Raw genomic sequence first — 72,089 nt, forward strand, 5'->3', positions numbered from 1 at the left:
GTCCGTCAGCATCTTCCTAGTTTTACTCCTAATAAAGTGTGAAATATTAAGCCGAAGAGTTGTTCAATTCCAGAATAATTATCAGCAGGTTATCAGTAGGTAAGTAACATTCAATTTGTGTATTATAGCATTCTCTACGAAAATCAAGGTATATAAATAACGATACTGACGTTTATACTGACAAGAAGTGTGTATGTACCCCACCCCCTGCTGTTTACCTTGAAGTCTTATCTTTCGAGCGCAATGCTCGCTGCTTCTGGAAAGGAAAAATCTGTAAAACAATAAATTTCGTTCACATTGGAGTTGCTCTTTTATTTTAAGTGTAAAAATAGAGAAGCGAATTCTTTTGAAACTCCAAGTGAATTTATTGAAAGATATTTATCGCAACCTTATTATGAATGCTATTATAAGTTTTCGCTGAACTCGGTGACGATTAAGGAAAACTGGCCCGAATTATGGCAGGCCAAGTCATGTTTTCTTCACTAAGGTAAAATGCCGTCATAGTCGGAATTGTCTGTTGCGGTTTTTAGATAATTATAGTATCCCAGTTTCATGCCGTCTGTCTTACCTATTCAGCAGATTTTGGTCCATTCCACAAGAGAGGGAGGGGCGAGCCATTATCGAACCATTAAAATAACGGTAATAGAAAATTTCTTCTATAAGTGCATACCGGAGCAATTGAGAAAGTGACGCGACTCAAGACGTCTTCCTAATAATATACATTTTAATTAGCACTAAACGGGATTTCAATAAAAAATTGTATATACAGATATACAGATTTATATTCATTTCACCAGTTTCGAGAACTTTTTGCTTGTTTCTTCAATGCTCATTATTTTTTTATAAAAATGTTGCTCATTATCTACTGAAAGTTATATACCTTAAATTCAAGTTTCAAGCCTCAAACAACTTTGCTGTTGTCTTAAAATAAAAAATTATCCCGACATTTTTGGTGTCTAAGAGTTTCCTTTCAAAAGCAAAGGCGCTCATATTTGCGCTTTATTTCTATTTCAAAAAGTTTATCAAAACTATATATGCCTATTTTTATTTCTAATTATTGGGACAGGGAATAAGTTCATGGCGTTTTTATATTTTCTTTTCTTTTACAACGATTTGTTTGCTGTTTGGCAAAGGGTATGTATTCATTCGATAGAACTCTTTTTGCTCTACAAAACTATGTTAATTGTATTTTTAAGTTATTAAATTTTTATTAGTTTTGAGGTTTAGAAATGGAATACCCAGGACGCAAAAATCAACATTTTCGACACCTGCTCTTCTTTGCTTCTCATCGATGCAAAAAAGCTGCCGAAGCAGCCAGGTACATTTGCGATTGAGTCTACAGCACGGAAATGGTTTGCCAAGTTCAAAAATGGCGACTTTGACGCAACCCCCGCAGCGGAAAGCCTTCTGAATTCGATGAAGAACGTTTCTAATCACTTTTGAAGGAGAACGCCCGCCAAGCCAGTCGTGAATTGACGATAAAAATGACCTTAAATTATAAAACGATTCTCAATCACCTGAATGAAATGAGCTGAATGAAAAAAACAAAGAAAGTCGCCTTCAAATTGCTTCTCTGCAACTCGCCCGCCATCGATCAACATGCGGTCATAAACAGCGCTTTTTGTACCGAAGCGTCACGAAAGATCAGAAATGGTGTCTATACATCAATACGAAGCAAAAAAAGGAGTGTGCCAAAGCCGAGAGTGAAGATTTTTATACAAAGAAGACGATTTTTGGCGGACCGGCAACAACAAATTGGCCGAGGGGTGAGAAGAGGTTGTAAACAACAACGTCTAATATAATTGATTAACTTATTGATATAATTGTTGTTTTTTGTTTAAATAAACGTCTTCGGGAAAAACGGTACGAACTCATTCCCCAACCTAATACTTTTACTACAGCCTTCAAATTTGCCTTGCGAATAGCAATACACGCAAACGTAAATACATCCATGCATACACACACAGGTATATGTATACGGATCCCCATGATTTCACAAGATTATTTCAAATCGTCAAAATTATCATTTTCCCGCCAAAAAATGTAAACAGTCCCAGTTGTTTTAACACCACCAAAAAGAAGTAGCAACCCCAAAGGAATAATAAGAAGTCGAAGAAGATCAAAATAAAGTAGTGGCGAAACCAACAATCGTCGTGCGCTTGGGTTGATTGGCCGCGCCGTTCAATGAACTTAAGGCGGTGAGTATGGTGATACCGCAATATTAATGTATTTTGCTTGCAAGAGATTCTAACAGCGAAGCGAAGCAATTCATTGGCTAAATGTTCTAATGGTCGGACGAAATGGAGCGGTCGACGATCTGTATCGATGTATCTCGAAGTCTCGAATCATTGAGAAACGAAAGAAAACAACACATACACAAAAACTAACAACAAAGCATATGAAAATAAGTGAGTGAAGGAAAGGTCAGTGAACAAACCTTAACAACAAGCATACACACATACATAGACACACCCGCACATACATCGAGAGAAGCATACAGCATGCGCTGTTGTAGGCAGGCAATCAGTCAGTCAGTCCGTCAGTTAGCCAGCCAGATACATACCAAAGGACCTGCCAGCCAGACGCTGCACAAACGATCAAAACACCGCCGCCGGCGGCATCTTAGCAATCAACCGTTGGCTCAGCAGGACAGTTGCAGCGCTCAGACTTGCAACAAATGTTGAAGAAAAAATTCTTTCGAACAGAATAAATAAAGTAGTAAACAGGAAATGCGATGGCGACCTTTTCACAAATCATTTTCTTTTTTTTGTTTGTTTTGAATTTTGCGGCAATCGTCTGTGCTGGAGTTACCTCTGCTGCGCTGCTTATATCCTTGGAATAGGTCGTTGTCCTTCTCATTGATGCATTGACCGATCGCAGCCGCAACATGTGTGTGGCTGGCACAGTTCAAGGAACAAAGGACACATTGTTTAAATGATTTGTGCTTCGTTGGTATTTGTGGTGCCGATAGCAAGTATCAATGCTGTTTATTACTGATAGTTGAGATGGCTAAGTACTTCCCGGAATTGCTTGCAGCTTTTTAAACATCCATTCCAAAATGAACTGTATACATAATCAGAACCTTTTTCAAGTAATTTGAGATTAGAAAAAAAGTGTAAGATCATTGTACCTTCATTGAGAGGCTAATGACATTTTCCAATTATCATCTGCCAAATTTAGGCTGCTGTACTTAATTGTGTTTTTAAGTAAGTGTTTAGAAAATCTTCTAGAGATTATATCTCAGATAAACAATATTGACTTAACAGCAACAAGAGCACAAACAACTCGATGGCTTGTGGTAGGTACAGCATTGACACAAAGCGTGAACCCAATGATACAGTCAGTGTAATAGAAGCGTGACCGGCAAAATTAAAACTTAGAGTTCCGTTACAAAAAAATGTCAATGCTGCTAAATAGGCGTATCTTTTTCGCAATACCCATCGTGTGATTTGTTAGTTTTGTGAGAAATTTAGAAATTACGATTCCTTGCATTTACAAAATGAGTTGCGTTTATGAGAAACGAAGTGAGGCAGTGTTTCTATGTAAATCAGTAATGGTCTAAAAATGGCATGTGCATCTGTAGCAAAATATTTGAAGATATATATAACTGGCGCTTACACCTTTATTGGGTGGCCGAGCCCTTCCTCCAATTAATGTTGTTCCACAAATGGGGGCACCTACAGTTTTAAGCCGATTCCAAACAGCCAATGGTTTTTATGAAGAGCTGTTTCATTTCAGAAATACACTTGCTTGGGGCTTGCCATTGCCTGCTGAGGGGCGACCGCTATTAGAAAAATCTTTCTATTATTCGATGTTCATGCACGGAAATTCGAAACTGTGCATTACCAAATGATAGTCACACACCATAGGTGGGCACTTTGCAGTAACAGTAAAAATGCAGTAAATATAATATTTTATTGATATTGCAATTTAATTTTCATTACCAGTAAACTTTTACTGATTACTGAAAAAAATTTGCAGTAAAAATATTTTTTTACTGATTACTGAAAAAATTTACAGTAAAAATATTGTTTTACTGATTACTGAAAAAAATTGCAGTAAAAATATTTTTTTACTGATTACTGAAAAAAATTTTCAGTAAAAACATTTTTTTACTGATTACTGAAAAAAATTGCAGTAAAAATAGTTTTTTACCGATTACTGAAAAAAATTGCAGTAAAAATATTTTTTTACTGATTACTGAAAAAAATTGCAGTAAAAATATTTGTTTACTGATTACTGAAAAAAATTGTAGTAAAAATACTGTTAATATAATTTGATTTGCTATTAGCCAAAGTTGTGTGCATCTGTGCAGTAAGAAAATATGTAAATATAAAAAATTTCAATTAAATTGAAGGATTTTTTACCTTTGGAAAGAAAGAAAATAAGAGAAACCAAAAAAAAGAAAGAATTATTGAGTACATATATTAAATGATTGAATTTCGTGATGAGAGTGTATTACATTTTTACTTCCCATAAACAGTAAATATTATACTGATAATGCAAATCAAATTATATTATCAGTAATTTTACTGCAATTTTTTTTCAGTAATCAGTAAAAAAATATTTTTACTGCTTTTTTTCAGTAATCAGTAAAAAAATATTTTTACTGCAAATTTTTTTCATTAATCAGTAAAAAAATATTTTTACTGCAATTTTTTTCAGTAATCGGTAAAAAACTATTTTTACTGCAATTTTTTTCAGTAATCAGTAAAAAAATGTTTTTACTGAAATTTTTTTCAGTAATCAGTAAAAAAATATTTTTACTGCAAATTTTTTTCAGTAATCAGTAAAAAAATATTTTTACTGCTTTTTTTCAGTAATCAGTAAAAGTTTACTGGTAATGCAAATTAAACTTCATTATCAGTAAAATTTTACTGATTACCGCTATTTGTAATGCAGTAAGTTTATAATGCAGTGTGCCCCCAGCTATGTCACACACCAACGCATTCGGCTATGGCGGCCGCAGCGGTGTAATGGTATACCGAAGTTAAAAACGTTGACGACATTCCCGATCAGGGCCTCTTTCAAGCAAGATCAGAAGATCATTATTTTTTTTTTTTTGTGACAAAGTCGAACTTTTCGTTGCGCGAAGCTGAAGCAGTTTTAAGGAAAAATCGCGATAATGTATGTATAATGTACGATTCGAGGACCTTTACGTGCAGAAGCCTACAAATTACGGAGCTCAATGAAAACACCGATGCTCTCCTTATCCCACATTGAGAAAAGACATGCATGGGCTCAGGCAAATTCAGAACCGAATTGGGCAAACGTAAAACTCACGAATCAATCTTTTATTGGACGAATAGTTGTATACGTCGATACTGGGCTACCGCTGATAATCGACAGCTTTACTGAACTGTTAAGTATCCAGTTATGGTTATACCTGAGGCTGCTTTCGCGAAAAAGGATTTGACCGTTATTTGTGTTTACCGTAAATTTGAATGCAGTTTTGATGTATAAAAGTTACCAAAAAGCATTATTACCTCGAACTAACCAACCTTGGACGAACTAGCCAACCTTGGATTCTATAGAATAAAAATACAATAATTATCGATCCCAAGGGATTGAAATGACAGCCACCTGCGGTCAACTCTATTTTTTGTTTGGACAATAGTTAAGCAAAAAATGAAAAACGTTCTATTGAATATATTCGGTATAATAAATGCAGTTTGTTAAAATCGAATTGGGCAAATATCAATATCAACTTACGGCGGTCGCGCTTTCATTACACAGACTGTATTTCACGTGACTCGTGGATGCTCTTGCACATTACATGTGTAAGTACATACATACATTCCTATATAGGTCATTTTCTAGAAAATTTTAAACGAAAAATGCGATAAATTCATTCTACTACAGTTGATTCATTTGCTACGGACTCATATTTAAAAGCATCGGGAACGACAATTGTCACAATACAGTTTTAACTCAACAAGAGGACGCATCAAGAGTACCACAGCATTTGCTTTTAGCATTTTTATCTGTTATGCATTTGGCTTCATTCGCCATCAGGTTCGCAAACATTCTCAGCCACCTACACATTTGAGTATTTTTTGCTTATGTGCCTTTTGTTTTTCTCATTCATTTTTCAGTCCATTTAGTAACGCTTCACTTTCGTTTTCGTGCTTCAGATCTGAGTCATTCACGAGAATAGCAACTATGCAATGCCTTAACGTTCACCTGTACTTACATACATACAAATGTAGGTATGTAGTTCTTTGTAGCAAGAATTCGAGCTTTCGTTAACCGAATTTATTATGGAGTCGTCATCTGCTGAAGATGCTCCAAGTTTCATCTCATTATAAAGGGTGTTTTTTTTAGAGGTTAGGTTTTCAAGATGAAATAAAACGTATATAATTTAATATTATGGCCAAGAATTTAGCTTTATTATAAAGATAAGGGTTTGCCATTATGTTTTAAAAATGATTTCGGGCAAGTGGCCGCCGCGGCTGGCTCGAATAAATTCCAGCCGAGAGGCCCAATTTTCGACCACTTTTTGCAGCAATTGGGGCCGTATGTCAGCAATAACGCGCCGAATATTCTCTTCCAAGACGTCAATCGTCTCGGGCTTATCTGCGTAGACAAGCGACTTCACATAGCACCACAAGAAATAGTCCAGCGGTGTTATATCGCACGATCTTGGTGGCCACGCCACAGGTCCACGGCGCGCGATAATGCGTTCACCAAAAGTTTCCTTCAATAAATCGATTGTTGCGTTGGCTGTATGGCATGTAGCGCCGTCTTGTTGGAACCAAAGGTCGTCCACATCAACATCGTCCAATTCAGGCACGAAAAAGTCATTATTCATGGCTCTACAGCGCTCTCCATTGACTGTAACATTATGGCCGGCTTCATTTTTAAAGAAATATGGACCAATGATTCCCTCTGCCCATAGAGCACACCAAACAGTGACTTTTTGAGGATGTAACGGCGTCTCAGCAATGGCTTGTGGATTATGTTCACTCCAAATGCGACAATTTTGCTTATTGACATACCCATTCAACCAAAAGTGAGATTCATCGCTGAACAAAATTTTCTTCGATGCGTCGCGCGAACCGAACCATTATTTTCGTAATAAATTTGCACGATTTGCAAACGTTGTTCAGGTGTAAGTCTATTCATTATGAAATGGCAAACCAAACTGAGCATAAATCCAGTGACAGCTGTCAAAAAGACCATCTACGAAAAAGGTAGTGCCAACTTGAAAACCTAACCTCTAAAAAAAACACCCTTTATATTATGAGCACCTACGCTTCTACGTTTGTGTTTGTAGAGATCGGACTTTACTGGTAATTTGCTTACACAGCCGAAAGTAGAACTTTTTTGAATAAGGATGGTAAAAATTATTCCAGCTAAATAATATAATTTGCCTCTACATCAGTTTGACCGGGTCATTATAAAGCGTTTAGAGTTTTATCTTTGCCTTATTCCATCTACTTCGATGTCATGGCGTGCATTTAGAGGGCGTAGAGAAATTACTTCTAATACGCCTAGTTGCTTCTCATCTTTATTCGGTATCGCCCAAGTTGAGGAAAGGCCCATAATCGATCCTGATAATGAGGTAAACATATCACTATCGTCTGCATTCAGATCTCTTTGAACCCGTGCTATGAGTGATAGTTTCCAAAATGGGAAAACCTCAGCAGATTTAAATCCATGATCTGTCAACTAACTTGCCAAATCAAGTTTTCAGAGTAACAGGTAAAACTATTCGTAACACAAATGTATACCGGCATATATAATTGGCGCGCACATTCCTTCTTCAGTGTTTGGCCGAGCTCTTTTAACAATTTTCGCACTATTTGATATTTTACCATAAATGGAGGCACCTACAGTTTTATGCCGTCTCCGAACCATAGATGTTTTTTTTATTATGCGATTTTTCATGACAGAAATATACTCAAGAGGTTTTGCTATTGACTAATGTACGTTGGTCGCTGTCAGGAAAAACTTTTTCTATCAAAACTGTTTATTATATTTTACTTTATTATAAAACTGAAATACAACTTGATCAAAACTATAATAGTTATATTAGCGAATTAAATGAAGTTTTCAAAAAAGAATGGCATTTTTTTTCTTTTTTTTACATAGTCAGGAGGTGTAAATGGGGCATGCTCCCACTAACACTATAACATTCCTCCTCCTCGGTTGATTTCCACCCTGAAACCGCGTTAGCATTTCTACAAGGTGGCGCCGCGTTTATGTCTATTGACACAACAGACTCCTACGTCCAGGTTCCGCTCCTGTGGGCGTATGAACACTTTACTCCATCTATAGTATTCACTCCTCCTACTGCCTTCGAAAGCGGTTGTGGGGGGAATGAAACATCATAGAATGTACTATAATCCGACTATTGTCTTGACTACAGTTTGGCATTGTTGTGAGTGTTCGACTAAAGCGTCTGTATTTGTCGTCGGTTTGTCTAAAACAAACACCACTGCCTAGCAGCTAGGCTTCTTACAAAAACCTATTAATAAACGAAATATAATATAGTTTATAAGGTTTTGTTTCTCTCTTTTTTCTTCTTCCATTTTTTCTCGAATTATGACTTAGCTGCTGCTGTTTCTGGGATTTACTCTCCCAGTCGATGCGGTTTAGCCTCATCACGACTGTAGCCGCGAACGTTTTTTTTTTTTGTACGGCGTTCCATTTAGTGATGTTCGAGCACATATCCTGGACAAATCTTTTGTGGGATGGCGGGTGTTCGAATGCCTTATCCAACACTGCTCGTTCTTCACTGAAACGTTTGCAGTACAAGGTCACATGTGCTACGCTCTCGACTGTATTCGAACAACTCAGGCAAAAAGAGCTGTCAGCCAACTGGAAACGGTTTAGGTGTTTCAGGAAGCAGCCGTGTCCGGTGAGTATCTGAGATAGGTAGTAGTCGATATCGCCATGGCAAAGAATGGCATGGAAAGCAGTATGTAATAGATACATTATGTTGGTGTGGCGCAAAAACGTGCTCAGAAACTATGACTAGAGAAGAAGGACTAATAATATATAGTATCTCACCGAGAGCTCAAAAATGGGAGATGAACCGAAGTAGGTCATAAATTGAGAAAACCTAAGATCTGTTAGGCATAGAGTTTATAAAAGCCTACAGTGTCTTCCGAGCGAAGATTTTTTCTAGAGAAGGCAAAAAAGTAGTAGTAGTAGTTTTTGCGATAGGATTCAAAGTAATCAAATAATAATCGCAAAGAAATGAGTTTTGTTATGTATATGTGACAATATTAAAGGAAATGGAATAGCTCATGACATACTTAACTAAACATGACTCGACGGCGTAAATCAACCAGACAATCACACTTTTTTTTGTCTAACGCGAAAAATGTATAAATATGATGTACGTGTACAAAAGCCCTAAGAAATAATGATGAATAAGACGAATGCACTTTTAAAGCTGAATAATGCTTTATATAATAGATATTCGTATTAAAGTCATCCCTGGGCACTGTACTATTTGGCTTGAACAGCGACCTATACTAACTTATTTGTACATCGACTTCATTTAATCATCCATTTTCATTTGTGATTAGCTTTTTACTAAATAAAAAAAATATTTTGAGTAATGGAAACCTTTATTTTGACCACTTCCCACTCCATTGCTTGTCTGCTTGTATACTGCAGCAGTCTAGTTCACAAGTGTCAAATGCAATTGGCATACGATGCCATTTTCTAAAAATATGAAATCTTCCGATGGAGTGATTAACTTTGAGCCACCAAAGTATGTCAATATGTAGGATTGCGATCAAAGGAACTGAAATGTATAAGATCAGGCCTTTTCTCCAGCTTAATAGAAGAAACAAAAGCAAAAACAGCAGACCTACTCAAATTGAGCTGGTATTAAAAGCTTTTTTTTCAAGGCAGCGCATTGACTGATTTAAAAAAATGCGATTAGATGGATGAGTCTTCTGCTGACAGTCATTTAGCGCATTCACAATATGCTCTCACAGCCCAACCTAGCCCACGTATGCTAATACTCGAGCTATTTGTACATAAATAAGATTATGAAAATTTGTTACAAAGTCGCTCTGCTCATCTGAGGTTATCGTACTAGCTAATTTATTCTAATATTTACTATATTTTGTTACATAGCTCTGCATTACATAGGCATGCTTAACAGGTTTACTGTTAGTGCGAAGGTCCGGAGTTCGTAACGTAGTGTATTTTTAATTATCCTTTAGGCTGTACAACAACGCATTGCTTAACATATACTTTGATCTATATATTCCTTAAGAAACACTATTATGTTTACGCTGACTTATTTTTTATCTATGATGCAAAACGTAACGAACTCTTAACTACCCACTTACCCACCCACAAATTCTTTAACGCATCTAAAGTACATTCGATCAGTCCAATTTTTGACTACTTTTTCTAATAAATCTGGCCGTATGACGTCAATGGTAGCTTGAATATTGTAATAAATCGATTGTTTGGCGCGCTGAATGGCAAGTTCCGCCGTCTTATTCGAACAAAATGTCATCGTTGTTTCGGTGGTTTAAGTGGTGATTCGTCCACAATCCAACTAGCGCTTTCGCATTTTTGTTGCCACATCCTCGTTATCAGCTTATTTAAAGGTTTTTCACGGCATGACTATATTCGGTCTGTGCGGTTCAGAAACCTTATAAGGTTGTTGACACCTAAGCCAGGCGGATGTTAGAGACTATCAAACAGTGGTTTGCTCACGCTTCACCTTCTTTTCTTCCATAAGGCAGGGCATTCACAGAGGAAATGGAAAATCGATTCCTTTTTCTCAGATTATTTACAACTGTGGCAATATGTGCTGTGAAGGAGACCCATTTTGGATGATTGTTCGCCGGCAGACCAAAAGCTCGTTATGACTGCCGTTGTTTCATGTTTATCAATGTTGACCATTGCTTAAAATTGTAGGTGGGTCTTTACGTTCTGCTACAATCCGCGATTCGGAGGTATTTTAGGGAAATTGTATTCTTAACTACACCTAATGGTGTGAATACCGATTCTGCCAGATCTTTATTCATGGCAGATTCCCCTTTTGCCAGTTCATCTGCTTTTGACGTGATAACGTCTTATAATTCGATTTAACAGGCTGCACGCACGAAAAAATGTGTCGTTACCTTGCTCATTAGTGTTACCTTGCTCATTTGTCGTTACCTTGCTCATTGCCGTTACCTTGAATGAACTGCAAGCGAAAGCGCGGAACGAACGACAAAGCAAACAAAGCAAACGAAAGGCAACGTTCGACATCTTGCTCTCTCCTACTTAAGTGAGCGTATATATGTATGTATATGCGCATATGTACATATATAAATTCACGTATTTGTATTTGCATATGCCTTCTTATTGATTATTATTAATTTGATTTACTTGAAGATTTTAAAATAAAACCAAGTTTGTTAATAATACCTGTTGTTTTAATGTTATTATTATTTTATTATTAATTTTTTATTATATATGAAGGAAAAAATGTATGGTAATATTTACCATATACCTTATAAGATATGTTGTATACTAATATATGTATATAAACATGCATATACATATACAATTTCGCGCAATTTTCAAAAAGAACAAATCTATATGTAAAGATGCATACAAGTCATATGGACATATCAAATATACGAATCTATTCCGTACGCAAGCATATGCAAGCTAATGTGCTTGAACGAGAGCGCGGAACGAACGACAAAGAGCACAATCGGCCCCCGCGTTCGGCAACGTTCGACATCTGGCTCTGTCCTACTTGAGTGAGCATATATATGTATGTATATGTATGTATATGCGCATTTGTATATAAATTTACATACTTGTATTTGCATATGCCTTCTTCCTGTGTGCATGGTAATGAACCATTTTTCTGTTGAGAATAGGACGATGAGAGGAAAAGTAGGAAATGAAAGGGAGTGTTTCGAGTGTAAAGTGTCTTGAAAAAGGCAAATCGATGATGATGCCTCTTAGTGTTGTTGACTTATTAACGTCTGATGCACAATCGAAATTGAAGATATCTTTCATGAATTTGATAAATGTTTCGTCATTTTTCTCGTTTGTGTAAATGTAACTTGACCTATTCCATTGCAATTCCATTTACCTCCTCCTCTATATCCATACAAAATATCTATCAAACAAATAAAATTAAAATTTTGTTTTGAAAATTGCAACCCTTCCATCAATATTTTCTTATGACGTTGTCACGTTAAACTATCGTCAGTAAACCGACTTTACAGACAACCTCTTTTTTTCATTACCTTCAATGTTCCGATGTTCTGGGACCCAGATTAAGATAACTTAACGTTTTCACTCGAGGTGGTAGGGCTATTCCCACTTTGTTCTACCAATTTAGAGGTTATTGTATCTGAATTCAGTGTCCTCCCCCCGTCGATGTTTAGATGGTTAATTGGTTTAAACAAAAATTCAGTCCGCATAGCTCAATAGCCCTCGTCATTCGCTGTAACGATAGCTCCTTCCTGATTTCGACGAAAATAAGGTCCGATGATGCCGCCGCTGTTCTATGAACTTCGCAAACTATGCGAACTTCGCGATTCGCCAAACCTTACTGAACTGAAATGTCAACACAATTTGTCATTCTTACCGGTCAAGCAATAAGCTATCCATATCGATAGTTCTCATGCAGCTAAAAACACTCCTTATACAAGGCTTTACTTTAACGTATACGTTAATCTTAACATCGGCTAACATTCGAGAGCAAAACGGATTCTTACACTCGCTGCTGTTTTTCATTGATGGAAAAAAATAGAAATACAAAAAGCGGCTCGGCCTAAACCTGTAAAGTTTTCATGCACCACATTTTTATAATTATCCACGTAAATGTATATTTGTGTATTCACTAAAACAACGATTTTTATAAGTTATAAATAGAGCAGGCTTTGTGTTATCAAGCATTTTAATCCGAGTAATACTCGTATGTTTAGATTTGTATGTACGTCATACGGCTGAGATTCATTAAAAATCATGAAGAAGATCAGTTTTCTATTGTATATTTATTAATGAGAATTAAAATTGCCTATAAATGATATACGCATACAAACATATTTATTGATACGTGTATCAGCTCAATAACCAGATAGAAAAGCATTAAAAATTATTTATGAAATGACTGTAAATATACAAAAGTCACTCATAGACCCTTTTGAGCTTTTATACAAACTTTAGTTTTAACACAATTTCGCCAAATAAAGTGCATAGTTTGGAACAAAATTTGGAAGTCAATTGTTTTGTCGTAAAATATATACGGCGGCTGCAGTAGCCGAATGGCTTGGTGCGTGACTACCATTCGGAAAAACGGAGAACATAGGTTCGAATCTCAGAGAAATACCAAAATTAAGAAAAAGAAAGACATTTTTTTAATGGCAGTCGGCTCTCGCAGGCAATGGCAAACCTCTGCGTGTATTTCTGCCATGAAAAAGTTCCTTATAAAAAAATATCTGCAGTTCGGAGTCGACTTGAAACTGTAGGCCCCTCCATTTGTAAAACAACACCAAGACACACACCACAAATATGAGGAAGCGTCCGGTCAAACCCCAAAAACGGGTGTAAGCGCCTATATATTATATATATATACATATATACAATATATATGCATACAATGAATCGGCAACAGTCTGAGTGTGTTGGTTTAGAGACCGACTACCACTTCCATGTAGATAGTAAACATAATATAGCAATTACCTTAACGAATTTTTAAATGCTATATATATTTCTTTTAATTGCTAATAAAAAGTTAATAACAACAAATTTTTGAAATTTGATAACCGAGTGACACAGAAATTTTGGTCGGTCGGTACTTTTGTACTCCGCTTCTATAATCATATACATAAAAAAATTTATATATGTGTATAAGTAGATGTGTATGATTGTTTTGTCTATTTTTTTCTATTTTTGTCTATTTGCTATTTTTTTTCGTTTGATTAAAAAAACGAACGCATTAATCATTTCACGGACAATTTATAAAATTTTATAATCTGCTTTTATGAGCTGTTTCTTGGCATTTTTGTCAGCTTCTTGTTAATCGAACCCAAACAATAATTAGGTGGGTATATATGTACGTATAGCGTAGAAGCTTGGACGATGACAACATCCGATGAGACGTCCCTTGCAGTGTTCGAGAGGAACATTCTGCGGAAGATTTTTGGACCTTTGCACTTTGGCGACGGCGATTACCACAGGCAATGGAACGATGAGCTGTATGAGCTTTACGACGGCATAGACATAGCGCAGCGAATAAAGATCCAGCGGCTTCGTTGGCTGGGTCATGTCCTCCGAATGGATACAAACGCTCCGGCTTTGAAAGTATTCGATGCGGTACCAGCTGGTGGTAGCAGAGGAAGAGGACGCCTTCTGCGTTGTAAAGATCAGGAAGAGAACAACTTGGCTTCACTTAGTGTGTCCAACTAGCGTCGGTTAGCAGAAGAAAGAAATGATTGGGACGTGTTGTGTTTCTACAATGATGAATAGGGGGTCTAATGCGTCTGGGAGCGTGGTATGTAACATGACACCAATAGATTTGTTCATCAAAGGAGCTGAGCCTGAAGCCTGATACTAACCGGGTAACTCTAGCAACTGTATTTACAAGTCTTTTTGATGATAATTGCCCATTGTGGCAACTATCTTAAAAGCTTCACTAATGAAAGGTCATTCAAAAAAAATTTAATGATCGCTGCTTGGTGTTTATTATTTACGTACAAGTACAGGGTGCATATGGATATTTGATGCCGTTCATTTATTCATAAAGCATAAGCAGAATTTGCGTAATGCATCATCAAAACTGTCGTCGCAGCAATGGTATGTTACAGCAGTGGTACGTCGTCCACTCTGGAACTGTTTTCGTATTCCTTCAGAATGACGTTCCATCTTCTGCTATTATTTACTCCGAACGGCTGTAACGTCCGCCTTCTACTTATCAAATACTAAATAGCTATGAAATATTTTACGTAAAATGGTGCAAAGCAAATCAATAGTAGGCTTGCGTGATCAGTCTATGTACAACAGTAATGTTTTATAAATAAATAAAGCCCGCGATACAACACTTTACTCATATGTTGAAAGATTTTTTTTCTGACTTTTTGAGTGCACATCGAAAATCAAAATGAATCAGCCCAAGTAATATTAATTCCATTTTTCAGCTGACACAAAACTTTCAAGTAACTGCAAACAATTAGAATGAGCTCAAATCGCCAGGCATTCTGGACAGGGTTATAGTCCAATATTTAAAAGTTCCTTGCGGTAATGAAAGCAGCATTGCGCGATAATATCAAAGGGTATGTTTTTTTTTTTGCAAATCATATGTTTTTGATCATGGCAGTAACCTCGCGCACGCTTAGGAGTGGTGGACGTTCGGTATCATATATTGATAGGAGCATTTTATCGAAACTGTAAAACCTTAATTCGAAAATGCATGCTATATTGCCGAATGTGTATTAATATTAAAAAAAGAAACTTCGGTGCAAAGCTCGATAAATTGACATTCTAATAAAAGCTATTCCCGTGTTCGTCCATACGGTTCGCCAAACCAAGGATTAGAGCTGCTGTTGCACATGAGTACGAAACAGACGCATTAGTCGCACCAGTCACACAGATTTTCACTTCCATACCACTTCTCTCTGTGTGATTTAGAGTAGCAGGAAAGTTAGGCAATTTTGCTAAAAACAATGTTTTCTAATGGGGGGATTTGCATTTAGGTGGCTCCCATAAAAATGTCATAAAAAAGCCCATACATATCGAAAGTGTGATTCTTTGGAGGGGCACATTTTTCTACGAGAAGCAGGGCGCTGTAGAGACTTACTAACCAACTTTATTGCGGCAGCACTTTGAAGAATCGGATGTAGGTGCGCATTGTTTTCAGACAAATTATTTGCCCCAGAAGTCATGCAGTCGATCTTTTACACACCAACTTTAATTACCGTGTAATTAGCCCCTTTAGTGATGCTAGTCGGTATTCACGGAGTGTTGATTTGACATAGGAAAGCTTTATTACAACGGGTTTGTCCCCATATGAAAGAAAAACTTTGCAATTACTCGCCTACTTTGAAACCATACTTTGAGGGGGTGCTAGAGTCAGAAAAATTGTCGTCTTTGGCGAGTGCTAAAAACAGCCCAAAACGAGTTTTCTTCATTACTCTTTTATTTACAATTCGACTCCAAAATATGTTACATTGAAGGGATAATTGTAAGTACTATAATAGAGTTTTTGTCACAAAGAATTCATTTCTCACTAAAATTTTAATGTTTTTAGAAGTGAAAGTATTTGATGGGCTAGAAATGAGTACTTTGAAATTAGTAGGTAAACGTGGCATTCTAAAGTAAAAGGATGTGAGAAATATGTATGGTACTCAACGAAATATCATACTTTGGAATCGAGCAATAAGTAAAAAAGTTGTGGTAGTCTTTACGACACACCAATGACGAAATTGGTATGACCATAAACTTTGCTCCAGTTAAGCTTTCAAATTAGAGTGGGTAATTGGAAATTTCAAATTGCATTGCGACAACTTCAAATGCAGGATTTTGCATAGTGGCAATCTGTCCCACCAGTGCTGGCGTACGGCAAGGTTGTCATATTGTCTTGTTTGGTATTTTATTTGTTATTGACGACGTACTAAAAAGTGGCATTGAGGGGAAAAGTGAACATCTCGAAGTCCTTGCCTTCTCCCCGTCAAACAAAGCGACGTGTAGAACAAAATTGACGATGTATTCTCAACCTCATTGCATGCAGAACTAAAAATAAATCACGAGAAAACGAAAGCCATGCAAATTCGGTCCACGAACAGCCACCCGTTCCTTTTAAATGGTCATAAAATTGAGAACACTTTTACTTACTTGGGTAGTGTCATTGCCGCTTAAGATAGACCGAAACTATCGTCAGAATAAATAAAGTGCGCGTATGCACAGTAGACCGGAGTGAAATACGTAAATTTTTTCAAATCATATCGTAATAGCAGGGAAAAGTTGCTACATATCAATACAAATTCAGGAAAAAAAAGAAATTTCAAATCGGTTAATATCTTCCGTTCGCGCATTGCATTTAAAATTTACAAATTTTATAATAAATTGAACAAATATTCGAAAAATTGTAAGAGGTGGAAATGATGTTAGATAAAGTTCATTTTTTGTAGACTATTACAACATCAGGTATAGTTTGAAAAGAAAAACGTCTACCGCTCTATCAAAGCCCCTACAGCCCCTGAAAAGAAGTGGAAAATGTCATTTTTTGTATAAATTTACGTAATTGCGGGTGGTTAGTTTCTCTATTTTAATTTTTGTATAAGTCTTCTTGAGTATATAAGTAGAATAAATTATTCCCCTCTTAGCGCGCCCACTGACCACACTATCTTAAAGAAGTTTTGTACAGCTCTTGGCCCGCCCTTTTTGGACGACTCAGAACTCACCGCGTGAAGGTGACTGTACGACGAGTTCCACCCACTCCCTTCCCAACCAACCAACCAAAGATGAAAAACTATTTATTCGGGAGTGGCAAAGTCTGCTTTAGTGTCAAATTGAGGCATAACTGTACGAGAAGTGAGTGCTGCTCTTATAAACCCATCACGTCTCTCGTTCCCATACACTTTTGAGGACGCTTGAGTTACTAGTTTTACGCAACGCTCCACAGCTTGCGTATGGCATGGAATATTTGTTAAATCTATGGTTAATTTAGGTTTTTCTTTATCAGAAATTAATTGCAAGATATCTTCAGAAGAAAGGCTGTCTAAAATTAGAGGGCAGGTAAGTTTCATTTCAGACCAATTAATTAACTCAAAATATTCATTTGCTCCAAAGTTCAGTTTAGGAACCAAAAAGTTTCTAATATTTTTGTCTTTTGAAGGGATTTCTTTTATTTTCAGGACTCGCCTCAATCCAAGATCGCGGACATGCTCTCTGTCATCTACCACCATCGAGAGAAGAATGTTTTCTGGATGGGCAAAAAAGGAATTTGTTTGAATAACCTTATGAACTACTGCCTGGACTTCTGAAGATAAGATTCTACATTTTTTAATACATTCTAAAATATGTTTAGGTCCGTCAACTATTGACGAATTTGTTTTGATTTCGAACCATAGAGGTGCGTATACAGTCAAAATGTATTTTACAATTTGAATGAGATTTTTAGATGGCTCCTGCAAAGAAATGTATAATCGTAGGAACCTGCTTGCAATTGTCAACCACCGAGAGTGTGATATTGGTCCCGGATCTCGATTTGCTAGATCTGGGGAGCAAAAATAGCAATGGCAATGTCATGTAAGTATTTCTGATCTTTACTTAAGCTTATTGCGTCAAGCGTTCGTGGAAGAGAGCATTCGATCCTCTGAAAAGCAACGATGGACAAAGATTCACATTTAGCCAGCTGTTTGCCAAGAAGCCCACTGAAAGACTGAGGACCTGTTGTTTTACCATCAAGTATTTCAACTAGATGCCTCAGAGGTAATTCATTAAAATGGAGGAGACAGATAGCCCATTGTACTGGTCTTTTTAAACGCGTTTCAATGAATTTTATTGCACCATTCTTCCACCCAGTATTTGTTGACGTACCATCACATCCAATCACTACAACATTAGATTTATTTATACCATTTTCTTCAAAATAATTTACAATGCTGTATGCTGTGTCCTTTCCACTTTTTGAAGTAGGTACTAAATGACAAAGGTACTTTGAGCCTGGTTCTGCTATTACTGAAATGTGCTCTTCTTTTTTTATAGATTGATAACGTTTGTTTCCTTTTTCAACTAAAACTAAAGTGTCATCCATCCTGCCATCAAAATACACACACATCGGATCGTTTAATTGCTCTATTGCATTCCCCGATTCGATAAGTTTTAGTCTACATTTTTCTTTTTCTCTTCTCATTTTGCTTCGATCAACAACAAAAGAAGTATCTTTGTCCGTTATAAGACCAACGTCTTTAAATGCACTAGACACAATAGCTGCTGCTGCTCTATCAGATACTCCAAAATGATCACTTGTTAAGGCCGTTGCTGGAAGTGATAAGCGCATCTGTGCATTTTTTGAACTTGCTGACTGAGAGGAAATAGAGCGTGGGGTCTGAAAATCGGGATCATTCTTATCATTGTCAACTTCAGGAGTTATCTCTGTTTCAGAATCAATACTACTACAAGAAGGTCCAGGTAAGTTGGTCTGACTTAAGTGACGAGCTTTTCTCTGCAATTTTAATGTAAGCTTTTGAGTTTCTTTGGTATCTACTGTCCCAATCTTTCCTTGTCCGAGATATCTTTGAGCATATAGAAATTTGATTTCTAATGGCGGTATCTTTCTATCTTTAGGGCATGTGCAGTTGATAGTTACCGGCCTGGGACAAATACACTTGTCAAAGCTTCTTTGACAAAAGCAATTGAGTGTCATCTCGCACTTGCAGGACGAAATGTCAAATAATGTACTTGAAGATTGTTCAATAAAATCATTGTACTTCTTTTGTTTCTCAGGTGTGTCTTTGTCCCTTGAATAAGATTTACGAAGAGTGTAGTATCGATCATGTAGATGTTTAATCTTTTGTACAACTCTTGTGTGGGAAACTATTGGAATCGAAGCCTTGGAATAAAGGGACTCAGTCTGATGAGCTACAGTATCTGCTACAACTGTGAAGCTTAACTTCTGACCAGAACTGGCAGCAGAAGATTCTACTGACATTTTGTACCTCACTTCTTGCCAACATTGTATAATGTCGGTATTAGTGGGAAGGACCGATGACAGCAGTGGTTTAGGTGCACAAAAAAATGGGCAGTGTATGTCCTTACGAGTAAGAGACATGAATAAAATGTTTCAAGAGATTTAATGTTAAGTAATTGTGTAAACTATGTAATTCAAAAGAACATCGAATAGAATTTTTTTTGACCAAACAGCGCTGTTCGACAAGAGTGAAAGCAGAACTGGTAATGACCAGAGAGTACTAGCTCTTCCGTGCACTTCGTTTATCGGTATGCCAGAATCAAAAGCAAAATGAAAAGAAAGACGATGGAATAAAAGTAACCAAGTGGAAGACGATTTAAAGCACAGACGTGTTGTAGTAGCCGTAAGCCGCTTTCACGCAAGCCTCATTTGGCATAGGCTTCCTTAGTAGATTTGGTGTAAAATTGGTAAAAGTTAATCGCTCAGAACCACAGAAATGGATAGATTAGTAAATTAAAAATCTACTACTCAATGCTGAAAGTGCTATGTATAAAAAGGGAGCTCGATCTTTAATCATTTACCACTTCTACAAGTTTTCGTAAATCAGCTAGATTTGGGATAAAATTTGTAAATTTTAAATGCAATGCGCGAACGGAAGATATTAACCGATTTGAAATTTCTTTTTTTTCCTAAATTTGTATTGATATGTAGCAACTTTTCCCTGCTATTACGATATGATTTGAAAAAATTTACGTATTTCACTCCGGTCTAATGCACAGTTCCGATCCATTTAGTCGTCGAGCAACCTTAGCACAAAACTGCGGATTTTTAGGTCAAATGTACTCTTCTACTCTATCGGCACTCTTGTATAGATCGGAAATGTTACTCACAAACAACTGGATTGAAAACAAAATTTAAAGCTGTGTCAACAGATGTATTTGCAGGATATTGAAGATCTGGTGGCTCAACATTATAATTAGAGACTATCTATATGAGAGGTGTAAAATTCAGCCGGTAGCTAACATGGTAAAACTGTGAAAGTGGAGGTGAATTGGGCATACGCTTAGCAAAGACGCAAATGAAATCTGTCTTCAAGCACTGGATTGGAGTCCACAAGGTGTTCGCTAGGTTGGCCATCCAAAAATATCTTGGAAGAGAACGGTTCAGAAGGAAGTTGAAACGTAAGGAAGAATTTGGAACGAACTCAAGTTTCTTGCAAAAAACAGAACCAGATGGAGGTGTTTTACTGACGCCCTATGCTCCAGTGGGAGAAACAGGAACCGATGATGATGATGAATTGCAAATTTATTTTCACGGACTCAGCTTGAAATCTGTGTTGCGCCAACAAGTCAGGAACGATTGAAGTATTTAACATTAAAGTACTTCTCAAATTTGGCGCACTTTAGTTTTATGTTACTGTTCGTTGTTATCGATGACTGCAAATAAAGTTTTACAGGGAAGGATATTGCAGGAGGTAGCCAAATTTACAATTTTTGTCAATGGCATCGTACGTCAATCGTATTTGACAATTGTGAACAAAACAGCTGCAGTATACAAACATAACGCAATGGAGCGCTTAAAGCTCAAATCAAAGATTTTCATCACTAAAAATAATTTTTTTTGGTTAGTAAAAAAGTTATTCATAATCAAAGTTGTTGATTAACTTTTTTTAATTAATTATATATATAATTGGTGATGGTTTTTTTTTTATGAGGAATTTCTTCATGACAGAAATACCCCGTAGGTTGGAATTACCTGCCGAAGGGAAACTTCTATAATTTTGGTATACTTATAAAGCAAAATCATTGCAAAATACTGAACGTTATGTTTTCCAACATTTTCAATAAGAAATAAACCAATGGCGAACCCTCTAATATATAAATACAAAATAAAATCATCAAAAAATATTCACCGTAATTTTTTTTAATTAAAAAAAGATAATTTAAATACGAAACAAAATCGTCGAAAAATGTAAAAATAAAATACAATACAAAATAAAATCTTCGAATAATAATCAACGTTATTTTTTTTATTTTTTTAAAGAAATAAACCAATGGCTCACCTTTTACAGTGTAAATTCAAAATAAAATCATCGAAAAATGTAAAAATATAATATAAAACAAAATAAAATCATCGAATAATATTAATAAAATTATTTAAAAAAAATAAAGAAATAAACCAATGGCGCACTCTTTATAATGTACAATAAATACAAAATAAAATCATCGAAAAATATCCACGGTTATTTTTATAATTTTTTTGAAAAAGAAATAAACCAATGGCGCACCCTTTAATTCATATGTATATAAATGCAGTCTTCCACAAAACAAACTACGAAGTCCATTTCAAAAAATATCGCCTATCTTTGCTTTGTTAATAAATTTGTATCAGTCAGCAAGTATAAGCGCTTTTAAAGGCTTTAGTTATGTAACTTTGACAATAAGTATGGATGAGGCATCCGTATCTGCATGCATATGTACAAACGTGTGAGCGGCTTTGTTTATTTATTCATAAACAAGTTTTTCCTTTGATTTACATCACAGCTTTTGAGCTGCGTTCATAAAATTAATAAGAAGCTGGAAAAAGGGCAAATTTAGCTAAACAATCGAAAAAACGTGCATTTCCATATGTATGTTTGTATATGTATTTCGCTAAAGCGCCGAAAAATTTATTAAACCCACCGCTTTGCCTATGACAAGATTTTAGAGTCAACGATTTGTTATTATTTTAATTATACACTTCTTTTTTTGGAATTTTTATTTGCAAATGTTTCGCTGCTCTTTATTCGTTATATTTTTTAATGAAGGCTATGCCATTGACCTGAAATGCAAATTGTCGTCAATTTGTTTTAGCGCTTAGTCGACGCAGACTTTTTGATGAAACAGTTTTAATTTTGCCTTTGTGTTTTGCTGCAGCGCTAGGCGATAGGTAGATGCAGCTGTCTGAAATATCGCAAGTAAATACACAGATACATACATACACATATATATAGGTAAGTACCAGCAGCGTGGCACTTCCGCATAACTGCACCTCGTTTAGTATTTACTACAAAAATACTTATGATAAGAACTTTTATATATCGGAAGATTGCATTCCAAGAAGCCATGCATATATTTCCGCACGTCGAAAGGTCAACTTATACAAATTTGTTTCTTTTATGGACACTATTGATGCACTCTTTTTAAGCTCATAATGAACTTGTCATCAAACAATTCACAAACATGTTGCATCTGCACAAAGCGCTTGAAGCAAACATACCAACTCAATAACACCGTTACACCTGGCTAACTGATAACACCCACATGCGTTCAAACCATCAAACAAATTGATAATAGAGATAAGGAAGAGCGCAAGCATACAAGCTTTGCAAAATATAAACAGAGAGCCGCCAATGTGCTGAGAAACTGATCTTGAGTAATAGTTTGTTATAAAATAGCCAGAGAGTCATGCTATCTGTAGTGTGAGTGTGTGAAAGGTTTCACTCAATGAAAGGCAGTAAGTTCAAAATAACTCAACGCAAACACTCGAACGTGTTGTACCGAAGTATGAAGCGAACTCACTCAAATTCGATGAAAAAATTCTGAGCTAATAAAAAGCCGGCTTAAATCGCTACCTAACTTCCCACCAGCCAAAGCGTTTGCAACGAGAATAAAGTAAGCGCGCGCACGATGATCGCACCAACAGCCAAAGCTTTGATTGGCGCTCAAACCAACCAACTGAGTGAATACATATGTATGCACATATGTACAGCAGATAACGAGGGTCGAGGGCTTGTAGGTTTGCCGCTTAGTCAACATAAGCTCTTTTTATTTGTTTTTTTTTTGTAGTTTGAACTGGTTGTGATGTGAGCTTAGCTAATTGTGCGCTAGTGTTTGTTGCTCGATCTTTGCTCGCTGCACTCAGCCACTCAGTCACTGGAGTGAGCAGCAGCAGCAGCAGCTGCAGCAATAACAGCAGTGGTGGCGGGGGTGACAACACAACTGATGTTGTATTGCCTTCGGTTTTAGCTGTGCGTTCGTTTCGATTTGCGGCGTGGTGCGCTTTGCACCTTCGTTTCGCTTTGCTTTGCTTTAGTTTGGCTAGCGCTTCGGCAAGATTGATTTTGACTGGCTCAAACACTTAACACGATCGTAGAGCGTTCAACATCACATCGTTGATCGCTCGTTCGTTTGTTCGTGTGGTCGGCTGTGAGCTCTGACGGTTATAAAAGTAGCAAGGACATACGTATGGGCCATTAGTCGAAATCTATTAACGCACAACGCGAAGTCGTCTAAACTCGGCGTTGGTGAGAGTTCAAAAATTAATTGTTCAAATTAAAGAAAATAAAAATTATTTAAGCGCGCATCACTTTCAATATATTACAAATAAAGTGAATAAAAAATATGCATCAAATTATTAAATAAACCATACAAAAAAAATATGTTAAAAATTTAAATGTGCAAATAAAACAATTTTTCATAAAAATTTCAACTGTACAGTGTGTATAAATAACTGAAAAATAGACTGCAGGTTTTATACCAAATAACTCAAAAAAAAACTCATCCAAAAAATTCCAAATACTGCCAAAATGTTTGCAGGATCATATTTTATAAAATTGATAACGCGACAATGCACAAGCAATGATGTGCAGCATCTGATGTTCGTCTTTCTCGCGGTACTTGTGGTGATTTGCTTCCTGCAAAGGCTGCTAGATGCCTATTTTGAGCTACGCAAGTTACCGCCGGGTCCGTGGGGCTTCCCCGTTATTGGCTATCTCTTCTTCATGGGCAATGAGAAGCATACACGCTTCATGGAGTTGGCCAAGCAATATGGTTCGCTGTTCTCAACGCGACTGGGCAATCAATTAACCGTAGTGATGAGTGATTATAAAATGATACGTGAATGTTTTAGGCGTGAGGAGTTCACCGGCAGACCGGATACGCCGTTCATGCAAACACTTAACGGATTTGGTGAGTAACTACTAATTATGCACAAAGCTTTCTCGAAGGCGCTGTAAATAGTTGAAAAGTAATTTTAAAGAAAAACTTTAATATGTGAAGTAGAGATTAGAATTTTGTTTAGGCTTATTTATAATAAGAATTTTATTCAAGCTTTGCAAGAATTCAAATCGGAATGTGACGAAAAGTTAAAAAAAAACATAGGAGCAAAGCTGCAGAGGCAATATAAAATATTAGAAAAAATAAACCGCATATAGAAATTAATTAAAAACTATGAAACATTCTAGATATTCAAAAATTCTAATAATATTGTAGTTCGAAGAATTAACGGAAATTTACAAAATGCAATAATAGGTACATATTAGCTTATAGATTTTCAATTCGAAAGAAAAAAAATTGTAAAAAGATTTGTAAAAAAAATTGTGAAAAGTTAAAAAACAAAATTAATTAAATTCAGTTTAATGAATATAAATAAAATTCAATTCATCTAAACAAACTCAATAATTCAATTCTAAACTTTTATTATGCATCCATTTATTACTACAACATTTTTTAAGTTCCAATTTCAAAAGTTTTCAATGTTATTTAAGTGAAAGTCGAGGAAAAATTTTATCGAAGCCTGTTTTTGCGTGTTATTAGCATTCTAAGTTGGTTAGTTCTAATATTGTTTATAAAGAATTTTTATTTAATTTATAATTTTTTTTTTAACAAAGCTCATATATTCAATAATTTGTAACTTTGGCGAAGAGAGGACGGAACAGAATAAGTTTGCCCTACCCAATAGTAAAAACCGCGGTAATTACATAGGCTTTCGGCTGAAGTAAAAAAAAATTTTTTTTTTTTTCAGTTAAAAAAAAATCAAATTTTAATAACTTGAAACGAGAGACTTATAAATTAGACAAATAAATTTGCATCCTTCAAGCGTAACCACAAAAAAAAATTAGTTACTGCAATACATTTTAACATTATAATTTTTTTCAAAACATATCTAATATAGCAATTTTTTTCTGTTTCTATCATTTGAGTTAAGTATTTAAATGTATTTTCGCGCTTATTTGCATGTTAAAATTTTTAGTGCATACACTTCTCTATTCCGCATAAGTCACTTAGCATATTCTTCAACACTTTTTCAATTATTTTGAAGCGCAATTAATTTCCAAAAACGTTTTTACGTAATTCGATCCAACGACAATCAAAATACGTTTTTTTCTATCATACCAAAAAAAAACTTATTTTTTTCACTAAATCTATATCAATCAATGGTAAAATTCACTTATTAGTAAATTTTTTTTCGTCATACAAAACCAAAACAACAAACATACAAAATTAGCAAAAAAAGTTCGATGCCTAAACGTGAATTGAAATTGAACGTATGAAATTACACAAAAAAAAAATAAAATAAAAGTAATGAAAAATGTAAACAAACTTTAGCAAAAAAGCGTTAACATTCTGTCGCAACTAATTAATCAAAAGAGCGCCGAAATTTATACCTATTGAAATATGAGCGAAAATTGTTTATGAAATCGAAAGTATGAACAATTTATAAACAACCAAGAACCAGGCAAACTGTGGGAGTCGAAAAATATATGCAAAACTAGCAAACAATAAACAATAAAAACAACTGCAAATAAAATAACGTAAATACATTTTTTTTAACTTTTTCGCGTTTTTTTACTCAAATTTTAATAAACACATTTTGCGCGCTTTGGAAAGCTTTGCAGTTTTGCGCACTTTTTGTAATTTAATATATTTTGTTGGGGGGATTTTTATTTATCAAATTTTATTTTGCAATTGCCACGATCACGTTTTCTTAACGCTTCGTTTTACGCGCAATTTATATTCATATATTTTCTTTTTTTTCGGCTGTTAAAATGATTTTACTTTTATATCCCTTTCTTCCGCTTTGTTTTGTTGCCTTAAGTGGGCATTGAAATGTTTTGATTTCAATACAAATTGCTTTTTTCACATTTTACGGCGCAGGTGCTCTTACTTCTTGACCAACCAAGTGCATTATTTATTGTCATTCCTCATTTCTCTTAAATATTTTTGCTTGTGCAATATTTGCAGATTTATTTATTTAGTTTTTTTTTTTTTGTAATTTCTTTTATTGGTTTTTTAACACTTTTATCCGATTCGCAAATCTGTCTTATCGCGTGCGCGAATGTGTAAATTTCCTTTCCTTTACTTTCAACTGTTTGCGTGCGCGCGTATGTGTGTTTCTGTAGCACTAAGTAGGCCAGCCAGCCAACAGCAGCCAGCGCCCTTACGCGTTACAACCGAGTCGATCATTTCAAGTTGTTGTGAATTTGTTGTGAAACGGTTCCGTTTCATCATTCCGCTGTCTTCGCGTGGTCATGCTATATTTTATCTACTTATTTATTTTTGTTATTTGGTTTTGCTTAAATTTAATCACTTCTCACTCGCCTTAAGACTACCTCAATTACTGCAGAGATGCGTAAAAATGTGCTGAGAGTTTGTAGTTGTTTGTTTTGTTCCAAGTCGTAAACACTTACAAGACATAATCCGTGCATTATTTTTGCCATAATGGTGGTGGAAAAAATTTTCAAAAATTAATTAGTTGCATATACACATACATACATATGTATATATGCATGCACATTTCTACATTTGTACTTTACAATTTTTAATATTTTCTCTTCTCCATTTTATTCGCATCCTTTGCGGCATTATTTTGCCGCAATTCGTTTGGCAACAAATTGTTATTGTTGTATAATGTAATTAAATTTAAAAAAATCCCGGGAGAAGCGTAAAAATTCCATTTTCTCTCCGATAAAGTTTTTGTTGGCATTTAATTGAAATTTCACCGCCACACAGGAAAATCGGTTGGTTTTGTGTAGCAAACGAGATTGGTTTTTTTCTTTTTAATAAGGTTGTTATTGTATAACGGCACAGATAATTGTTAATAAAACTACAAATGAAATAAGTGAAGAGAGATTTGAGTGACTAAGTAATAATTTTTATATTTGTTTTTATGAAAGTATTTTTATTTTTATATTCAGTTTAAAAAAGTTATAAACAAAACTTAGCCTTTTTTGAAACTTACCTATTTACCAATTTAATTTTTGCTTTTTCCTCATTTTAGGCATTATCAATAGTACTGGCAATTTATGGAAGGATCAGCGTCGTTTTTTGCATGAAAAACTTCGTCAATTCGGCATGACCTATATGGGCAATGGAAAACATGTAATGGAAAAGCGTATAATGGTAAGTGTGTAAAGCCTTATAAGCGATTATCTGCAAGCAGTACAATAAAAAATATTAGAAATCATTCCATATGTACACTACATACTATCTGTCAAAGCTCACAAGATCCACAAATTTCTGCCACTCCCAGGATACTTCTTAAATTCCTTAGACTTTCAATAAAATCCACAAAGAAGACGCATATATGTAAATAGTGTATTTTAATAATTTTTCTTCGATTAGAATACAATCAGACTCGTATCTATTTTTTGCAAAATTTAAAAAGCACGCTTTCCACACAGGTGCATATGCGTTCCACAAAGGCTCTTATGCCTTCCACATGCCAGTGTTAGTTTTGGAATCTAGTGTTAGACTGAAATATATTAGATATACGTGAAAATACGTTCTGCAAGCTATAACTTTCAAATACATTCCACATATTATCCACATATGTTCTAAATTTTTCATTTCGCTTTCAAACATTATACATTCTACATATCATCACTTACAAATACATTCCACACACAATCCACACATGCTCCACATTTTTCACTTCGCCTTTAAATAGATTCCGCCTACCTTCGCTTAAAAGAACACCATCTATTATACACATATTCACAATTTATTTCACTCCACAGATGTATGTACTTTCTATAATGGCTATCAAAAATTCGCTAATTTCTCTTTTTTCTTTGATTTGCATTCCTTTACAGAACGAAGTACACGAATACATTCACAATTTACGCGTATCTGAAGGTCAACCCATGGATATGGCGCCCGCTATTAGTGTAGCCGTTAGCAATGTCATCTGCAATATTATGATGTCCGTACGTTTCTCTATTGATGATCCCAAATTCCGTCGTTTCAATTTCCTCATCGAAGAGGGAATGCGTTTGTTTGGTGAAATACACACTGTCGACTATATACCCACCGTACAGTATTTCCCCTCGATTTTGACTGCCAAAACGAAAATCGCTAAGAATCGCGAGGAGATGCAACAATTCTATCGTGATGTTATCGATGAACACAAAAAGACTTACGATCCCGCGAATATACGCGATTTAGTTGATTTCTATTTGGCTGAAATCGAGAAGGCAAAGGACGAGGGTCGTGATGAGGAGCTTTTCGATGGCAAAGATCATGGTGAGTACCGTAGCTCGTGGCAGCTGCAAATTTATTAAAACTGATTTATATAAATTGAGTAGAGATGACAAAAGCAATTCATTGGCCTTTAGTAATTTGTTAGATCTCAACCTTTTTGATTTATTTTCCAATAATATCCATTCGTTTTGTTTTGTTTTTTCTACACCTACCATACACAGAGGAACAAATCGTACAAGTCATAATAGATCTCTTCTCCGCGGGCATGGAAACGATCAAAACCACTCTCCTCTGGATTAATGTATTCATGCTGCGCAATCCTGAAGCGATGAGACGCGTACAAGAGGAGCTCGATCAAGTTGTCGGTCGTCATCGTCTGCCGTCCATTGAGGATTTACAATTTTTACCAGTGACTGAATCGACAATTTTGGAATCGATGCGCCGGTCATCGATTGTACCACTCGCGACCACTCACTCGCCAACAAGGTAAGTTCGCCAACTATCCCCTTAAGTGACAAAACAAGTTGCTATAATGGCTACAAAAAAAAGAAAAAAAAAACTCGTACATATGTCAGAGATAAATGCGATCGATAGACAAGTTGTTGGCATTGTTGTTGTTTGACATTGCTGCCTAAACGGGTGCACATAACAAATATATTGGATACGAGCATTTATGCGGTTTAGTTAGAGTAGAGACATAAATATCCATACTTATATACATAGGTGCATATGTAGGTACATATGTGTGTATGGTTTTTAATAGAAGTGTGTAAAATTTGTAATTGTTAAGCGATTGAGTGACTATTGCAGTCTCGTTGTTGTTGTGTCATTTTATTTACGGTAATGACCGGTTGTGCTACGTACATACATGTTTTTTGTTGCTGTTGTTGTTATTATTATCGTGGCATGCTATGTTATTTGGCAGGCGGAAAATTGTGCGCTCTGACGCGTCCATTTTTCATTCATGCCAGTGCATTCATTCATAAAAACGGGAAACGGCAACAACAATACATACCAACAATTGCACAATGACATACAAACAGATGCGCACATACTCGCTCACTCGCATGTGTGTGTATGTATCTTTTCGTATATCCATGGAAAGTGGAGAAGGCGTAACAGAATACTATTTCATTCATATAGTTATCAGAAATATTTCAACTGCTTTGCTATATATGGGAATTTCTTAAAAATTTTCGGATTTTCATGTACGTCTAAGCCAGTACCCTGATTTTGTATGCAGCTTAGTTGAATGAGTTAGTTTGCCTATTAAAGATTTTTTTAAAATATTAAAAGTAATTCCATAATGCCTTGATTTGAAATATTTTTTAGAGGCCAATGGCCTCTGCTGTTTGCCTTGATTTTGTAATATGATTTTTTATAATTATATTTCAAGTAAAAAATTATTACTGCTTATACATAAAATTTTATTTTATATATACATATATTTTTTTTTGTTTTGTTTTACTTTTTAACTTCAAACTGATAATATTTTAAATAATTTTTAAATCGAAAAATAATTTAAAACAACTTTAATTAGTAAATCAATAGATACATGTAAAACCTTTTGAATGTTTATTGATGCGGGTGTTAAGTAATAATTAAAAATATAAATCGAAAATGGAAACAATGGCTTGACTAAATTATAGGCACACCTTAGCATCCTTTAGTTTTATTTTATATATTTATTTTTTATTTTGATTTTGCCCCGAACAAATCTGTAATGCCTCACCGCATTAACACATTAATACATGAGTTCAACGCTCTATGTAGCTATCTACGTATTTTTCATTGTTACACACACGGCAATCAACCGTCAAATTGATACGGTGCACATCAAAGTATTTGCGGGCAACGCGCGCACACACCCACACACCCATACTGCCATCGACGGGTGCATCCTTTCATACAAAGTGCTTGACACTTGCGTGCGTCAATATGTAATCTACGCCGCAATCTACGCGCCAAATGCAATGCAATCAGACACACACACGTGTGCACACATTTGGACATGCCTGCGAGCCATTCACTGCTGCGGGATGCGTAGTTTGGCCCAGTTTCGCACGGCGTATTGCTGATTAAAAACGAAACGCACTTGTAACGCGCGCCACGGCAACAGCAGCAGCGACCGCAGCGCAGCGAGGCGTCAGTGCAAACAGCGCGCGAACAAAAGCTGCAACTGCCATCCGACACGGGTTGCTCGCGCACTTGCCCGCGTTCACGGCTGACATCGGCGCAGTAGGCAAGCCAGCTGCTGGAAACGTGCCAGTTACTTGTTGCTACATATCAAAAACACCAAAAAAATACATATGTTTAGTAAAAAATTAATTTAAATGGGTATGGGTGTACGCGTCAGAGTTTGCCGTATAGCTGCTCGACAGCGCTGCCAATTCGAGAGGGGCACAACTCGCACCTGATAAGCGAATACCGAGTGTGTGGCAATCAAAAAATCAGCTATTGCGCAGCACATACACACACATACCAAACACGAGCTAGTGTGCGTTTATTTGTATGAGTTTTCTGATCTTCACTTGCTGTCACGGACGGGCATTTGTTGCAATTGAATTGCGCCTAAGAGTTCCATGAATCGCATTTTAATCATGCGACTATCGAGCTAAGTAAATGTTCTGAATTCTAGTAAAGCGCGCATAGAGATTATATGTATATGTGTGAATGGAAAATATGTTGATTGTGCTCAGCAAACAACTTTTTTTTTTAACTTATCAATAATGGTATCTCTCAATTAATTGGTTGTCTCTAAAAATAGTATTTACTCAAGTGATTCCTGGGAACATTCTATTTTAACAACAAAGACTGACGCTCATATCCTGTCTTGAGAAAATGTTCAAACTAAGTTTCTACACCAACTTCTACTGCAAATTAGTTTGAAGTAATAATGCCTGCGTAGGCTTACTTTTTTGTATGCCGAGTGCGGAACGCTATACAAAAAAACTTATTGAGAGGTGCGTATTGAACCCAGTACTTACTGCCGGTTTGTTACGCTCACGCACACTTGCCTGCGGCAACCGCTGAATTTTAGAAATGCTCTACTTTTGCAGCATCACAACTTGTCAACCGCATTTTTTTCTAACAACATCGCACCACGGCCAGCTAGATTTTAATAATTCCTCCAATTCCACACAAAAAATCTAAGCAAATTGCTGTTCCTTAACTAATCAAGAATTTTCCCCTTTTGCTTTCCTTTTGCAGAGATGTCGAAGTGAATGGTTACAAAATCCCCGCCGGCTCACATGTCATCCCACTTATCAACAGCGTGCATATGGATCCCAACCTCTGGGAGAAGCCTGAAGAATTCAATCCACGTCGCTTCCTCGACTCCGAAAGTAAAGTGCGCAAACCCGAATACTTCATACCCTTCGGTGTAGGTCGTCGCATGTGTCTTGGCGATGTGTTGGCGCGCATGGAGCTCTTCCTCTTCTTCTCCTCATTTATGCACTGTTTCCATATAACGCTACCCGAAGGTCAACCATTGCCCAGCTTGAAAGGTAATGTGGGTGCCACCATTACACCGGAGGCATTCAAGGTATGTCTGACGCCGCGACCACTTACCCTGAACACACACACTGTGGAGCCACATCACATGCGCAATGTAGGCTCAAATTAAGCAGCAATGGCAGAATGAATAGCGAATGAATGAAATAGCGCGCACGTGAGAGATAAACGGTGAAATATTGAGGTGCATGCGTTACAGTGGCAACGCGTAGCTGAGAGAAAGAGCTGAATAATGATGATATGATTCGCGAGTGTACGCGCGCTTACATTGAGATTCCAGGGCACGGTTTTGTTCCTAATTGACGATAGTCGATAAAACCAACAAACTTTTTTAATGACAACAACAAATAAGCTATACGATTTAAAGAATTATAGAATGAACTATAGTTGATAAATAATGCATGCAGATGGAGAGAGAGCAGAATTATGAAGAATGAAGTAAAGGTATTTTTCTAGCTTTTTAAGAGAGTATGAGGGCGGGACAAAGATATTGAAAGAGAAGAATTGCTTTCACAACAACAGTTACAATGTCTTGGCTGTTTAGTATTTTTGTACAAAAATTTCAAGATAATCAAGTAGCATTTGCCAATCGAAATAATTTTTATTACCACATAAAAACTACATAAGCAAGTAAACTTACAGAATTTGGCGTATATGCACAGGTACAGAATATATACGAGTATAAATAAAGCCACTTTGGCAACAGCTGAAGGGGCGATTAGTCTGGGCTTAACCGGCATAACTTAACGTAACTGAAATTAATTCAAAATTAGAGAAAATAACTTCTCAAAAGAATTTATTCGAAGCCAACAAAAAATGTTCAAAGCAGAACTTGTAAGAAAGAAAGAAATTGTCAAATGTCAACAGAAAGTTGACGTTATGAATAACCGCGAGTTAAGTTGTGTTACGCCATTTAAGTTTAGACTAATTGGACTTTGTCAAGTATTTGCTTAAGCTGTTTGTGAGCTGCCGCAAATGTGCGCATATGTACATATATGTCTATTTATGTAACCAAGACGCCAATCAAGAAATCAACCAATAAATATTTGTCAACAAGTTCTATTCTAGTACCCCCAAGAAGCTGTGTTCAATAAATTTATGCATTTATATTTTGTATAAATTATTCATTACCATATACCAAGCATACATTCATACATAAATACACACATACTTACATGTAATTATAAGTTAAAAAAAAGTAGTTATAATCGAAGCCAATTAATTTAAGACAACTGTGGTTTAGTTTTATACTCCATGCAATTATGTATGTATATGTAATAAAAAACAGAAATAGTTAAGAATTACAAACATAGGTTTGCATACGAAGTAAATGAGTGAAAAGCGTGAACAAAGATATTAAAAAGATACAGTGGACGCTTAGAATGCTTAAGCAGTTCGTTCTGAAGCTAATTAAGATTTCGGAGTGCGTTTCTGAAAGCTTTTCAAAAATAAATTTTTCTACTATTACATCGCTTTTGCATTTATTAATTGCACATCTTTTTTGTTTGTTTTGCTCATCATTTTATTCACATTTATTAGTTTTCTTGTAAATGCTCTGTGAAAATTGTTCATATAAGTGCGCAAAAGTTGTAACGATTCTTTTTTGTTTTTTTTGTAAAGATGCTTGTGAGTTTCATTTGTATTTGTGGTTTCAACACATGTCTATTTCTTCACAATATCTGATCGGAGGTGGAGAAGATTCGATAATTTAATAACTTTTTGGCCGTTAAATCCGCCACTGCTCACTCTACTCTACCAACAAATTAGGCTCATTGATTGCATCGGCATTACGAACAAGGACGAATTTTTCGATATTATCGGAAATAATATCAGTATTCAGAAAACTTAAGTTAAATCTTACGATTTTAGAAAGCTATGAGCATAAAAAAAATTGCTTCATTTCTCTGGACAACTAAGATTAAGAACGCTGATCGTCGGCTGTAAAAAGCAACTGCATTTAGTTTATTTTCACATAAATAATAAATTGAAAAAAAAAAAATTCAATTAAATTGAAAGCCACAAACCATTTATTAGAAATCCAAAATTGACTTCAAAAACCAGTCAGAAAAAAACTTTTCACCATGCCACAGCACTTTTTGTTTTTTAGGTTTTTGAAACCTATATTTAATTATCGATTCTATGTGCCAAATTGCATATTATTTTTATACAAATAATCACTCATTAACATCGATAAACCTAAGTACATATACAGCGAGAATTATTTAAATTTTAAATAAATTAGAATTCAAACGAGTAGCATAGCAATCTGCTCTACCTTACCACATACAACGAAATATACATGCAAACATATATTCATACATATTTCGTACTTTTAATATATTAATTTTATTTTTAATTATTATATCTTGTATGTATGTATACTTATTAAATATCTTGTTTTTGTTATACTTCTATTCACATTCAGACATATATAGTTATGTAAATATCATTTTACAAAATTAAACTCATTAGCGTGTTTTATAATGTTTTGTGCAGCAAGAATATCAAAGTTATATGTATGTATTTACATAATTTGTGAAAGAAAAAAATTAAGCAAGCAAAAAAAAAAAAGACAAACAAAAACAAAACATGCACATATAAACATTATGAAAGGTATTTGCATACAAAGTACATTAAAGAAAACAAGAAATTTTAGTAAATCCAATTTAAATTGTGTTTGATTTGATATCCGTTTTCACCGGCACATCTTTGTACATTCCCATGTCGTCACTAGCCAGTATATCCTTCATATTGCGCATAGGCTTTGCCGTGATCTCATAGTGCAATGGAGCTAATGTTATGCCACTTTCACCCCTCAAGCTCATACCTTCGTACTCCGGCGCCAGCTTGACGTGGAAGTTGCGTATTATATGGCCGGCAAATAGGTAAAGAATCATGCGTGCAAGTTCCTCGCCGGGGCACATGCGCTTTCCTGGTGGAGAGAAAACAAGTAATAAACAAAATAAATGAAATAAAATATATAAACTAATTGTATGCGATTTTAGTAAATTGGGTGATCATTAACGAAGCCGCTCAGGCATGGAATATGTTGGTATGAAAACATTGAATAACTTTGAAAAAAAAAAAACTGATTTGTATAAGTGAGGTATTTTTATTTGGTTGGGTTATTTACAATTTATTAAAACTATTTTTTGAATACAATATCAATCAATTGGCCACCTTTATTAGCAATCACAAACTGCGATCTTTTCGTCGCATTTCGCGTTGTTTCGGTGTAAAGCGATCCATGGTTGAAATTGTACTGAATTGACGTATCGACAGCATGTATGTTGAAGTCGATCGGTTGGTAAATGACAAAGTTATTCAGCGTTTACATACCGGCATAAAAGATGGCGCACCCTGTATAGCACAAAAACATAAAAAAACTGCGAGAGATGGATAAATATATTAAAATCAATATTAGTGGCCTTCTTTTCAAACTGCCACGGAATTAATCTGAGAAATTTGTACGCAAATGAGGAATGTAGCTATAAGGGCTCTTATCTGTCAACTTACACCCGACAGGATATATAGGAACTTTTCCAAAACGCCTTCTGCTTTGTGTTCGAATAGAGTATCATGCTCCTAAATGCAACCCTGAAATCTCGTGTTCCTAAAGGTATCGTTGATATTCTCGATACGCAACAAAAAGCAACGAAGTATCATTAAAAAAGCTGTACATGTACAAAGGAAAAAAAGGCGGAAAACGAAGAAAGGTCAGTTTTAATGAATTGTTCTTATCATTATAAGACAATTTTATTTAATATTTAATTTTTAATATTCAAAGTAAATAAAATGTTCGAAAACGTCAATAGGATTGCAAGACTTAAGATTACAAAGTATCAATAAGTTAGGTTAGGTTGGAGCGGTTTTCCGCTGGTAAGCCTACTCCGAACAGCAAGTGGTTTTTTATTAATAGCTTTTTCAGGGCAGAAATACTTTCAAAGGTTTGTTATTGCCTGCCGAGGGGCGACCGCTTTTAGAAAACACTTTTTCCATCATTTGAAATTTTGTGCCCAGAGGCGTTCGAATGGTAATCACGCACCAACCTATTCGGCTACGGTGGCTGCCTATGATGTTGTTCCATCGAAATCATAAGATTTATTACAAAAGGTGGTGCAAATTTATCACCCTTTCGGAAAATTTCTAATTTTTGCAAGTGGCGTCGTATGTCAATCATATTTGACACTTATGAACTAGACAGCAGCAATATACAAACAGACAATGGTCCAAAAAAGATTTCTATCACTCAAAATCATATATTTCTAAGCCTTACGCCAATATTTTTAGAAAAATTTTAAGATTACCATAAGCTGGACCGATCTCTAAAAATCTCTTTATTTTAATTCCGTTGTTAAAATTTGTATGCGCAACTTTTAAGCTTAAATTGTTCTAGTATCATTTCAACTTATTTTTTGGAAATAATTTTATTTATTTAAGGGGGGGGTAAGGGATAAAAATCGATTTTTTTTTTTGCATGTTATTGTAGTAAAACATTTCAAAAATACCGTGTTAAAATTTTAAGTCAATCCGAGAAAAACTTTTTAAGTTATAGAGCATAAAGCCGAGCCGCCTCAAATATCTGCCGAGACGCAGCAGTTGCGCGCGTAGTCCGTTACAAAACTTTAAACGCGGTTTTCTCGAACCTTTTTTTTAAAGTGCGTAGTCATTGGCATTTGAAAACTACTCAACCGATCCTTTTGAAATTTTGCACACATATTTTACATATAAAAAACCTCCCCCCAACGTTTTTTTTGCCATTTTTTTTATATTAAGGTGGTTTTACACCTACAAAATGGCGACATTTTTTCGTCAAAAATCACTTTTTACTTCAAACGACTACCAAATGGCTGAAAATGAAAATAAATCGTCAAAATAAACGTTGGGGGGAAGTTTAACTCATACTTTAACTAAATTATTCGATTTTTTTGATTTCAGATGATTCTACGCTGAGATATGCTGACTACTGCAAAATGTATTTTTGAAAAGACGTCTACGTAAATGTGCTCTCATTCGCTCATTTTGCAATATTTTTACATGAAAATTTTATCAAATATTCTTGAAATGTTACTTTATAATATGCATTAACTTTTAATAAACTGACTTGAACCGTTTCGCTACAATAAATTCATGAAAAAAGTGTTTTTTTTTTTAGCGTTTATCCCTTACCCCCCCCCCTTAAAGCACCGATAGTTCCGAAAAATTTTTGCGGAACTCTTAAAATATAATAGTTTTCATAATCCGATAGAAAACCTGCACCTTTTTTGGTGAGGCAACCTAAGCACATAACAGTTTCCTAGCATCCAAATAAATTCAAGATGGTTTCTCTTTGCAACGGATCTTAAGTTTAGTTTAGATTACTGCAAAGTTTTCGAATAGGTGTGGGTTTTTTAGGGCTTTTAGAGCAGTCTGACTATCACTGCATATTCTGATGTGATATCCGCGCCATCTCCACTCAGCATACATAGCCACTATATCAGAATTTGAAGCTTCCCTTCTGGTGCCATCTAGCAGCAGTTGTCGTGTTCGGTCTTAGCGACGCAAGAGAAAAATTATGGGCCCATCTACTCCAAGGCCCAACAAACGTGGTGATGTTGCTTGATGAAGCCAGTATGAACTGATCTACTATGACCCTGGCATATAATAATAAGCGATAAGTGGAGTAATATTAAGTGTATATAAAAAGTATGAGAAACATAGATAGTTTTGCGCTTGAACGTTTTGTTTTATTGAAAAACGTTTTCCAAAACATATGCAATTTTGCTTAAACTGCGTGTTTATTGAAAAGAAGACTCAGGAGAGGCTCATATTCTCAGCCGTATTCCCGCATGTTGAAAATTGAGGAAATTTGGCCATATTCTCTTGCTTTTTTTTGTTTGTTTTTTAAAAAATGCTGCTATTTCCATTACCTACCTTTTGTGAGCTGGAAAAGAGATTTGAGCCTGGAGGGCTTTCGGTTGCAGCCTCAAAACATCGATCTGTTGCATACCATGTTTGCAAAAAACATTATTAGATATTAATTGGCTCTCGGAACTGCCAGCCAATTAATACCTACTTGACTCTTTTTGTGAGTTGTAGTAAAGCATCGATAGTACTCGAAGCGATTCAGACCCTCAGGATTAATATTAGTCAAGCTATATTTGAATTAGAGCCTGACCTTAGAAATTTGGATGACGGGGTGGACTGCTGCGGAGTTACCGAAGGTCCCCATTTCAATGATGTTATATTCCTCAAATAAACGAAAAATTTCAGAAACCAGCGATATGAAGGGATATATATGTAAAAAGGTGGCAACATTATTCGTCGTTGAATAGCTAACAGTCGTATAATCATCCCAACGAAGTAGTCAACCGAAGATATCGAAAGTCAAGACACCGAAGTTGTCGAAATTCAAAAGAGTCAAGTTGTAAAGTAGCCGCCGAAATAATAAGTCGAAGAAAAAAAACAAAAATGAATTTTCCATCTTACCTGACTGGAATGGCATAAAATCTGGCAGCGTGCGATAGTGATTATCTTCATCCAAAAACCTGCCAGGCCAATAAAGTTCTGGTTCAGGCCATGTCAGTCGACTCATATGTAGCGACCACTGAAGAGGTATAATCATGCAATTTTTCGGTATCAAATGACCATCAATACTGAAGTCCTTTATGGCGCCATGCGGTATACCTAATGGCACAACGGAGCGTATGCGCTGAGTTTCCGATATGTATGCGCGTAATAAGTCACACTGTTCCAGGTGATCCAAATCGAAATCGCTATCGTGTATGTCCTCGAGTTCCTATCACAAAAAAAGAAACCATGTAGATATGTAAATCCCAAAAAGAAATTTGATAAATGTAAGTAAATTTACCGCTCTCAACTCCTCTTGCAACACTTGATACTTGCACATGTAGATCAAAAACCAGCGCAGTGTTGCCAGCGATGTGTCTAGCCCAGCGCCAAACATATCGGCCAGCAGATGCAGCAGTTGAGCTTGTGTATAATACTCATCGGTTGACAGACGCTCTGCAGCATTATCAGACAACTCGCGTCGCATACGTTCATCAATGTAATGGTCTAATATATTAAAACTCTCTTCGGTGACAGACTTTCGATATTCCCAAGACTTTTCACGTTTCTCAATGAGTTTATTGTAAATTTCATGCGTACGTGCTTTGCCCTCGAGTAGAAAGTGTATGGAGCGTAAATTCCAAGGTAAGAATCTGTTGCGAAATATTAGAAGTGAGAAAAGTGTCTAGATTCTGAAGCAACCTAACGCATGATTTAGTTAAATAAGAATCGTATTAGATACTTTAAAGTAATTCAAATATATTAGGCATTCTTGTTAATTCTTTTCAAAATTGGTTTATTTGTAGGCATGATAATAAGCAGTACACAGAAAAAACCGTGGAACATTTTTATTAACCAAATGTTAGAATTGAAGTGAAAATACAAAGGAAAGTAAAACGCTTGGGTATTATGGAAGCCACGCATAAAAAGACGGCGAGAAAGGCCATTAGAGTATTCATGACGTGTAAATCGATACACGGCTATAGTCAGAACAATGATTTCCTACGGGGCAGTAGCTTGGGAGAATCACAATCAGTAATAAACACACTAATAAAGTTAACAAACATATGCGTAACAGGAGCTTTTACGTATGGCTCAATGCAAATTGTTCTAGAACTCAGGGAACCCCAGGGATTAGGGCTATCCTAAAAGCAACAAAAGCAACTATTGACTCAGGCGATCAACAAATTAGCAGGAAATTTGATAATCTCGCTGGACGAATCACTGAGATCTCAATGCCATGAGATATGATGTAACCGGCCAATGAAAAAATTTGCGAAAGTTTATCTAAAACCTACATGATGAACCATAACATGATAATATGATACGCGGTACCGGTATATGGTGCCTTAAACGCAATTATAACAACATAAGCAGAGATATTCTTATTGATATCCAGGCTGCCATCAAGACTCTCAACTCTTTCTAAGTTCCAACATAACTGGTACTGAATTGTCTTGATAAGCTGAAAATATAAAACTAGCAACAGCCAGGGACGTACCCAATGTAATTTGTGGTAGATAGGAATTACTGCGAACGAAGTGACAGAAAAATTGGCCAGGAAAATGCCGGCCTCCTCATTTATAGGTCCAGTAGAGGAAAGACAAAGGGTCATACTGGGACAATCTATCGGAGTCATCGCAATCAAAATCAATGATAGGTAGCTTTAACCTAAACCGATTTAAAAATTGTATAGAATTAAGTAGAAATCATCTTAAAATAATCACAGGAGTTCCAACACTGTATTATAGATTGAATTATCATCTTACTAAACTAGGAATATACTTCAGTGGAGTTTGCAGATTCTGTAGGAAGGAATATGACACCGCCAAACATGTGCTCATTTGCTGGCAACGTGCTCAATACTGATGCATAAGCGGCCTAAACACCTGGGTAAACATATTTTGCCGGAGCAGCAAACAAAACTCAAGAAAATGGAAGAAATGTTAAAATTTATTGAGGAAATTGGGCTTAGAGAAATACAACGCTTCGATCGATTTGCGATTGGACGTAATATAAAGCAACGCTTCTAACGCTTCACTAGAGCAGTCTTTTGCACTGATTTTTCATTGGTTCACTGTACATATCGTCCCCTTAGTATTAAAATAGCCTATAAATTTTTTGATGTTTTGAGAAAATGAATTTCAAACTTTTTGTCGAAAGTAGCTCTCACTCAAATCTCGTTATGTCTGTAAATATTTATTATTTTTTGACTGACGTTTTGACCCACTTTGTGGAACTAGAATTTGACAAAATTTTGACCACATATGAAATCGACGATGGAGAATCCAAAAATTCAATAAAAAAATAATAGCCTATGAGCACATAGGCTATTGTTATACTAAGGGGACGATATTTGAATATATATTACATAAATACTTTTTTGAAACTGATGCCGACTACTAAGCATAGTTTAAGGTATTACTAAAAAAATTAAAAAAAAAACTGAGCGGTATGTTCTTCAGAATGATAGAAAAACTTTGTTCCAAAATTTCGAACAAAAAAGGAAATAATGCACACCACAGAAAATTTTGTTTCCGAAAAATTTTGAAAAAATGAAGTTTCTTTTTGTATATTTTAAGGTAAAAAGTAAAAAAAATATAAAACTATTAAAAAATCGATGGTATTTCACTTAAATAACTCTATACCATAATTTTCAATATTGAATAAATCTCAAAATTATTAAACTAAAACAAAAAAAATGCATTTTACGTTTTGTTTTACTTAGGCCTATGTATAGACCAACTTTTAGAAGAATTGACCGCAATGTTAAGTTAATTTTAAATATTCCGAAATAAGCAATTTAGTTTGGATGAACTGGAAACTTAAGTGCCAGATTTTAGAAGAATTAAAATATTAAGTACTCTCAGTAAAAGAGCAAAGAAAATATCTTCAACAGTAAATTAATTTATACAACTTTTTTTTTAAACAACTGACCGATATCTGTTGGTTTTACTTTGGTATAAAATAAAACTTAACATATCTACTGGCATTAAAAGAAGTTGCAAATAAAGCATATCGGTCGATTGACGGAAGAACGGGATAACAAAATTAAATTATGCAATTTTCCACAGATAGTTGTTAAGAGCCATATTTTGAATACAAATAGTGAAACCTCAAAGGATCTAAATTTTTACATATTTTATTTAAAAAAAAAACCTATGCGCGTCTTTGAAAGACCCTTTATTTTATGATGTGTAAAAAAATTGTAAAACCTTTTTTCTCATTATTGATTTTTTGAGTTAAGGGGACAGATACCTGTAAAATTTCGAAAAAAAAATTTTTTTTTTCGTAAAATATTAATATAATCCTTTAAAAATATGTCAAACAATTTTTAGAACATAAATTTAAGTATTTCTTATGTTATAGATCGTTAGCCGTAATGACTCTATTCTTTGCGTTCGAGCGCTGGGAGAGGTATAGTTACGTTGTATTCAAAACTATATTTTTTTCTTAAAACTAATATATATTTTTCAAATTGGCGTACACGATAAATCGAAAAGTTATTGACCGATCTCCCTGACGTTCTGCACATATCTTTTTTATATTATTATTATTCTTATATTACTTTCTATGTGAATTTACAATATAAAATATTTTTTCGAAAAAATAATTTTTTCGAAGCAAAAATAGTACGAAAACTCGCCCCAACATTCATTTTTTTTTTTTTTTGAAGCATTTTATTCCGCGAATGTTTTTTCCATTTGTGTTTAATTCATATAGAAATTATGACATTAATAAACAAAAAACAATTTGGTTTTTTGTATTCAGGTCACTGACGCCGATGCCACAATGTCCGCCGTTTAAGAAGGCACGTTGCGACCGGGAAAAATTGAGTGTACATCCACCATTTTAAATGATTAAAATAAAAAAAAATTTATATTATTTTAATGTATAAATGTATACTATATGCCAATTTTGAATAAAATATATTGACTTCTTCATTTTAAATAATTTTAATGAAAATCAGGGAAAATATGGCCGTTTACAGGTATCTGTCGCCTTAAGATGAGCTTCCAACAAACGAGTGAATGTTGAAAATTTATTTAGACATACAGTTCAATTCAAATATAGTTTAACGAACTGCAATACAAGTACCAATCACCCTGTCGAAAGACTTATAATTTTTGCAAATGGTGTTGTGCCTCAATCTTATTTGACACCTATGGACAGATGCAGATAGACAGATGCAGTGTAAAACAATCAATGGAGAGCGAAAAGGTCAAAAGAAAGTTTTTTTATTTAGTAAAAAAGTAAATATTCAAAATTAAATTCAACCAACTGAAATTGAAGAAATAGAATGAAGAAATATTTTGATAAAAAGATTTAGTATAGTGGAGAAAAGTTGTTAAAAACGATTTATACAAATCTCTATTTACTAAACTATTTCCAAACAATCACATCAGATGTTACTAGAAGAATTTAAGTTTAAAAGAAGTGCATCCAAAATAACAACGGAGCCAAAATAATAAGATTTTTAAAGGTACTTTCAAATCGGTCCAGCTCTAATTAATCTTAAGATATTCCCGAAATATTCAAACAAACAAGGTGGCGCAAAATCAATCATCTAGTTTGGTTTTTGAATAACTTTTTCACTGAATAAAAAATAATTATTTTGAGTGATGTGAATCTTTATTTTGACCTTTACGCGCTTTGCTTCTCTGTCTGTATACTACAATTGCCTGTTATAAATTTTGCTCCACCTTAGGTGATTGTTTATTATACTCGTGTTATTTTTAATATTATTGTTGTAGATCTAACCCCTTCACAGAAATTAGACCACATGTAAAAGAGTTAAAAAACAGACGATTTAAAAAATGTCTTTGGTGCCACCATTTTTCATATGAATTATAACAGCAAACCATTTTTTATACTTGAATACTAGTATAATTACAAAAACCCTTTGAGACGAAATCTTAGTATGTTTCGTTATATTCTCAAAATAAATTATTATAATCATGGCTTTTTTTTGACAGCAAGAATAAAAGCTTAGTGCAAATCTCTCAAGAAGACGCTCACGAAAGTTGTGTATAATTCAAGTAGCAGTCAGGTTTTCTTGTCGAAATAATGATGCATAAATTGATTTCTTTTCAAAGCAGAGTTCTTTTTTCCACTATTTAAAAAAAAATATCCAAAACAATATGCTGCCTAGTAGCTTATTTCTTGAGCCTTCTGGATACTTTAAAAAATTTGGCATAAGAAATTTTGTTGAGGATTTGCTTAAGCGGAGATTTAACTTTTTTTACAGATGTGGACGAAGACTTCTTCTGTAATCGATTTTATTCTACATTGAAGCAAAATTGTTTCCTTAGTAATAATTTTAAATATTCCGTCATATAAAAAGCGTACCACACACGCTAATGTACTAGTTTTGTTAATTTTCAACTGCAATCTCACACATAGAAGAATTAGGTTGCACATTTTTTTGCGATTTCTAAATTTTTACTTGAGCTTTCAAATGCACGCGCGCACAGACGGACAGAAAAATACACACTCTAAATGACTTTATTTTGTCGTTCTAAACATCCCGGTACTTAAACGTACATGAATTTATAGCTGTATCGATTTCGTAAGCCCATTTTGTGAACAGACCTAAAAACCTTAGTGCAGTAATGTGCGCGGGTTTAAAAAACACTGAATTTAGATAATAAAGAAAAAAGGTAATAATTACGCTACCTCAACCAAGGCAAGAAATTCACTGCACCTGAGACACCAATCAACTTCAGTCCCTTCTCCTGCAACTGCTGCAAATATTTCCAGGTGACGTCATCCCGTGCATACTTCACGCCAAACACCAAGTCGTTGATGATGTTGCCCAGTGTATGCTGTAGCACGGGATGTGGATCGAAAGGCAAAGGCTTTTTGGAATCACTGCTAAAGGACTGCAAAGAGCAATAAAAAAGAAGGTTGAAATCAAATTAGCAAACATTCACTTTCAATATCACAATGTTGTTGCTTTTCCTACACTGCCTGCCACTGCCAGACGCTTCTTACTCTCGTTTCGACAAACTTTTGAATTAATTTGAAGCACTAAAGCATCCCAGACAGACTAAATTTGTCATGTACATCGTTTTTTCTTCACCAACTACCAGCTTCTATAAACATATATTTTTGTGTGCATGAATTTGTGTATGTATTAGCTACCTTCAGACATTCCACAACGCCAATTTTTATTCTCCATTCCATTGATTTACGCGCATTGCATTGCTTTTTTGTCATCCCCAAGTCTTTCAGCCAGTCAATGATGTGCTTACGTTGATTGCGCCACAGCGCTCCTTCAGAGCAGATCAGACCTACAGAGCCAAAAAAAAAGGAAAAAGCAAATAAAATAACAGCATCAAAGTAGGAATATGAAGGAAATCGAAAGTTACCGTTGCACTAAAATACATACATATATAAATATACTATGCATTTGGTGAGACAATGCAAAAATACCACATTTAGTACGCAGCTTTCATCAGCACAAGTTCGTTGCTTAAGTCTTTTGTTTTGTCTGCGCAACCAGCAAACGCCAATACATTCATACTTACATACACACTTAAATACAGGGTGGTACAAAATTAAACACCCTATCGGAAGATTTATAATTTTTGCGAATGGCGTCAACTGGCAATTATATTGGTCACTTGTCAACTAGACAGATGCAGTAAACAAATAGACAAGCAATGGAACGCGTAAAGGTCAAAATAAAAGCTTCCATCATTCAAATAAATTGTTTTTTATTTAGTAAAAAAGTTATTCAATAACAAAACTGGATGTTTCATTTGGCGTCACCTTGTATTTGGACTTACCAAAACCGCCCATTATGCCGTGTGTTACATAGAGTGGCGCGCGCGCGGTAAATTCCTCACATTTCAGAAATTCACGCACCGACTTCGCATCCGCCAACACCACTGCATTCACATTACCCAGCCGCAGCGAATATATTGGTCCATATCTTTTCGCTAATTCTGTCAGAGTCTTGTACGGTTCGCGCTTATTGAGAAAAGGTAAATAGCCAAGTATGGGTAGACCCCAGGGTCCGGGCGGGTACTTTCGCGCTCGCCACGCGCGACGCACTTCGCTTATGATGACTAATAGCAACAGGAAGCCCAAGAACTCTGGAAACTGGAAATACAAAAACAAAAAATAAAAAAATTAAGAAATAAAATAAATTAGTTGCAACAGTGAGAAATTCATTGAAATTATCGGTGGCAGTGCATCGACGAAGGAAGTGAAGTTCTTTGGAAATGTGGATGCGCCTACAGTATATATGTAGTGTGTGGATATGCATGTATTTGTATTATACTATTCCATGCTCCTTCTAGCAAATTCATACTCGTCCATACATATTTGCACTCAAAAGGCATAAATTCTTAAGCTATGACGCAACCTATTTTTTTAAAGCTATGCCTCATTTAAATTCTTAGAAATATATAACATATACGAATTGGTCGCCACAATAGCCAAGAAAACTGGTAAGTGACTACCATGCAGCTACATACTATGCAGTATGTATGTTTGTTTTTTCTAGTAACGTTCGTTTGGGCAGGAAATAGCAAATTCCGAGAATATTTATGCCACAGAAAAACTTGTCCTAAAAAGCAGTTATTAGTAGGAGCCATCCACGTCAAATCGCTTGCCGCAAACTGGAGTAACAGCTAACGCAAGCGCTTAACAAGGGATATCAGAAATTCACGACTATTTGAAAGCTCATATCCAAATTTTAGACTCTTTTGAAGTGATCTTAAAATCACCACCTCTAGTAAATGCGCTGCGTTAAATAACTATAGAAAAGGGGTTTATTGAAAAGTTAATAATTTTTTAATGAAAATACAAAAATTATATGAATCCAGGTTACAAACTTTGCGCAAATTAGAAAAAAATGCAACAAAAATGCATCAAAATTTCAGATTTCTTAATCAAAAGCTTTAGCAAAATTTCAAAGTTTGGACCTGATATCAACTGTTCGATCTCGTCATTGTATCTCATTCTGTAAGATCAGAAGGCTTTTCTAACTCGTCCAAATATCCTTCCTAGGATTTTATGCTCAAAGCGCAGAAGGTAGTCCCTTACCTTAGATGTCAGTTTCCATGCTTCGCAGCCATGTGTTGCTACTGATCTTATTACCGTCCTGAAGACTTGTAGCTTACACGACCTTGATAGTCATTTGTTTTTGAAGAAGTTGCAGAAGAGCAAAATAACTTCTAATTGCGCTGTATTTGATCAAAAATAAATGAGCTAAAAACTTTTATGATTTTTTTTTTTTTTTGATATTTTTAAAATTTGCACAATTTTGAAACTTGTATTTACGTGGTATGAGAATGAACTACATATTCATAAAACATATTAACAATTTTTTTTAATCCATTTATTTAATCCATTCTGTTTTCTAACATTCAGCAATATTTGTACTTAAAACTAAAAAAATTTATTAAGCATGTCTGGGAAGCACCCAGTGGTGCAGCCATTTCTACAGGTATACATGTGTGTATTCCTATGAAATGACTTTTTTTTCAATTTCAAACGTTTATTAACAAAAAATGGTTACAAATTTAATCTTAAAAATAATAACCATCGCTAGCAACACTTTTTTTCCATCTCTCAGGCAATTTGTGGATGCCGCGCTAAAAAATTAGCCGTCTTTGGCCGCAAACCGATCATCGAGCCATTTTTTGGCTTCTTCGTGAGAATTGAAGCGCTGCTCGGAAAGTGCGATGCAAACAAATGATAATCGGAAGGCGCCAAGTCTGGTGAGTAAGCCGCATGCCCGAGCGGTTCCCAATCGTACGTCTCCACCAATTCCCGGGTCGCTCTTGTTCGATGTGATGGTGCATTGTCACATTGTCAGTTCATGCGGCACCCATCTTCCGACCTTTAAAATCATGCCCATGTCTTTCAAACTCCTCTGCCATCATTTCTTGCGTTTGACCATCATCTTCATCCAACAATGCTTGCAATTCGGCGTCCTCAAACTTTTTCGGTGGCCGGCCACGGTCCTCGTTCTCCGCGCTAAAATCACCACTTCGGAATTTTTCAAACCACCGGAAGCACTATGCCCTACTTAGAGCATGTCCACCATAAACTTAAGCATTTGATGAGCTTGAGAAGCGTTTTTCTTCAATTGATAACAGAAAATCAACGATCTCCACTAATCGTAGTTTGAAGACATGAAAAGCGATATTTTTAAGAGCGACAAAAATGCATTGTTGTATGAAACGTAACAAACAATGAACTGAATATTGTTGACAGATGACAGACGAAAAAAATAAGACATTTGGGAAGGTTTAAAAATACTCCTCCTAGTTTAACGGGTGGGCAAGTGTTTCATTTGAATGTAAAGGTAATTTAAGCAGATGTGGACTCGTTATCTTTTATTTTCCAGTCTTTCAGCCATTCGGTGTCACCTGCAAAAGTTCCAACGATAGTTTCCTCTGTGATTGGTAGATCATTTGTGCAAAGGAAGTAAAGTATTGGGCCTATTATACTGCCTAGGGGTACGATAGTTAAACTTTCATTGAGTTCAGACTGTTCTTCGTTTTGTTTAGTGTCGGTCTTTGAGGTAGGACTTGATAAAAGTATAATAATTAATGGGTAGAGTGAGCTTTATTTTGCAGAGTAAGCCGTCAGGCCAGACGCGGTCCAAGGCTTGAGATATGTTGAGAAATGCGGTCGTGCAATACTTCTTCTGCTCAAAAACTTTGTGATTATGATTTACGAGTCTGTGTACCTATTCGATGGTACGGTGTGTTTTTCTGAAACCGAATTGGTTATTTGGGATCAATTTTCAGTCTAAAATTATGAGCATCATTCTTTTGAGAAAAAGAGATTTTATACTAAAACTAAATGAGAAAATATGGCCAAGCAATTTTTAATAAGTCCCTGCGCTATAATTTTTAATGCAGTGCATATGGTATTTTATATAAAATGGGATATTTTCTGGGATAAAGTGGGCAACCTATGCATATATACATAGATTCATATATATATATATAATTGGCGCGTACACCCTTTTTGGGTGTTTGGCCGAGCTCCTCCTCCTATTTGTGGCGTACGTCTTGATGTTGTTCCACAAATGGAGCGACCTACAGTTTCAAGCCGATTCCGAACGGCAGATATTTTTATGAGGAGATTTTTCATGGCAGAAATACACTCGGAGGTTTGCCATTGCCTGCCGAGGGGCGACCGCTATTAGAAAAATTCAAACACATAGATTCATAAGGTAAGTTAATTTGGCTTGAATTTTAATTTCACACTACTCTACTACGCTAAATTCTTGTATTATTCTTTCGCTATGTATTATTTTATACGCTTGTACAATATTATTCTTTCTTTTCCTTCAAATCTTAAATTTTAGAGAATAATGTAATTTAATTTTAATTTAATACTCTTCAGATGTTGAGTTCAAAGTGTATCAATTCTTAATTTTTTATGCATTCATATACAATAGTATAAATAAAATTCTCACTTTCCAAGGAATGAATTAGAAATTTCCAGCATAAATTCGTAACTAAGGAACATACTACTCTTTTCCGACGATTTTAACAGACCAATCACGTCTAGTTTTCGAGGTATTCCGCTTTAAAAGTGCAAAAATTATGATTTTTGCCTATAATTGAGGTTATACCTATAACAGCAGGAAAAAAAGAAAACTCGCAAAGAACATCATGTTAAATTTATGCATAAAAAATAATAATATTTCTCAATAGGATTCATCCCTTTAACCTTCTAGATGGTCGTTCAAACGTGACGTTTAGATGTCAGCAATGAATAATTCCTAGACGGTGCCTTTTTTAAAGTCGTCTTTGGCAGTTGTCAAGTGGGCAGGTGTAAAATTTTGCACAATAAAACAACGCGTTAAAATTATTGAAACTTATTAAGAAGATGATCGATCTTTAAGAACAACATGTCACAAAATTCGGGATATCTTTTTTGGATGAAAGAAGGACTGCCAGACCAAAAACTGGACGTTTGACATGTAGGTGTACTCATGGTGGGCATTTAAATGGACATTTAATATATTTTCATTAAGGGCCGTAGTTTGAGTAAAAATGGTGAAATCTGAAAGAATGGAAAGTTGTACATGTTTTATTTTTTTTAACACAACATCTTCTGAAAGCCCTTCGCTTCCGACATACTATTAAGCTGGTTTCATTGATTTTCATTGAACATTTCGATTAAATACAAATATATTTATTCGTTAATATTCATCATAATCGCTCAAGAAATAAGAGGAGGGGTAAGTACATACAACTCGAAGAATGTTAAGTGGGCGCGTCATCGCCGGTGCAGCCTGTATAGTTAGAGGTAACAGTTCAAAAGCAAACAAACATGTTTTTTTTTTTTGGTCTGTTCGATGTGGCTTGGAATTTTGGTTTTTTGTTAGACAAATTACTGATAGCGATGCATCGAGTGACACCGATGTGTGCTGTCAAATCGGCATCGCTAATTGGGTTGGCAGGTGAACTAAAGATGGTGCCCCTATTTTCAAAAGGACGTCTAGTTAGTACTGTTTTCATTGAACAAGTAATATTGTAGATAATTTGTGGGATTCCCGGATATTGTTTCAGCGTTAAACAACTAAATGTGCATCACAAGCATCATTTGCGCTGTCTTCCTTGAAGGAAATGAAATGGCGGAACACTTTTAATATATGAAGTTTTTGGAAAATATTCTTTGGGAGAAGAATATCTAAACTAAATTAGTTCTATTCCTAAATTAGACTGGTTTTAAATTCCAGCAAAGCTTTTTGTTAAGCTCTAAGTTTCGAGTGAAAAATGTGAAAAAGTAGCTTCCATGTACGGTCTAAAAACAAAAATACACAATATATTTTTCGAAATTACCTTACAGAAATACGCCAGATCCAGGTAAACTTTTTTTCGGTACGCCCTAATGAACACCCATACACTCTGACAGACATGCTTTAGGCGTAAATTAAAAATTTATTTATTCTTTAAAATTTGCTTGAAATTTACATATAAAATCTCTTACGAATCAATCAGGCTTGGAAAAAAGATTTCGCTTTCAGAAATAAATTTTATCAGTTTATTTATCTCTGAATTCATTTGAATACATAAGCAGTTCATGGGATTATTTCGAATCTCATTTTTGGAAGCCGTAAAAAAGTCCAGAATCGAGAGTAACACTTTTTCACGAGGATATCGGAGTGGAATTGGCTGGAATTTTGTACGGCCGCAATTTTTGTCCGAGTACTCAGGGAGTATTATCCATTGCACTTAAAGCCAAGAGATAGGATTTAAAGGATAGGAATGAACGAGGTCTCCTCAGCAAACTTCGCAGACTCTTTTATTAATCTTAGCTGTACATCCAGTGATGTATGTATGTATGTATGTTTAACAAGATGTAAATAGTGGCTCGTGGACGATGCTTAAGGTGACTATATTTCGTCCCGTATTCCCCATATTTCGTCTCCTTCTCTGATTTAGAAAGAATTTTGCTACCACGCACCTGTCGGTCCTTTTCAGGAAATACTTGGGCGTTTTTAAGGTATCAGAATTGCAAGAATGCAACGTCGTAACGGTTTTCAAGAGATTTATTAATGAGAGCTTTCAAGTTTCTGCATGATTAGTTCATTATCAATACGCGACACATTAAGTACTCTATTTAATTTTCTGATCAATTCTTTATTATTTGATCGGGAGTATCAACAATTTTTTTGGAACTGAGTTGAACGAAACTAGGGGGAAAAGTTTCACGAAATTTTATGCTAAAGCATCTAAAATAATTTTCACATCTGAGCTTTACTTACAATCCTTTTGCCAAGTAATAATTATAAAGATTGCTATAACCAAAGTTTAAAAATTTTGGACTAATGTGAAGAAAGTTCAGAAGATATGCACTGAAACTTTGTTCTTCAAATATTGTCTACTCATGAATTATTCCGGCATCGCTTTTCTGTTCCTAACAAAAAGTTTAAAATTTTTCTATTATATTTTCATTATTATTAGATTTCATTTACTTACTTGCCCATTTTATTCTGATGGTCATTCAAAGAGTTAGTCAGTCGGAAAATAACTTACTTTCTTCCAGTCACATCTGCATAGTTCGCTATGCTGCGGAACATGGCGAGGCAAGGCATTCCGGAGGTGGTTTCTCCGTGCAGCGGAACAGGCGGAGTTTTCTTCACAATAATAAAATACATTCTCACTGAGGCATTGCGTTCAAATATATAAATAAATATAGGAGCTAATCTCAGTTCTCACATAAACTTTCTGCTTTAGTTTTTCATTAAATTTCTGTAGCGATAGCGAAAGCAGACACAGAAAGAAAAAGTTTAACATTAAAATTTATAAGGAAAACCCCATTAGCTTACAAAAAAAGTTCTGCAAGTGGCTTACATACATCATCAGCAGTATTGATACGAGAAGAGCCATTGTGCTTGAATCTTAACTACTCGAAAGAAGAAAAGCTGAGAGGAAATGAGATGATTTTCAACTCAACGTCTTCAAAGCAGATATAGCATCATAAGGAATAAACTATTACTAAGTACCATCGCTTGGACTCCTATCCTTTATTTACCTTACGAAGCCTACTCGATCGCTAAATACGCATCATTGCTAGAAAAAACTTCTTACTTTCCTCATACTAATTGTCGTCAATCACTTGCTAAACTGACACGAGTAGCTTTTATTCGGAGATACTACCTTGGGAAAGTCTCTCCTAACAAATTCTTCTTGCAGTTCCCCACAATATAACTGTAAAGAGTTACTAACGTCAGCTTGTTACATAAGTATTTAGAAAGAATTGAAAGATAACTCAGGCATTTCCCAACTAATTTTGGTCACACTGCACCTGAGACCTTCACAACTAGCTATCAGAACATTTATTCATATTTTAAGGCTGTAAATGCACTACACTCATCCCGAAGCCTAAATTTCAGATTGAGTGCGAGTTCCTAACAGAAAGCATGCATGCTTCCAACTTCGCATCGTTCAGGTACCAGCTTAGTAATAATTCAGCCACTAACGGGCTGTCGTTGATTCCAAAAATTTAATAAAAATTATATATTTTTTTTTATAAAAAATATTTACAATAGGTACTCACATATGTAAGCATATTTGATTGAATAAGATCTTTTCACTTCTAATATCACAAATATTTCGGTGCTTTTCACATAAATGTTAACTAGAATCGCGTTTAAGTAAAATTTTGTTAGAACTAAACCTCGGTAGTAATATATTTGTGGGAAAGTAGAACAATTTCGTTTCGTACGTTCAGTGCCAATGTTAAGGAATAACTGAAATCGAATCCGAGTTCGTACTAAATTTCAAGCCCATATCCGCAAGAGTAATGTAAATTTCCTAAGGAACTTGGTCCAAAAAATAAATAAAAAAATAAATTTATGCAGGTATCAAAAGTACAAAAGAAAATAATTGAATGAATTGCCTTTAAGTATATTTACATATTTTTGTATGTATGTATGTATGGATGTAACTAAGAATTTATCAGGCATGCAAAAAGTCACATACGCATTGGGTACTCGTATCAATTGAATGTATATATATTTATATACAGTTGCGGACATTGAAGTCCAATGTCTAAACAATTAAGAACTTTACTACTTCTTCAGCCGATTGTTTTCTGGCAATAAGCAGGCTTAGTAATTACGAGGGTTGCCGTTTATATTTCACTTAATATTTTTATCAAAAAGTTCCGTAGCGTATTTTTTAGCGTTTCAGCATTAGTGGGACCAGCATGCATTCAATATAGCACGAAAATTTGGTTGTCAAGAAGATTTCTTCTCATTGGACTCCGCTTAATTTGACAATTGTCCAAAAAAGGACTCATGTCGATTGGTGTAGTCGGTCGCGATGGTTCCAACCACGTCTATGACATCGTAACAGGGAGAAAATCTCGGATCTATGCACATGAGATGGAAACTATACAGCAATCGACAGTATGGGACGGAAGGAGCATCTCGAAAATAATGGTCGCGTGTTTTTTCAGAAAATCTGGTCATGTGGCAACTGTATCACTACAGAAACTTAATAAAGTCATGAGTGTTACGAATACACAACCATTTATTTTCCAGAATTATCCGGAGAATTAAGCAAAACCAACCGCCGAAGAAGAATCATTCTTCACATAGACAATGCGAACACTCGCGTATCGGCACACACAAAGTAGTTTTTGAATACTAAAAATATCGATCCGCCTTACAACTCAATAAAGCCACTTTTAGTATTATTTTACTGTGTTTTCAAACCTCGTACTAAGGAAAATCACAGCAAAGCAATTCACGACAAGTCGACTAGATGTCGCCATAGCCATGCAGTCATTTAATGCTAATCGTGTAGCTTTCCCTTTATGGAGATTTGACATAAGTGACTTAGTAACAAACAACCGAGTTGACAGACGACGTTAAAATAACCCTTTTAGAACACCCTGTACTATTTAAAATTTTGGAACGATTACTTTATATTCATTGGAATTCATATTCTGTGGCAATCAATTGATTAAATTCAGCAAGAATACAATCGAAATCAGCCAAAATCTTTGATTTCCTACCTCTTATATTATATATGAGTATTCGTAGTATTTAAACGTACTCATTACATTTAATTTTATATACGTCTATGATTACTAGAACCTTATAGACTAGATAAATATATTTACTTAAAAGTAATTCATAAATGTTAAAACAATAAAGAGTTATTATGAATGGTAGGACGCAATTTTCAGATGGAAAAGAAATCCTAGCATAGCAAAGTCTGGGTCAAGTACTCTGTAGATATTATTTAACTTAGTAAGCGCCCTTGTAATAGGGGAAAAGTTATAGTAGTTTGATTGATTTTTAGTTATAAGATTAAATGGATAGTAAAACCGTACAGTTTCATAAGGAACATTAAAGCCAAACTGTTCAAGAACTTCGGCACAATCAACAGAACCACAAATAACATTAACAACAAGCAGACATCAAACACTATAAGGAATAATTGTGAAATATGAAGAGCGTTAGGCAATCCGAACTAACAATTTTTTAATCGTTTAAGTATATTTATTAGGGCGGGTCGATTTAAAAATCGGTCATTGCTCTGTGAAAATCGTATTCTAATGATCAAAATAAGAAACTTTGCCGAAGGAACCATACCTCTAAAACGAATTCTGATGTCCCCCAATTTGGGTCGAACGAAAAATCCCACTTTGACCCATTTAGAGTGCTCCAATCGAGTCCAAATGTATGGCCGACCCCCACTAACTTTGGACGACCGATCCACCCATGCCAGTGGCACACCCCCTGGAACCCCCTGGAACTCCCACTTTTTTATATTTTTGTCATTGTGATTTATTTTTATTACACCAGATAGCAACATTATTAACAACGAACTGGAGCTTAATAGAATCTAAGTTACTTCAATCAGACATAAACACTTTGAAGTCACCAGCATGTAATATTTAGAATAAATATAGAGTATTTAAAAAAGTGGCTACAGAAAATGTATAATTTCGTCTCATTACTTTTTTCGCCAATTATTTTGAGTAAAACTTTTGTGTGATTTTGGTAACTGTTTATTCACTTGTTTGGAGCAGCATTCTGAATACCTAAAGAATTTTTGGTGCCCAAGTTTTCTATCTATGATTTCCTTCTTCACGCTTTCAGAAGTTGTCCAACGATCTCGCAATTTGATCCACTCTACAAAACGATCTTCCTTTGCACAGAGCCTTTTTGTAACTCAAGCATAGTTTTATATGAATGGAATTAAAAGAGGGGATTATATTAGCATTGCGGGGTATTCACACCATCAACGAATCAGAATCCGTTAGTGAAATTCTGGCAGTTTGAATTTTGAAATTACAACTTTTGTAACAAGTAACTTTGGTAATAAATACAACGAGCTTGGAATTTCATACAATCAGAAAGGCGCAAATTGTTAGTAAACATAGTTTTCAGATATTTACGAAAAAATAATTCAATTTTAACCTGCGTACATTACAAAATTGTATTAAGTATTAAGGAAAAATTTCTATTTTTGCTCTGATTAGTAATAAAGTTTTCACTTCTTTTTGAACAAATTTTTTCCAGAATTTATTTTATTGATTATTTTTTTAACATTGAATTTTTACTCAATTCTGATACACAAAAAGCAAACAACAATTTTTCCGTACAGTTAGTATAGCTGCCTGAAGTTATCCATATTAAAAAATGGTTGACTTGGCGCTTACACTCTTTTTGGGTGTTTGGTCGCGCTCCTGCTCTTATTTGTGGTGTCCGTCTTGATGTTGTTCCACAAATTTCATGACACCTCCGAACGGCAAATGGTTTCTTATGAGGAGCTTTTTCATGGCAAAAATACATTCAAAGGTTTGCCATGACCCGCCGCAGACCATCGCTATTAGGATAAACTTTTTCTATAATTTGGTGTTTCGTGTCCGGGGTTTCGACCCGGATATACCGAATGGGAGGTGGCCGCGCATATGGAATTTTGAACTTTTTTTGACCCCAAATTGTTTAATAATTGCGACCGTACTTCAAGTTATAAGGACATATGCGCAAAAAAAGGTGTAGACATTTTAGTTCGATCGGAGCAATAATTTTTTCTGAATATCATTCACGTCACCTACGCCTGAAAATGCTTTAAAATTATTTTTCATGTCAAAATATATGTCTGACGCTTACGTTGTCGAGCTTTTCGACTTATTTTGGATCTTTTTTACCCAAATAACATTTTTCTCAACAGTTCTGCAAATGCTTACAATAAGAATTTGCACTTTTTAGGAAATTGATTTTTTTTAGTTTTCTTTTGTACACTCCCCTTAATACGAAGGAGCTCTGCATCTAGTAGATCATACTACTCGTTTGTTTTTGCTGTTTACATTTACAGAGTTTAGTTATATTGAATTAACTTTTATTAAAACAAACTAAAATATAATACAAATTTAGTTCAAAATAATTTAATAAATCCAAAAGAAAAAAATATCCATCAATATCCTACAAAAATATCTCTATCCTTCTTTCGGTATACCACTGTATTTATATCTATGTACACATATGTACGCATCTAAACCACCAATAATACATGCCTGAATAAATTTTCAAAAAGTTAAACCATTTGTGGACAAATTTGTTGCATCAGCATTCTCTCAAAATAAACGCACAGATCAGTTTTCACTCGGCACGTTTTCCATAGTCTTAAATTTTGTGACTTCATTTGCATATGCATTACATTATTTTACGTATTTCAAAAAAGTACATAAATCTAAATTAGTAATTTTTCAGGAAAGAGAAGAAATTGTCTACTAAATTCAATTCCAAATCTCATACGTTACAAAATCTCTTTTATGAAAAATTTGAAGATTTAAATTTAGGTACATCATTGAAAATCATGAAAATGTCTTCAGATTTCAAGTTTTACGCAAAACATTTTTTTTTTTTCGAATTAAGTGATTTTGTCTAATAGTCGAATATATTATGTATAGAACACACATGCATACATATACCTATAAGAATATTTGTTATTATTATTATTTGTGTACGTATTTCTTTGTTGGCTTTTCGCTTACCACCTATTTGTATTTTCACTTACTTGACTGTCAGCATTTCATATAAATACCGATTTGAGCACATTTTCTGTCTCGGACTAAATTTTATGTGGAGTATAATATAGAAATTTAAGGATTCTTGACAAGGTTACTTTACGTATTACATAACCGTAATATCGCTTGAGTAGTTCCAGTGCATGATTTGAACCCACTACCTACCTTCGGCCTGAGCCTTCTACCTATAACGAGCATGACATATCAAAAAACTCCTAGCTTCTGTTCAAGTATTACCAATTTGAGAAAGGCTAATTAGTAAACTGCTCAATTTTATAAACAATAGTTTTATTAAAGAAACATTCTACAACTTCCCAAATATTATATAGTAACTAGCAAAAAATTGGCATACGCTTTTTTCCCCACTCGAGAGCAGGAGCCAAATAACTCACGATGAAAGAAAAATTTTCTACCATGGAAATCTTTCATAAAGGAAAGAAATGCTTTAGAGAAAGACTTTTAAATAAATTGATTAAATGTGACTATTTTATATAGCAATAAGTACATAGTTCCATTTAACTTAATACGAAAATACAAAATTTGTATGATCTAAATCTCCGACACGAAACACCAATTGATTGAAAGTTTTTCCAGTAGTGGCAAACCTTCGAGTGCATTTCTGCCATAAAAAACCATTTGCCGTTCGAAGACGGTACTGTAAGTCCCACCATTTGCAGGTAGCAACAAGTTGCAGACCCCAAACAGGAGGACTTCTTCTGTTAATTGGCGCGACAGTCGTTTCTTTCTCGTGCTAACCAGCTCCAGTTGGACACACCAAGTGAAGCCAAGTCCTTCTCCACCTGATCTTTCCAACGCAAAGAAGACCTTCCTCTTTCTCCGCTACCACCAGCTGGTACCACATCGAATACTTTCAGAACCGAAGCGTTTGTATCCATTCGGACCACACGACCCAGCCAACGTAGCCGCTGGATCTTTATTCGCTGTGCTATGACTAAGTCGCCGTAAAGCTCATACAGCTCATCGTTCCATCGTCTGCGATATTCGCCGTTGTCAACATGCAAAGGTCCAAAAAATCCTACGCAGAATCTTTCTCTAAAATATTCCAAGCGTCGCTTCATCGAATGTTGTCATCGTCCAAGCTCCTACGCCATACGTTAGGACGGGCATGATGAGGGTTTTGTAGAGTGTTAGTTTTATTCGTCGAGAGAGGACTTTACTGCTCAATTGCCTATTTAATCCAAAGTTGTTGGCAAGAGAGAGTCTACGTTGGATTCAAGGCTAACATTGTTATCGCTGGTAATGCTGGTTCGTAAATAAACGAAGTCTTTGACAATCTCGAAATTACAACTGTCTACAGTGACGTGGGTGCCAATACGCGAGTGCGCCGACTGTTTCTTTGAAAACAGGAGGTACTTCGTTTTGTCCTCGTTCACCACCAAACCCATTCGCTTTGCGTCTTTATCCAGTTTGGAGAAGGCAGAACTGACAGCGGGGTTGCTAAGGCCGATGATGTCAATATCATCGGCATACGCCAGCAATTGTACGCTCTTATAAAAAATTGTGCCTGAGCGATTAAGTTCTGCGGCTCGTACGATGCTCTCCAACATCAGGTTAAAGAAGTCACACGACAGCGAGTCACCCTGTCTGAAACCTCGTTTGGTATCAAACGGCTCGGAGAGGTCCTTCCCAATTCTGACGGCGCTGCTGGTGTTGAGCTACAAACACGAGGACTAGCTCGGCCAAACACCGAAAAAATACATAAATCTCGACCGACCATTTACTGGCTCATTTCCTACAAAAACCAATATTTCTTAATTTAAATTAGATAAATATTGACTCCAGCGTCTCTTAATTTTTTGTAGAAATATTTATTGAAAAACATAAATATTGGGTATGGAAATAAGTTTCCGTTCTCTCTTAACCAAAGTTGCGAACTATTTAAACATTTAAATAATACATGATATTATGTGAAGTATGTGCCATTGGAAGCTGCAACTTTACTCCATCTTTCAGGCAGCATACGGATTCCTCTGACGAAAGATTCGAGTTCTGTTGACTTGATCCATTCATTGAGCTTGTTTGCGACGCTCTCGTAAGAAGTGCAATCACAAAATGATCTTCACAAATATCTCAAACTCCCAAGTAAACTACTTATGTACCATTCCTGGCATACTTACAACAAGACACCAACATTTATATAAGATTAGAAGTGGATACCATAGAGACAAATAGATAAACAAACATTAATTTCTACATACAAGGTGGCGCAAAACTAATCATCCAAATTTGTTTTTGAATAAGTTTTTTACGCAATAAATAAAATGCTTTTGAGTGATAGTTATTTTGATCTTTACGCACTGCCACGCTTGTATGCTACAGCTGTCTATTGAATTGAATGAAATAATAAATCTTCCTTGCTTTAGATAAGCTCCATTAGGAAATTCGAAAAAAAATGCAATATTTTTATTTTTTAATGTTGCTGTAAAATGGTTTTGCAAAAGACACGCCTTCATGTTGTTTTAAAGTAAAAAATGTAAAAATTTAGATTCTTTCCGTTTTCACTATTTTAATTTAAAACAACCTCTTAATCAATCACTTGATCTCGACGTCCACCATGAGGACATCTACAGGTAAAATTCCTCAAAGAGACGATTCATGATTGTCCAATTGTTGACGACGTCGAGCTATCGATGTTAAAGGTTGTTCAGCAGCACTTTACGCTACAGCAGGAATATTCTCAACAGAGCGTTCAGTTTTTTAGGGTCTAATTCTTTTTCTATCCTAGACGGAACCTAACTGGAGCAATCAAAAAACAACAATAGCCAACCTAGCGGATTGGAAACGCACGTGATCTTAACATAAAACATATTTAGTAAATGCCATAAAGTGCTCTCACTCTAAATACTTATAAACTACAATATTTTCCCCAGCTGTAAGGCAATTTCTACTATCTACATACTCCAGGTATTCTGTACGCATGCGCACATATCCTGTTGAGTTTGTGTATGACTTCGTATGCACGCGCAATTGTATGGAAATGCTTAAGTTTGTTGACCGCAAATTATAAGAGTAGGCTCATATATACATACATATACACATACAAATGCATACAACAATTTGTCATCGTACAAAAATGCAGTGGCTTCAAGAGACTGGAAACATATTAATAAGGTATTAATTTAATATTAACGTCGTGATAAAAATAAAATTGATTTTATGCTGATAAAAATAATCCACCATTAAGTGAAGTTCCGAGAAAAAACGTAAGCAAGATGCATTGAACTTTATCGGGTAGAAGTTGAAGTAAAGTACATTGACAGCTAGCAGATGCAATAACCCGTCCTATTAGCTGCAGGTCCATGTCCTTTGTGTTGGCTACTTGGCAACAGCAACAATCGGCCACGCAAGGGCGGTGACGCGCCAGCCATATAACCGACATAAATATTTAGTCACAACTGCTGCTGCTGCTGCTAAACTCTGCACTCTTTTGCGCACACGCGCGCATCAGTGTGGGGCTATTGAACTTGACATATTTCAAGAACGTTCAATGATCCCGTGCAACCGCAGTTAAAGCTAAAATCCCAACGACCGCTTTAATGTGATAAGTCGCACGGCACAGCCGCTCGACTATTTAGACAGCCACCAGTAACTTGTATATAGCAACTGGACAACGGACGATTGGCGGCGTGCAGCATGTGTGTGTGTGTGTGTGTGTGTAGCGATGCAACATAGGTTAGTTGAGCAGAAAGTCATTGACTTTGCGACGCATGAGCGTGTGTGGTTAGAAGGAATGTACGGCTATACTTATTTGGGTAGACAGGCAGGACGTTTGTGCCTGCAGAGGATGTCTCGCTAAACAGTTCACTAGCGTCGTTGGCCAGTCTCAAGAACGACTATAGACACATAAAAACTGAACTCAGCAGGTATTCTAAATCAATTTTTTTGTATACTATTTTTTGTGTGATTTTGTTGCGTGTTGCTGCATATAAACTAAAACTTTTTGCAACAGTGGGAAGCATTTGGCAATTATAAATTTTGAAACTTGCTCAGTTCTTCAGTTCGTTCTTCATAATTTATTAATATTAACTGACTTAAAAAAAAAAAATATATATATATATATATATGTATATAGATATATATATATGGCTCGTACACTCTTTTTGGGTCTTTGGCCAAACTCCTCCTCCTATTTGTGACGTGCGCCCTGATGTTGTTCCACAAATGGGACCTACAGCCGACTCCGAGCCGCAGATATTTTTTATAAAGAGCTTTTTCATGGTAGAAATGCACTTGAAGGATTTCCATTGCCCCTGCCGAGGGGCGACCGCTATTAGAAAAAACTGTTTCTTCATTTTGGTCTTTCCCCGAGATTCGAACCTACGCTCTCTCTGAATTCCGAATGGTATGTAGTCACGCACCAACCCATTCGGTCTATTCGGTTTATCTAGGAACCAGCATTAAAATCGATAATAATGTCATCCTTGAAATTCAACGGATTAACTCTCTTGCGAAGAAGTACTTTAGACTTTGCACTAAGTAGGCAATTGGGTAGTAAAGCTTTTCACTTCACAGTCTGTGTTAGACCATAGCTTCATCAATAATCCTCCTCCAATTCAGTCATTCTCTTGCCTCATTTCTCCAATTACGAACGTTCATCGCTTTTAAGTCTGCTTCTACGTCATCAAGCCATCTCTTTCTTGGTCGGCCTCTCTTTCTTCCTCCAATTAGACGCAAAGTAAACACCCTTTCTTGGATTCTTTCGTTGGGCATTCTTATGATGTGGCCAATCCATCTAATCCGCTGCGCTTTAATAAAACCTATTACATTTTGACCACCAATAAGGTTTTCAATTTCGTTGTTATAACGGATGCGATACGTGCCATTTTCAAGCCGAATAGGACCGTAGATTTTTCTCATTATGGATCTTTCAAATCGCAATAGCTGGCTTATATCATTAGCTTTCAGTGTACAGATTTCAGCACCATAAGTAAAAACCGTACGTATCAGTAAGTTCTCTCTCTCATCAGAAAAGTTCTCCCTCCAAGAACAAAATTAACACTTTATAAGGCTTTCATTATACCCGTCCTGTTGTATGGCACAGAAACTTAAGCGATGACAACATCCGATATGGCGTCCCTTGAAGTGTTTGAGAGAAAGATTATGTGGAAGATGGAACAATGAGCTGCATGAGCTTTACGGCGACATAAACATAGTGCATTTGATAAAGATCCAGTGGCTCTGATGGCCAGGACATATCGTCCGAATGATACAAACGCTCCGGCTCTGAAGATGCATTACCGAGTAAAGGAAGGCTTCATCTGGGTTTGAAAGAAGAGATGGAGCAGGACTTGGCTTCACTTCATTTATCCGAATGAACAATGTAAGCATTTTCACATTCTCTGTGGTTTGGTTTTACATTTTTTTAATACTTTCATACAGTTTTGCTTCACTGTACTCTAAATTTCGAACCCTCTACCTCTCGATTAGCTATCAAATTAAACGCAATCCAACTATTGTGGATCTTGAATTTGCTGTTATTGCTGTCAACTTGTTTGATCTTTTAATTTATTTCTTTTTTTTATTCTTAACTGCGGACCAGCGTCCGAATCCACATACACAAGTATGTATCATTCATATGTGTGCATGTATGTATGTATATATTGATAAATATATGTGTGTGTATGCCCAGTGGATGTGAACTCGTTTGAACTTTTCATAAGAAATCCTGTGTGCTCGGACTCCGCTGTTGAATGCAGGAGCACCGGACAATACTCCTCTAGGGTCATTGCATCTGCGTGCACTCGCTTCTAGCATTCCGTCTCCCTGGCACAACAAAACCTTTTTATGGCATGCATGCTGCCACAGCCTGCCACACTAGTGAATATATTGTTCTGGAATTAATTTAGATCTCGTTATATGCGCGTACTGAGTGAAACGCTAAAGCTAGAAAAGTCTACAGCATTCGAAGACGCGAAATCAGCGCGATAAGTATGAGTATGCCGTTGAAAAAAGAATTAATAAGCGAAGTGCATATGTAAGTATGTATGTATGCAGCAGTCAGGTGATATCGCCAACATCCCTGTCAGCCCTTCTTTCGTCACGTCGCAAAGGAAGTTGCGCACATGCTGCTTACTGATTCCACCAACTTACTTTCTGCTGTACAGGGTGGTCCGCTTAGTATTTGGAATTTGCTTTGGCTATAAATAAAAAACGCACAAATATGTTTTGATGATTTTTTTGTCTTTATGTTAAATAGTTAACCTTGCCAAACCGAATTTCATTCAAATAACTTCCAGCAGTTCGGTGAACCTAATTTTTCAGAACTTTTTCGCGAGTTTCGACAGTTATCCCATCAACGGCAACTTCGATTTGATATGTAAACTCTTGAATAATTTTGTATGATTAACGTCACTTTTATATTTAACAGCGCCGCATCCAAATAGTCTATGGAGTCAAATCGTAGCTTCTATGTGACACGATCCGATGTCGTTCAAGAGAAAACAACCCATTTTGTAATCGCCTAAACTAAATGAACTAAATTTCTGGTAAATCACGAATTCATTTTACCTGTCCAAGTCCAGCAAATCGATAATTAATGTTACAGATGGTAGACAAACAACACCCTGTATTTCATTTTTAGGTTATAATTGTATTTGTGTAATCAAGCACTGGCATTATTGGCCCTGAACTTGGCCACTGGTAGTAAGCAATTTATTATACCCGACTCATTTGCTTGTATCACAAACTATTTGATTGCTGTAATTGGATTGTTTCAATTTATCCTAGCAGAAGTTGTTAAAAAGGCTATGTGCGTAGAGGAGGCGTTCTTATATGATTCATCAAATATAAGAAAAATTGCGAAATCGCACTTGGTAAAGAAAACTTACATTTTGTAAGTGGCTTGAGGAGTAAAATATTTCACATCAATACCAAAAATATAAGTTGAAAAATAATATACGGTTTTTAAAAAAATATTTTTGCAAAGAGAAAAATTAGTTTACACGCATTCGCTTATTAATAAATCTAATTTTTATTACTAAATTAATTTAGTTTCTCTGTGGTATTTAGATTAAGCTACATATTTTCAATTATTTTTTAATTACTTTATTTTAAACAATTTGGAAAGATTAAAGGAAAAAAATATTATATTGTAATATTGTCGTGCAATGAAAGTGATTTTACAATTGCTTTCTGCCCGTTGTGCAACTTTCTCAAATTCTCGTATTTTCATAATGAAATACTATTTATTTATATATATAATTGACGCATACACTCATTTTGGGTGTTTGGCTGAGCTCCTCCCTTTATTTGTGGTGTGAGCCTTGATGTTGTTCCACAAATGATCTTGTTCCACGGTTTCAAGCCGACTCCGAACGGCAGATATTTTTTATGAGGAGCTTTTTCATGGCAGAAATACGCTCGGAGGTTTGACATTGCCTGCCGAGTGGTAACCGCTATTAGAAAAGACGTTTTTTTTTATCTTCCACCGAGATTCGAATCTACGTTCTCTCTGAATTCCAAATGGTAGTCACGCACCAACCCACTACGGCGCACTATGGTCTGAAATTCAAATTTTTTGGCATAAATCCAACATTTTTTTTTTCTTATTTCAAAAAAATAGGTACGCAGTATTAATTGAGACATTCCAGTGGTCTAAAATATAAAAAAAAATATTTTGATATGGCAACTCTGTTCTAAATATGAGCTGTAAAACATCATGCTTCTGAAGCACTAACAAACTTGTAAACAGTTCAGTAAAATATTGTAAGAAAACAGCTGTTCGATAATAGTTAAAAAGGAAAAAAAGAAATAAATTTATAATGGAAGAATATAAGAAAGGTATTTATTTTTTAACTTAATGAAAAAAAATTTGGTTTATTGTGTCATATCTGTATAGTGTGGAGTTTTGTTTAATAGCTTTTTTAACCGAAAATTTCGTATTAACCTGTGTTCTCTGGAGTGAAAGTTGTGTGTATTGTCCCGTATTGTTCCAGATTTTTATGTTCGGTGGAAGTTTGGGGTATGTTCTTTAAAATCATGTATGTCACATTTGCCCGTTTTTGCCCCATTTAAGTATATTTGTAATTTTCAGCAACCTTTAAATTCCAACACGAAGAAATGCTTGGAGTTTCGATAGAGGGCGATCGCAAAACTAATGTTGTTTTGGATTGGGTTTTTAAAAAAATTAATCCTAATGAGTTAAGTTTAAAGAAAAAAGATGAAATAAGACAAAAAATACAAAATTTATTAGCATATGTTAGCGAAAAATTATCAAAATGTAATGTAAGTTAATAGATTTAAAGATAAATACCCCCAGTGGGTTTCCGCAACAACTATTATTGAAATTTCTGAAAATGATTTTGAAAAACCCTGTTCAAGTAAAGCAGGACGATCAAAGGTTAGATACACAGATGCAAAAGATCGGCTTAAGAGGAAGCTGGCAAGTGATCTTTCTTGTGAAAACAATGACGATGTTGATTTTTTGATTCATGTAGCTACTGTTGCGGCAAAAAATCAAAACAAAGTGATTTATGTAGCATTTATTTTAAAGAAAACTGCGCATCAAGCAGAACAAAGCGAAATAAAAAAAGCTGTTACCTCCAAAAATGATTTGCTTGGTACATATAACTTTTTATATTATATTCAAGTGAATTTAATAATTCTGTAACTTCTCTCACATTTCAGATGTACAGTTAATGTTATTATAAAAATAATTGATTCAGTAAAAACATATGTATAAATATTTGGATAATAAAATTATTTGACCACTTTTGCCTATCATATGCAAATTTTTCATTTTATGAAACCAAATTTTTACTATAGGTCCAAGGGAGGTACTCCTAGGGATTGGCCGATTTCAACTATTTTTGGTATCGTCGATGCGTATTACGAGAATAACATATTTACCAATTTTCGTTAAGATATCGCAATTTTTTGAGCTGAAATTCTAACATTTTTACTATAGGTCCAAGGGAGGTACCCCTGGGGAATGACCGATTTCATCCATTCTTGGAATTTTTCTTAACTAAGTCATTTATAACCTGTATGCGAAATTTCAATGGCCTAGTACCACTTCTTCTAATTTATGCCAAAAAATTTGAATTTCAGACCATAGTGCGGCGGCCGAAATACTATTGTTTATTTATGTATTGCGTATAGGAATAAGTTACCACCTTCGTAAAAAAGGTGTCGTTGCTGGTACTATTTTTGTGTTTGCCCTAGTAATATTCTGGTGATTTGAAGATGTATATCCGTATATGTGAGCTATCGATCGCAGTATTTGACCTTCGTTTGAAGCGTGAAGGTCCTTTTTTATCTGACTTCAAAAATGTCTACATTAGTCCCGTAAAAACAGCATTTGCGGGAAGTCATTCTTCGTTATTACCTTTTAGAGAAAAGTGCAGCTGAAACGTGTCGTATATTGATTAATATTTACGGTAATCACGCTCCATCAAATACAACGTGTAAAGAGTGGTTTCGACTATTCCAAAGTGGCAATTTCGAGGTGAGTGATAAAGATCGCGAAGGGGCACCGAAAAAATTCGAAGATACTCAACTACAACAATTATTGGATGAAGATAATCCATTGGATTATGATAACTCTAAGCGTCGAAAATGTTGGAGCCTGCCAGATGAACCAAGTCCGTCGTCAGCGAAAAAAAATATTCATGCTTCAAAGGTTATGTTGTGCGTCTGGTGGGATCAAAAGGGTGTCATCTATTATGAAGTTCTTAAACTATCTACCGACTGCAGCTAATCCGTTTGAATCGAGCTCTTAAAAAAAAGCGGCCGGAATGGCACGGTAGACATGACAAATTGATTTTGCTGCATGACAACACCAAATCCGTCCAGAAATATTTAAAGGGGCTGAATTGGGAAGTATTGCCCCACGCGCCGTATTCCCCAGACATTGCACCTTCGGATTACCATCTGTTCCGATCAATGCAGTCAGCCCTTGGAGAGCGGGTCACTTCTTATGACAGCATCGCAAACTGGCTCACTGAATGGATCAAGTCAAAAAAACTCGATTTTTTCGTCAGAGGAATCCGTATGCTGCCTGAAAGATGGAGTAAAGTTGTAGCTTCCAATGGGGCATACTTCACATAATATCATGTACTATTTAATTGTTGAAATAGTTCGCAACATTGGCTAAGAGAGAACGGAAACTTATTTCTATATCCAACATTTTGCGACCAATAATGAAAACATAGAAAAATAATAATGAAATTGGCTCTATTGTTTCCCAAAATATCCATCGAAGTCAATACACTTCTACATTCGCTTCAACCAATTTTCAATACTCTTTTACCACTCAGAAGCGGATATCTGCAAACGAGCTGTTTAAAGGTTTCTACAGCTTCTTCAGGGGTTAAAAAACGTTGACCTCGCATGAATATTCAGGAACAAAGAAATCATTAGGTGGCAAATTCGGTGCCAAATCAAGACCGATACTTTCAGTACTCAGAAACTCCTTTGTATGGGCCGTTACACTCGCATTGTCCAGGTGAAGAATAATTCGTCTTCGGCGGTTGGTTTTACATAATTCTCCGAAAACAAATGGCTGTATGCCACTCAGAATTGACTGTTTTAAGTTGATACAGTTGTGACATGATCAGATTTTCCTAATGTCCCGAAAAAAGAGGTCACCATCTGCTTTTCGATATTTCTTCCGGGAATAACTTTTGTCGCTTTGGTACCCCCACACTGTCGATTGCTTTTGTTTCCGGCACATATGCATAGATCTGTCACCATTTACAATGTTATAGATGTGCTTTGAACCACAGGGGTTGAATTTGTTGAACATTTCGGCATCTAAATTAAGCGATATCCAAGGAGAATAAATCTTCTTGACGACCATATTGTATGGAATATTGAATGTATGCTAGTTCCTGGTTCCACTAGTGCCCAAATATTCTCTATTTCACGATATTTCACATGAAAATACATACATATAAAATACCAAAATTTCTGATGAATATATCGAATTACAGATCATCATACGTAATGTGCAAAGGCGACTCTGTTAAAAGGCAACACTGTGAGCTTATAAATGGGAAATACCTGGGAATAGATTTTTTTTTGTCTACCCAGCAAAACGGACACCAGCAGTCGGGTTCCCGATCTCTCGAAATTTCGGTCACTGATTCATTTTTTTAGTACATTTTAGCTGGGGATCAATTGAATAGATGCCACCTTTTTTCGACACATCACATACCTAAAATTTCGATTCCTGCATACATTCCGTGTAAAAAGTACCCGGAATTGTTAATAAAACGCAAAATATTAATATAGCCATCAACATTTATTTTGCCGCCTTCAACGCAATTATACCAACACTTGACCAAATCCTTTATACGTTGCTCGTAGGCTAATAGAGATATGTACTTTAGTTCGTTCTAGGAATTTCCTTTTTCCGGCTTCGAAGACTGTTGGCTTGATTGCATATTCGTATCATTATACTCGTACAGCTGTCTGTAATGGACAGTTAGATTCGTTTTATCAAAGTGGGGTGACAAGAAAAGGTATGAATTGCCAGTCTTCAGTTACTTGCTTCCGACGAAGTGTTTGGACAAAATTTAGCGCCAGTCGTGCGGCGACGCGTTTCATGTCCACAATAACAGTCATAATATTATAAATGGAATTAATAGACTTGTTAAGCTTTTGAATCAATTCCTTTTGATTTTATCGATATGTACCTAGTTCGTAGGCGTTAAAGGCACACCAGAGCGAGACAAATCAACTACCACTTCTCGGTCCCTCTTCGAAAGCTTTAAGCCATTTTGTTTTTTGGACATGCACGCTTTACCGCAGGACTTCCTCAACATTCTCATTGAATTGGCACGCGAAATTCAGTTGGAAACGCAAAATTTAAGACAAACTGTATGCAACTAATTTTTCCATTGTAAAAATCGTAGGGCATTCAAAAGTATGATAAGCAACAACAGCTGCTGTCAAAACCCTGAGTGATATAGCGCGGTCAAACTTGCAGAAAAATGGGAAAATGGAAAGCGACGATATATGTATGTTACATGCATCTTTCAAATGATAAATTCTGGTACTTTTTACTCAGAATTTATTTATATAGGCAAATATAATTGGCGCTTACACTCTTTAACGGAGATGCAAGCCTGTGAACTTCCGAATGACTAAGGCATAGCTGCCGCCTTCAGTATAATGTATTTGTCATAACTGAAAATCTCCTTTTTAGTTTAAAACGTGAATCTGGCGACGAAAAAAATGTATATTAAAAATAACTTAAGAGTAATATTCTTAATAATAACATAGGTAAGGTAGCGTACATATTAGCAACTACTGGCAACTAAGTAATGTAACAGCTCACTTTAAAGGCGCGTTGTGCTTCTAATTATTTTAATTTGTTGTGGTAAGGGATTCCAAAAATGGACAGCGAGGACAAAGAACTGATATTCTGTTACTAGGCAACTGTATTTCATACTAAGTAAAATAAGAGATCAAGTCGATTTTGTAAATTGAAATCGGTCCATAAGGTATTTGGGCTCCTGAGAAGACATGAATTTGTGAGGAAGTGTTAAACATTTTCACTTTAGCAAGTCTTTAAATCGTATTGAAAATTATAGCTTAGAAAAAACGGATGTGTGCTCGTGGCATTTTGAACAATGAACGTATTTCGCAATATTATTGTAAAGGACGTTAAGCTTGCTACAACCATAAAGTAACGTTGGTATTCAGAACGTTTTTGCTAAAAACAGTCGAATTTTCACTTGGGTAAAGTACTGAGTTGTCCATAATGATCGTAGACTTTGCCTATTTTACTATAGATGTGGTTGTTCCAAGCCAGATTTCTATTAAAAGTTATTCCTAGGTTCTTTGCAGTGTCCACAAATTTTATAATTGAATTGTTCGGTTTCACTTCATTGCAGTCGTCAAGTTTAAATGTCTTTTTATAAACAACGATGCACTGCGATTTTTTTGGATTCATTATCGCAGACGTATAACACAAACAAAAGTGGGCAAAGAATCGAACCTTGGGGAACACCCTTAGTTATAGGCAAATCGCGGGATAAGCTATGACTGCCACAAACAGCTTGTGTGCGATCACTGAGGTATGATTTTATTAAACTCTATTCTGAGGCTAAAAATTTCAATAATTTTTTAAGTTTCAAGCCAAGTAGTCCGTGATCAACAGTGGCGAAAGCTTTCGAATGGTCCGGAAGCGTTAAAAAGGGTACGAGATTGTTGTCAATGTAAAGCCCGATATCAACTGAAAACTTAATAAGCGCTTCAGTGCAGCTACTATTCTTTAGATTATTCGATTTTATTATATAAAAAAAAATGTCGCCTTCAATATTTGGAAGAGTGCAAGGGGGTTTCTCTCGATAATAGTGATCATACTATTGACACAATTTGACACTGTGGGCCAGTTGAAGCTACCACAATTAATCGTTCTGAGAAAAGCTCAATTTATTAAAAAATATTAAATAAAAAAATTATTTCTTCTTAACATTTTTGCAAAGAAACCAACCAATGACACACTGACTACATGATTTCTGCTCACCCTGTTTTATTTTTGAAGATGATGCAATACTTCGCTGCAGTAAATTGCGTTGTGCCGAAACCAGACGCTTAGATTAAAATAAGCATTCAACGATTATTTAAACAACATCATTTCTATAAAGTTTAAAAATTTAGTATGTACACTAACGAGCATAAGTAGATACAGGGAGATTTTTCCTTTTTAATATTTACAAAATTTACAAGTTAACATTTTTTTTTTTTTTTGTAATAATTTGCATGTTTTAACTAAAACTATATACTTTCAAATTACATAAATAAAAAATTTTGAAAAACTCTAAAAATTTGTATATAAATTTAAAATTTTGAATATGCAGGAACATGGTGCTTTGAATTTTAGTAAACTATCATACGTACAAGTTTTAAGATACTAAAAATCGAGTTGACTTCAATTTTTTTTTTTTTTGCTCCCGGCCTTTTTGCACTTTATTCCAAATACAACTGAATTTTTTGAGGCACAAAATTCGCAATACCCTTTGTAAAACAATTACAAAAATCAACGTCAGTTTTCAAAAAATTTTACTTTGCTTTTTTTACAAAAAAAAAAAAAACATATTAAAATTTGGTTCGATTTTCCATTGCCTAAAACTTTGTATAAAAATATTTATAATTAGATGAAAATTGGTTGAAATTTTCTAAACTTTGCAAAAAATTCGAAAGTTTAATTTCTATGGTTTCAGTTCAAGCATAGTTACAAAAAATGTTAACTCGAAAAAAATGTATCGAAATCACCCTTTTTAACACACTTTTATTAGGTCGGGTTGTATGTATGTATGTATGAATATACAACATGTATGTATGTATGTAACGGAATCTTTGAGCTTAATTTTCACTGGCTTCTAAAAATCGGATCGACTTGAAATTTTGCACACCTATCAAGGACCGATGACAATGCAATAATTTGATAAAAGTTTTCCACTATCCTTATTAAAGCGTGGGATGCATTTTGCTTCACTTTCATAACCCTCTGTACATAGGTAGTTGCCAATAGAATGATTGTAATATTTACTATATCAAGCATCCCACGCTTTTAACTCTAATTTGAATTACTCTATTTGTATCTTAATTTTTGTTATAATTTTGTTCTGAGGTAGTTGACTATGACTGATCCTTCGATTTGC

General features: G+C 35.4%; 2 protein-coding genes across 2 annotated transcripts; one reads left to right on the forward strand and one right to left on the reverse strand.

Annotated features, from left to right (window-relative positions):
* The first annotated feature begins 23,875 nt into the window (after positions 1–23,875).
* LOC129237536 (cytochrome P450 18a1) lies at positions 23,876–33,304 on the forward strand. The gene is made up of 5 exons (XM_054872343.1): positions 23,876–24,567; positions 27,659–27,780; positions 28,473–28,902; positions 29,082–29,346; positions 32,071–33,304. Exons 1-5 carry the CDS (start codon positions 24,186–24,188, stop codon positions 32,483–32,485), a joined length of 1,614 nt encoding a protein of 537 aa, XP_054728318.1. The 5' UTR covers positions 23,876–24,185; the 3' UTR covers positions 32,486–33,304.
* A 1,559-nt stretch (positions 33,305–34,863) lies between these two features.
* On the reverse strand, positions 34,864–53,019 carry LOC129237537 (cytochrome P450 306a1). The gene is made up of 7 exons (XM_054872344.1): positions 52,966–53,019; positions 45,714–46,029; positions 45,067–45,215; positions 44,599–44,804; positions 39,224–39,575; positions 38,842–39,151; positions 34,864–35,305 (listed from the first exon to the last, which is right to left on the reverse strand). Exons 1-7 carry the CDS (start codon positions 52,975–52,977, stop codon positions 35,040–35,042), a joined length of 1,611 nt encoding a protein of 536 aa, XP_054728319.1. The 5' UTR covers positions 52,978–53,019; the 3' UTR covers positions 34,864–35,039.
* Positions 53,020–72,089: the final 19,070 nt, after the last annotated feature.

This window comes from Anastrepha obliqua, chromosome 2 (genome assembly GCF_027943255.1).
Source record: "Anastrepha obliqua isolate idAnaObli1 chromosome 2, idAnaObli1_1.0, whole genome shotgun sequence".
Lineage (NCBI taxonomy): Eukaryota > Metazoa > Arthropoda > Insecta > Diptera > Tephritidae > Anastrepha > Anastrepha obliqua.

Bases quoted from the DNA above. Each gene is read 5' to 3' on its own strand.
- LOC129237537 (XM_054872344.1), bottom strand. The intron at 44,805-45,066 runs GTAGCTAATACA...TGCTCTTTGCAG, and splicing joins GCGTTGTGGAATGTCTGAAG to TCCTTTAGCAGTGATTCCAA. The intron at 39,576-44,598 runs GTAGCGTAATTA...ATTTCGCAACAG, and splicing joins AATTTCTTGCCTTGGTTGAG to ATTCTTACCTTGGAATTTAC.
- LOC129237536 (XM_054872343.1), top strand. From the start codon at position 24,186: ATGTTTGCAGGATCATATTTTATAAAATTGATAACGCGACAATGCACA. The intron at 28,903-29,081 runs GTGAGTACCGTA...TACCATACACAG, and splicing joins TTTCGATGGCAAAGATCATG to AGGAACAAATCGTACAAGTC. The intron at 29,347-32,070 runs GTAAGTTCGCCA...TTCCTTTTGCAG, and splicing joins ACCACTCACTCGCCAACAAG to AGATGTCGAAGTGAATGGTT.